Source organism: Choloepus didactylus, chromosome 12 (genome assembly GCF_015220235.1).
Source record: "Choloepus didactylus isolate mChoDid1 chromosome 12, mChoDid1.pri, whole genome shotgun sequence".
Taxonomy (NCBI): domain Eukaryota; kingdom Metazoa; phylum Chordata; class Mammalia; order Pilosa; family Megalonychidae; genus Choloepus; species Choloepus didactylus.
The window spans coordinates 16,897,735-16,969,823 of record NC_051318.1 but is presented as its reverse complement, the minus strand read 5'-3'; the positions used below and the strand labels follow the sequence as shown (position 1 = coordinate 16,969,823).

The 72,089-nt window shown below is 40.8% G+C and overlaps 1 pseudogene; it reads left to right on the top strand.

Moving 5' to 3' along the window:
- Positions 1–25,904: 25,904 nt before the first annotated feature.
- On the top strand, positions 25,905–52,050 carry LOC119506775 (annotated as a pseudogene).
- The last annotated feature ends 20,039 nt before the right edge of the window (positions 52,051–72,089 follow it).

Genomic DNA, 72,089 nt, shown 5'->3' with positions numbered 1-72,089 from the left:
TGTGTGAAAAAGTACTGACATCTTAACAATTTTAAGTCTTTCAATCCAAGAACACAGGATGTTTTTTTGTTTATTTAGATGTTCTTTAATTTTTTTCAGCAACGTGTTATGGTATTCAGTGTACAAGTCTATCACCTTCTTTATTAAATTTATTCCTAGATATTTTATTCTTTATTTCCTTTTCATGATGTTCATTGTTGGCTTAAAGAAACACAACTCATTTTTCTATGCTGATTTATACCCCTCAAATTTGCCAAATTTCTTTGTCAGCTGTGGTAACTTTCTTATGGATTCTTTGGGTTTTTCCTACATATAGGATCATGTCACCTGTGAATAGGGATAGTTTTACTTCTTCCTTTCTGTTTTAGTTTACTATAATTGTTGTGGCAAATACCTCACAATGGGTTAAGCAACAAGCATTTATTGTCTCACAATTTTGAAGGCTGGAAGTTCAATATCTAGGTCTATAGAACATGTTTTCTCACCAAAGTCTGTAGCATTCTGGCACTAGCTCATTACAATCCTTGAGTTTCCTTGGCTTGCATCTCTGCCTCCACACATGGTCTCCTCTTGTGTTTGTCTCTGACTTTTGGCTTCTCTGAATTCTGGCTTCTTCCTCTTTCTGGCTTCTACTGACTGACTGCATCCAAATTTTCTCTTTATATGGGTTTTTCATAAATGCTCTTTTTCATGTTAAGGAAGTTCCCTTCTATTCTGAGTTTTCTGAGTGTTTTTATCATAAAATGGCATTAGATTTTGTCAAATGCTCTTCCCACATCAGTTGAGATGATTGTGTGTGTGTGTGTGTGTGTGTGTGTGTGTGTGTGTTTTCCTTCATTCTATTAATGTGTGTATTACATTGACTGACTTTCTTATGTTGAACCACCCTTGCATTCCTGGAACAAATCCTGCTTTGTCATGGTGTATAATTCTTGTAATATGCTGTTGGATTTGGTTGGCTAGTATTTCGTTGAGAATTTTTCCATCTCTATTCATAAGGAATGCTGGGCTGTAGTTTTCTTTTCTTATGTTGTCTTTATTTGGTTTTGGTATCAGGGTAAAGCCAGTGTTATAGAATGATTTGGGAGATGTGCCCTCCTATTCAATTTTTTGGAAGAGTTTGAAAATGATTGGTGTTAATATTTCTTTGACTGTTTGATAAAATTCACCAATAAAGCCATCTGGTCCTGGACTTTTCTTTCTTGGGAGGATTTTGATGTCTGATCCAATCTCTTGTAATGGGTCTATTGAGATGTTCTATTTCTTCGTGAGTCAATTTAGGCAATTTGTGTATTTCTAAGAATTTCCCATTTCATATAGATTATTTTTTAGAGTACAATTGTTCATAGTAATCTCTTATAATCCTTGTTGTTTCTGTAAGGCCAGAAGTAATGTCCCCACATTTATTTCTGATTTTAGTTATTTGTGTCTTCTCTTTTTTTCTTTGTTAGCCTAGTTAAAGGTTTACTGATCTTTTCAAAGAAACAACTTTTGGTTTTGTTTGTTCTCTCTATTGTTTTTCTATTCTCTATTTACCTTCATTCTTTCCTTGCTTCTGCTGACAATTCAGTTTTATCTTCTTTTTCTAGTTCCTCAAGTCATAAAGTTGATTATCTTTTTTCTTTATAATGTTGGCATTTATAGCTATAAATGGAGTTTCCTACTCCACCATTTTGTGACATCAGTCCTCCAAATAGTTGCTTTTTAATAACAAATTCCAACTTTTACAGAGCTGAAGTTTTGTTGAAATTGAAGTTTTCAGTACTTGACTCACTCCATTTATAGCTATAAATGCCAACGTTACAAAGATAAAAGATAATCACACTGGTCTATTCGTAAGTATTTGTTTAATGAATGAATGAATAAATATAAAATAATGCTGCTGCTGCTGCTCATGATAGTTTTAAAGGAAACATTTTTAAAGGGTATAAATTCATGACTCTCATAGATATATAAAATGAATGTGCACCAAAGATTTTGTGTAACTCATTAATTAATGAAGAAATAAGTAAGATACTTTTACAACTGGTTCAAGAAAGAAGGCAGAAGATTATGTAGGTATCAAGAATGGTGACGTTTTACAGCTTTATGACAGTATTAAATATTTCCTGGATTTTTTAAAATACAAAGCAATAAAACTGGGGAGCAAGAGGATAAATATGACAGATATTTTGTCAGAGTCTCACATGTATAGTCAGATAAGGAATGCTGAAACGAATTCACAAATGAATGCAAACTGTCAAAATTGGTCCCTGTCCAAAGGGCAAAAATCAAGTGTATTCCATTGGACACAATATGAATATCTATGGGCATAGCTATCAGTTTTCTATGTGTTACCTTGTATGTGAGTTATCCTAGTCAAAGAAAAAGAAAGAAGCACACCCCTATGGGATCCAATAGTCCCTATGGGATCCGATAGTCCCTATTATCTCCAGCTTGCCATTGAAAGGCTACCCAACAATCCCTTTTGCCCATTTCAAAATGGTCCACAATTCTTCCCAACAATAGCTAACACTTCCATAGTCATTACTATATGCTAGATGTTTATATATTTACATATAATGATTTATTTAATCTTCGCCATAACTCTATGAGGTAGGTACTAGTAATATTCCCATTTTACAGATGAGGATACTGAGGGAGATGAAGAAACCTGCCCAACATCACAGAGCAAGTCAATAATGGGCCAGGACTTGGATGTGGGCTGTCTAGCTCCACCACCACCAGGCACTTATGAACTATACAAAACTGTTTGTGTTGAATTAGCATAAGATATCATGGGGGGAAAGGGGCATTTGAGGCTATATTCAATTCCCCCTTGGCCTCTGGAAGTAGAAATGGGTGCACATGTTTCTTGGTTTTCCTTTCTTTCCCCGCCAGTCTTTACCTGGCTTGGCATTTTAAATCTCACCAAGATTTGCACGTCCACAGACTCTGATGTCATAAACAAGAGGTCATGACTATATGACTTCACCACTGGGATGAGTAGAATTGAGTAACTGCAGCCAGATATCTGTCTGTTACAAGTCCAAGTAGCAAGAGGATCCAGGCCAAGTATTGGTCAAATATGTTTATTTTGGGACATACCTTCTGTTGGCTTAAGTTGCTCCAGTCTGAAAGGTCCCTTTCCATAACGTGGCATGCCAGCTCTGAGGCTGCCCGAGAGCAGTTGGCAGCAACCTCGGTCCTCCGTGAACCTCAATCCACAGGGGACAAGGCCCAGTTGTGTAGGTGGAGTGCAGCAAATACAATGAACTGCAAATTCCCAGACTGGCAAGAAGTCTGTCATATTCATTTTCTCCCCAGTTTTACTGCTTCAAATTACAAAAGAAAGTCCAGGAAATATTTAGTACTGCTGTAGGGCTGTACTCTGGAGGCTGTAAAACTTTACCGTACTTGGCTTCCTGCTGTCTCTCATCCCTAAATACCCTAACATTGGGAAGATTGCTGTGGACGAGGTCTGTGCATCGTGCCATGCATTGGCAGGTTATTTGCAAAGGCTCCCTGAAAAAAAAAAAAATCCCCTGCAAAGCTCACATTCTCTCTTTTCTTCTCACTACCTTGAACCAGCACAGCTTATTCTATGGTTAAGTTGTGCCCAAGAAAAAAGAAATCATCCCAGGTTCCCCACATTCAGCAGAGATCCCTGTTACTTTGGGTAAGACTGGATTAAATAGAGGGAGTAATCCACAGTTTTGGAGGAGTGTGAATTCTTTGGGCTGTCTTTTGTTTTTCTTTTCTTTTCTTTTTAGCTAGCTTTATCCCTTTACGTGTAAGTAAAGTTTGCACAGGAGCCAATATTTGATATAATGCTTCAGGAAGAAAAAAAAAAAAACATATATATATATATACGGGGGGAGAGAGAGAGAAGATGATGACAATATAAATATCTTAAAGCCTATATGTCATTTGTAATCACTATGACCCTGAAAAATTCCTTGTAGAGAGATTTGGTAAGGGAGGGGGAAAGAGTCTCATTTTAACTACAAGGGGCAGCGTCAGGAAGGAAGCTCCATGAAGGCAGGTTTGGGGGTCTACTTTCATTTTTTTTTTTTTAATTGATATACCCAGGAGTGTGCAGGAGCTAGAGCCAATCATCTGCACCTCTTCCCAACTCTGCATTTAGTGACATCTTGTTAGGAGGTTGGAATTGGCCATGGGGGGTGTATGTGTATACCACGGAACTGGTAAATGCTATAAATCAGGGCTTTTGCCCCCAAGGGTGCTGGTTGTTAAACATTTATCAGCACACCACTTAATATAATCCAAGTACCTAGAGTCGTGCTTAGCATACAGTTGGTGAGCAGTAAATGAATGAATGAATGAATGCTATTGACTATAGGGACTCTGAAGTAAAATTCATTCTGGTAAAATAAACAACACCCTTAGGGTATCTGTCATGGTTTGAACTGTGTTTCTCCAAAAGTCCTAATCCCCAGTACCTCAGAATGTGACCATATTTGGAAAAAAGGGTCACTGCAGACAGAAGTTAGTTAAAATGAAGTCAGGGGGCAGTAGGGTGAGCCCTTAATCTAAAACTCATGGTGTCCTGAAAGGAGAGGGGAGGAGACGCAGAGCGACAGAGAGAAGGTCACTGACGACCGAGGGCAGAGATTGCGGTGCTGGAGCTGCCCGCCAAGGAGGGCCAGGGTGGTCGGCAGCCTCCAGAAGCAGGGAAAGGCCCGGAAGGCTTCTCCCTACAGGTTTCTGAGGGGGCACGGCCTTGCCGAACCTTGATTTCAGACTTGTAGACTTCAGAACGGCCGCCCTAGGAAACTCGGACAGTATCTGAGTTTAGAAATGTATTATCTTGAATTTCCTTAACAACACAATTTAACTTATTGTTTGGTAGGTGATGTGTAAGTTGCTCTTCCTACTTTGCTACTTTCAGTCTCCATAAAATCTCACACAGAGTGGGAACAGGCCCAGTGTCTGGAGAGGAAACGAAGGTTCAGAGGAGCACGTGGTGATGGAGCTCTTAGGGCAAAGAGCCCATGTTCCAGTGCGAGTCTGGTGGCCCTGAAAGCTGCTGCTTGGCCGCGTCTTGAAGCGAAGGCTGCCCGGGTGGAAGGAGCGAAAGGCAAAGAGCGTTCCGTTTCTTTATCCTCAGGAGCTGTCAGGGGAGCTTTGGCTGACTTCTTCAGTTCTGATGCTCCTTGAAGAGCAGAGTTAATGATCTTCCAGTTTTACCTCTCCCTTCCCTTATCCCCAGTTAGGACATGTAAGAGCAGATACTGATTACAAGACCCAGACATTGGTCAATGCACTTTGGATTCAGGACAGTAAAATCCAGTCAGCTAGCTTTCCTTGGGACTGTGGCAGCTACAATGGGGAGTCCCAGTTGTACTTTGGCTGACTAGAAAGGACTCAGTGATGTGAAACCACTGCTGTGCTTGGCCTGACCTAGTCAGGGGCACCCAGCTTGAAGACGGTGGTCTTTGAATCTCAGTATCTTCCTTGTGACAAGGTCTTCAGCACACAGCAGAGTTGGTGTCTGTGGCTTGAAGGCCCCCACATGCCGCTGTTACTTGGGGGAGACCTGGGGGAGGAGAGAAATTGATCTCAGCTTTTTGAATATCTTTAGTGAAAGCACTGAGATAACAAAGGAATTTGAATTTAACTCCCGCTGCCCCTCCCCACCGTGCCTTGTCCTACATGGCTGGCATGGAAAAAGGGACAGCTGCTCTCCAGACCATTCTTTACTCTTCATGAATTCTCTCCTTCTTGGTCTCCTTACCTGTTCCCTCCTGGGAACACATTTCACCTGGATATGGATAGGGGACTAATGTGAAAGAGAGGGTGGAGGATAAGGCGGTGAATGTCCAGGTCCGCGAGGTCCACATGATATGGGAAATGAAGAAATATCATGACTATCAATAGATGGAAAAAATGCTTGTGAGGGAAATACAATAATGAGCAATGTGCCTATTCAGCTGCATTGAATGCCTCGGAGCTAAAATTAGGATTAGAGGCAGCCAAGAACCATATTGCTATAGTCTGCTTTGAATAAAACTCACAGAAGGCCAAGCAGGGAATCCTGTAGTGCTGCTTCCCCGAAATTTCAGTACCTTTCTCACAAAGGATGCCTGCTCTTTCCTACCTCTGAAAGGTGGTTATTTCGCAAACTTAGTTTTGCAGGTTGCTGGCTTTACGCTTTGTTCCCAGCCTCTATTCTTTATTCCAAGGCATGTTTCCCTTGCCAAGGAAGCTGCAGCCTCTGGAATTATTGCTGAGGGATTATTTGTGACCCTCTGTGAGGGTGCAGAAAATGAGACTGTTTCAGTTCGAAAAGCCAAATTGCAGTGGATATTTGCAACATGTCTACCAGAAAGCTAATATTCTTATTATGTAAAGGACTCTTAAAATCAATAAAATAGAAATTTAGCTGTGAAAATGAAATAGTTATTGTGCCTTGAGCACAAATTGCACGTGAGAGTGGGACTGGAGTGGAAGGCTGGGGCCTGTCTCCATGGCTCCTTGCGTGGCATGTTAAGGTGTTTTAACTTCATTCTCAGTGCAGTGGAAAAACAGGGGAGGGTGTTGGATGGGTTCCAGGAGTGGATGGCAGAAGTGGAAGAGAACCTGACATGATTCGAGCTGCATTTTAAAAATGTCTCTCTGGCTACAGTGTGGCCACCAAGCTGAAGGGGTGGGGAATAAGAGCCTGTAATGGACACATCAGGAGCAGTCCACACTCACAAAAAGGTGAGAGTCGGTGGTTCAAGTCTGGAGTTGAAGGAAAGTTAATGGAATTAATAGATTTTTAAGGGGTAACATTTAGGCTGATGGTTTGGGTATGGGGATGATGGAGTACAAGGTGCCAAGGAGGGTTCCTAGGTTTCTGCCTGGATAACTCAAACAAGAGCAAACAGTGGGACTGTTGACTAAGAGACGATGACCCTGGAAGGCAGCCAGGGCTGAATCTTGGACTCAGTTTGGCTCATATTGGTTGAGAAGTCACTACATAGTCAACTGGGTCGTGACAGAGGAGCAGGTTGAGCTGCAGATATAAATTTGGCACTTATCTGGGCATAGGGAATAACCGGAGTCCTGAGCATAATTAGAGAAAGAACTAGAGAGATCTTAGGACATATCTTTTAGGAACCTCAAAATTGAAATGCACAGGTGGGAGATGAACTCCCAAACTGCTCAGGAAAGGACCAGCCAGAGAAATGGGAGGAAAACCAGAACACAATGTATCACAGAAAGGGAAAAGAACATTTTAAGAGGAAATCAGAGGTATTGAATGGTGCTGAGAATGGACTGACAGGGTCCATGGGTTCAGCAATGTAGAGTTTCCAAGGACTGTTTCATTATAGCAGTGAGGGCAGGGGCCACGCTGCAGCAGGCGGAGGAGTGAGAGGGAGCTCAGGAAACAGAGACAAGACATGCTGAGAATGCCTTAAAGAAGCTTGGCCTTGAAGGAGAGCAAAGAGGGACAAGAAAGAGGAAGGGTCAGATTCATTTGGGATGGAAAGGGTGTGTGTTCAAGATAGAGAAGAAGCAATAGCTAGAATGAACTTTCTGGGAGGTTGTGTGTCTTAGTTTGCTAGGGCTGCTATGACAAATACTACCCGATGGATTTGCTTAAACAACAGGAAATTTACTGTCTCTTGGTTTTGGAAGTTACAAGTCCAACATTGAGATATCCACAGGCCATGCTTTCTCCTCAAAGTCTGTAGCACTCTGGTGCTGGCTTGCTTCCGTCTTTGGGGCTCCTTGGCTTGTACCTCTGCTTCTGCCACGTGGAGATCTCTTTCTCCTTGTGTCTGCTTCTCAGTTTCAGCTGACTTCTGGTATCTACAGACTTCTGGTTCTTCTGACTGACTGCATCTGTATTAATAAAGGTTCCCTAGGGAAACAGAAGATAAATTTAATTTTACATTATATGTAACATCACATTTACATTATTATGTACGTATTATGAGATTTTTATAAGAATTGTCTCACGCAACTGTGGGGATGGGCGAGATCAAATTTTGTAGGTCAGGCTGCAAGCTAGGAACTCTGGTGGAAGTTTTGATGAAGTCCCCAGGAGAAGTTGGCTGCTGAAATCATCTCTTCTCTTTGTAAGGCCTTCAGGTGATTGGATGAGACTTCTCCAATTGCTGAAGGCGATCTCCTCAGGTGACTGTAAATGTAATCAGCTACAGATGCAATCAACCTACTGATGATTTAAATCCATAAAATATCCTCATAGCAACAATCAGGCCAGTGCTTACTTGACCAAACAACTGGACAGCATAACCTGGTCATGGTGACCCGTGAACTTAACCATCACAGCATCCAAATTTTTCTTTGGTTATAAGGCCTCTGGTCACATGGATTACAGCCCACCCTGATTCCATTTGGCCTCATCTAAATAGGATCTTCAAAGATCCTATTCACAAATGAGTCCACACCTTAACTGATAATAATGACTTCAAGGTCCTATTTACAGACATGTTCACACCCATAGGACTGGGGTTTGGGACTCGAGCATGGCTTTCGTGGGGCACAACTCAATCCCAAACAGTGTGGGGGTAGACAGACTCCAAAACACTTGTGCAGTGATTATTTGAGCCTGGAAGAGAAACATCTTGTCTTGAGTGACAGGAGGCAAAGGAGTCTAGGATGGGGTTGCAGACGGAGGTAGGACGTCTGCTTGTTGCCTGCAAACAGTGGGAGTTCCCATATGATGGCCTCAGTTTTTCTCTGTAAAGTCAGAGTCAGGTCCCCTGTAGATGACAAGCATAGATGGAGGAGCTGGAAGAAAGAGAAGGGACTGAAAGGGTCCTGGTGCTGACTGGACCAGGGTGGACAGACAGACAAACATATGAGTAGAACATCTGCTTGAGTCGGTACACTGTTTCCATCTTGGCTTTAGAATCTTGCCTGCATTGATCTGACAAATATTCCTTTGAAATTGTGCCTATGACATGAAACAGTATAAGGTTGATAAAGACAAATTTTACTTTTTAGAGAACAGCAAGGCCTTACTTGCTATCTTTAAAGTTTTGTTTAAAGGTTCCAGGTGAGTGCTTGCTTTTTTTTTTTTTAATGCAATTTTATTGAGATATAATCACATAACATACAATCATTCAAAGTGTACAATCAATTGTTCACAGTATCGTCATATAGTTGTGCTTTCATCACCACAATCAAACTTGGAACATTTTCATTACACCAAAAAATAAAATAAAAATAAAAATTTGAAAGAATATTCAAAACATCCTATTCCCCTCCTCCCCCCATTGTTCATTTACTTTTTTAAAAATATAGTTTAATTGAGATACATTCACACACCCTACAGTCATCCACAGTGTACAATCAATTATTCACAGCTCCATCATACAGTTGTGGTTCATTACCAGAATCAATTTTTGAAACTTTTCCTTACGCCAAAATAAAAATAGAAGCAAGAAAGAACACCTTTATCTTTCCACCCCCTCCATCCCACCTCTTCATCTAGTTTTTGTCCCCATTTTCTCACTCATCTGTCCAAATACTGGATAAAGGGAATGCGAGCCACAAGGTTTTCATAGTCACACAGTCACACGATGCAATCTACCTAGTTATACAATTGACTTTAAGAATCAAGGTCACTGGGTTGCAGTTTGACAGCGCCAGGCATTTCCCTCTAGCCATTCCAACACACTAGAGACTAAAAGATGGTGACTATACAGCACATAAGAAGACCCTCCAGAGTGACCTCTCAACTCCACCTGAAATCCCCCAGCCACTGGAACCCTAATTTGCTTCATCTCTCTTCCCCCTTTTGGTCAAGAAGATCCTCTCAATCCCACAGTGTCAGGTCCAGGCTCATCTCCAGGAGGCATTTCCCGCATTGCCAGGGGGATTCACACCCCTGGGAGTCATGTCCCACATAGGGGGGAGGGCAGTGAGTTCACTTGCCGAGTGGGCTCAGAGAGAGAGGGGCCACATCTGAGCAACACAGAGGCTCTCTGTGGGGGACTCCTAGGCACAATTATAAGTGGTCTTGGCCTCTCCCTTGCAGCAACTAGCCTCACAGGGGAAGGCCCCAGGTAGAGGGCTCAGCCCACTAAATTGGCAGTCCTCAAGGTTTGTGGGAAAATCAGAGCGCACTTTGCACTTTATGCACAACTTTATTTCTTTCTCACCTATTGCAATATCAAATTCTTCATAGAAATTTTCCACATTCTGTCTTAGTCCAAAAAGAATTTTGTGGGAAGAGAAGGTGAGTGAAATTCATCCAACTTTTTCAAATAGATCCAGGGAAATGACATTGCTTTTCCTGTTTCTCTGAGAATTCTCATGAGCAGGTTTGCTCTGAAATGCTTTTTTTAAAGGCTGAATTTAAGATTTTTATAACAATCAGTCTTGTGGAAAAGACAGATGAAAAGAAAAAATATCCATGTATATTGAAGAAGAATGTCAATAAATAGATTTTTTTTTTCTGTAAAGAGAGAGAGTTTTACCATTATTTTTTTCTGAGGAAAATTTAAAAATGTATACTTCAGTATAAAAAGTTTTGACAAAGTAAATGGAATGCAGTTTTTCAAGGTTAGATTTGGTCCCCTCCCCACTTCCCTTCCACTTAAATGTATAGATATTATTATGGCATTCTTTATAAATACATAACCTACTTTATTCTTTCATAGTTCTTTATATTCAGAGATAAAACTACTAATGGCTTATGAGGATATCTGACGAGTCACTTCAGATTAGGTTTGGCTGTGAGTTACAAAGATCTGAAAAATAGAAGATTAAAGAAGAGGGGAATATTTTTATTTCTTCATGTAGATCAGCCCAGGGCAGGGCACTGCAACACTGGGCAGTGACTCCATGGCTGCAGGGATGCAAACTTCTTCCAGATCTCTGTAATTCCTGGGTAAAAGCATTATCCTCATGGCCCAGGATGGTGGCAAGAGTTCCAGCCATCTCATCTGCATTCTGGTCAGAACTATGAATGGAGTGAAAAATGTTATATGTTCTACCTTTAAGGAGTGCTTCTGGAAGTTCCACCCACTTCCACTTAACATCTCACAGGTAAGAATTTAGAGCTACCTTTAAGGAAGGCTGGAGAGTATATAGTTTAGTGGGGGGCAGTGCTGTCCAGAATAAATTCAGAGTTCTGTTGACAAACAGACTACTGTGGTCCTTTACATACTATGCACCTACCAGGGATGCTCCATGGGGATTCATTTAAGGGGAGTGTGAAATCCTTTGCTCTGAGCAGATGCAGGCCATACCATGCAAGAACAATAATGACAATAAAAAATTAAGAAAACACATGAGCCATGTTTTGCACTTCATAAAACATTTTCCTAGCCATTATCTCACTTAGTCCTTATAATGATGTTCCGAGATACCTCATTTCCCATTTTTATTTTATTCTTATCCTTCCTTCCAAATGATATTCTAAAATGGAATTCTAAGCCCATCAATTACCTCCTGCAATCCTACTGTTTCCTATGGTCTCAGCATAAGGCCCAGCTTTCTGTGGCATTCTTTGCAACCTGAACTCACCGCCCTTTTAGCATTCTCTCTGAGTGACACTTTCTCCCACTATGGGGTGCCAGCGATTCTGAGCTACTTTCGTTCCTTTGGATTGTTCTAGAAATCCCTCTGTCCCCCTGACTGTCTTCTGTTCATCCTTTAGAATTCAGCCCAGGTTCACAGCCACTGAGGAGCCCCTAACCCTCCCAAACCAGGCTGGGCGCCCGCTGTGTGTTCAGGTCTATATTACGGCTTTTATTTCTGTGTCAATCTCCCTTCCTAAATTGTCAAACCTTCAGGGCAGAGGCTGGGTCTCACCACAGTTGTATCCTAATCCCAGTGATTGGACCAGTAGGTGATTAGTGTGTGCTTATTAAACCCTCCAATGCAAGAAAGGAGGAGGGAGTGGCTGATTGGGTTTGGAGTGCAGTTTGAATGGTTCCTGGAGGAGAAGCGGGATTTCACCACACACAGCCAAGAGGGATGCACCTTCTTGGAAGGGGGAAGAGCCACTCCCACTGCCTGGGATTCCGGGGGTCCACCCCAGCCTTGGGTAGTTGCCTACACCTCATCCTTCCCACTGTAGCTTCACAGCTCTTGTGCAGGAGCCTCCCCTGACCACTCAAATCAGCTCAGTACTCAACGATGAGGATTTCCATGGTGCTATGTAACTCTCTTTTTAGTACCAAGAAATGATTTCTGATTTTCTTTTAATTTGTGTAATTTGACAACTATCTGTGTCCCTTCACTAGGTTATTAGCGCCACGAGGGCAGGGGCTATGTCTTCTTTGGTATTTTATCTTTATTCTTAGCTAAGTGCTTCGTGTGAAAGTTCCATAAATATTTGTTGAATAGATGAGTGCATGCATGAATTTAAGAAATAACATTTTGGACTGGTTGGAATATATGATACCCTCTGGGAAGTGCAGGGAGAGAGAGATGGGGCAGGATAATAGTGCTCAGAATTTCAAATCCTTCAGTCCCCGCTTTGGACCTAATGATTTTATAGATGGAGGATGAGGCAATATGTGAGAGTAAAAAGGAAGGCAGGAGGAAAATAGGTGGGAAGGTCTCAGAAATAGTGGAGTGTTCAGGGGTACGTTTTGTTGTGCTATGGACCCAGATTTGGGTGGGCCCCATCTACAGTTTCAACAACTCAAGACAAATGGAAGAACTGAGTTAAACCCCTCAAAAATATCTGCATCTTCATTCCTCTTTTTAGCCTCCACTCCACTGAGCTGAACCTCGCAGCAGCTTTTCTGGGTCAGATGGAGGGGGGAACGACCTGTCTCACTCAGGGTTCAGCTGGGCATTGGCCAGCTCACAGAAACTTTTCACTAGCGTTTTTTAGCCAGAAAAGATACACCCCTCAAAATGCAGTGCTTTCCATGAAAGATGCAGGGGACATTTTCATTAAACTGAGAGCTCCTTTGCAAGGCTGCATTGTCAAATTCTTTTAATGAGGTTGATCTCATGCTTGCATATTGCTTTTCTGTGATCAGCTTTCAAGCATGGCCAGTGTGAAAAGGAGGAAATATGATCCTTATTTTTCTACTTGTGATTATGTTTGTAATGACAAAGAAAAAAGTGAAGGACAGACTCTCGAATTCATGGATCTCTAATTAAAAATGCCCATGCACGCAACACGCACTCATGCTTTCATGAATGAAGTACACATTCATCCATCTGTTTGAGGAAATGCCAGCCTGTTACAACTTCTCTTTGCTGACAATTAAATGTTATCTCTAAACAGGAGTGGATTTAATAACTGGGAGACTGAGAACCATTGAGATTTGATGACCCTTTAATGGCCCCAAGTTATAGGACAAAAACTCCTGAGGAAATATCTTCTAAGGACTTTGCCTTCCCCCCATTTCTGTAAATGACTCCACTTTAAATTGCTCAGATTGTGTGGCCTCCTACAATTACTAGTGTTCTAATTTCCTGGGACTAATTTCAGAGGGTGGAAGATTTTAATCATGGAAAGGAACTGCTCGCATTGTTTGGGCTAACTTCAGAAGCAAGAGGCAGGTGTAAAGCCAGGGCCCCAGCAAGCCTTCCAGAAAGGCCGACAGCATTTGTCGGGGCCTGGGGCCTGTCTATGCCTGAAAGGAAAAACTCACAAGGGGGACCCGCTGCTCTGATCCTCTGACTGAACTTTTCTTTGTCTCTCACATGGCGGAGTCTAAGAATTCAGCAAGATCCCCGGATGAGTTTATATGCGTCTTTCTTCCCTGCTGAAATCTGTAGAGACTAACGAGGCACCTCAGATCTGAAGCCTTGGGATAGTGATGTTCTATGTTCCTGCCAACTGGAAAGTCTTGGGGGAGTGGGGAGGGGTGGGCAAGGGGTTGGGGTAAAGGACAGGGGTGAAGTGAAAGGCCAACTCTACTTTCCCTCCCTCACGTCCCCTTCTTTGTGGAGCTTTGTTGTCCAGCTCTCTCACAGCTCACTCCTCTGACCAGGAGATAGGGGGAGATATTGGCTGGGATGTCAACAAAGGGGCCTTCACCTCCTAGAACATTAAGGAAAACTCTTCCTAGACACACCTGAAAAGGTACATCAAAGCCCTGCCTGCCCAGGGCGGAACTTGTCCCGTGAGGTGACCTCCCTGTGCCCGCTATCTGACCTCTTCATTTGCCTTTTTCTCTTCTGTCAGTATGGACTAACCCCCCTACACACACACACCCAAAACAGGCACTAATCCAAGTTTATGATTTTGGATTTATGGAAAAATAGCCACCCCATTTAGCTATTGTCATTGACTGTGCCGAAGGTTTGAGGTGGTGGCTGAAACTAGGGTGCCAGTGTTTTGAGGCTCCTTTCCATTCTTCTGCTGTTTGGTCTTGTTACACAGAACCTCAAAGTTGGAAGAAGTGTCACCATCTCTTTGTCATTCAGAAATCCCCAATACTGCCTTCCTGCTCTCTGCTTTTAAACATCCAGTGAATAGTTGCACTGGACGAAAACACTCAGTAAAATAGATTTCAATACATGCATTTTAAAAAGGGCACTTTGGAAGGTCAAGAACCACCATACATGACATTTAAGAGGACTGGAAATGGAGGATATATATATATATATACATATGACAGCTAAAGACACCAGCAGTGTTTATTCATAGCATTATTAGTGATTGCTTTTCTTCTTTGTGTTTCTCCAATTTTTCTGTGATGAAGATGTATTTATATCATTTGAAGAAAAAGCACAGTAGAATGGACAGGCTCTTACTAGCATGGGGTCTTGGCTGCTCACAGGCATCTGGGAACCTCTGGTCTCGGAATCTGAGCTTTGGAAGAAATGTTAGCGGTTGTCCATCCAGGCTCCCACCTAATCCCAGCAGGTATTTTCCTGCGTAGCATGTGGGAATGGTGTTTGGCCCCTGCATGAGCCCTTTGCTTTAACAGGAGAATGCTATTTCACCAGAACACAGATTCCCTGGCAGGGCAGCTCTCTTGTTAGAAAGAAAATAAAGAGGAGGAAGGGGGTGGGGATGGGAAGAGAAGGGAAAGGGAGAGGGAGAGAGAGAAAGCATTTCTATTTGGTTGAATTCAACTTCCCTGTGATATCCCGGCATTTGGCCTAGTTTCTGGTTTAAGCAGCAGAACAAATTATGTCCTTCATATGTTTGATAACCTTTCCTCTTTGAAAGCAGGACTCTTGCCTCCCGTTTGTCCTACTGTTACGAGTGTCCTAAGTCCTTTAGTTACTCTTTAAGTGGGATTGCTTTTAGCCCCACACCATTTGAGCTACCTCCTTATAGATTTACCATAGTTAGTTGAATTTTTCTTTAGAACTGCTTTTCCCAGCAGTGAGCTTGGCCCTCTGGAAGCACAGTATGATAAAACTATAACATGTCTCCATCTGGATACCATACGTAAAGATTTTCAGCTTAAGGCAGCATTAGCAATTTTAGTGGTTACATCACACTGTTCACTTATATTAAGTTTGTGGTCACCTAAAACCTTTGCTTGAACATCTAAAATGCCCTAGGAGAGGGAGTTGGGACTGAGATGAACTTACCTTGTGTCTGCCCTTGGGATGGGTTCTGATACACAAGCATGCCAGGTAAAATGAGGGCAGCTGAACAGTGGGGAAGGCTCAGGAAGCTGAGAGAGAACCCACCAGAAAAGATGATGCTCCAACAACAGTCAGGCCTGAGGCCGTGGTTGCCCACCCTGTGGCTCTTACAAAAACCCTTCTAGATCTAGGTTCCTTCTGGTAGGTGTGCATCCCTGGAAAGGAAAGTGTTGCATTAAAAATAAAAGAGCTATCACACTAGGGTCTCAAGTGCCTGTGTCACAGGACCTGCAAAAAGGAGGGAACATAGAAAGGGAGGGACCTGGACACCTGTCCTAAGTGCAAGGCCATGAGGCAAGGCTGTTGCCTGCCGGGCTTTACACAGTGGGCTCCATCCAGAGCTGCAGAGACAGATGTGCATAGAGAGAGTTGGGGGTCCTGCAGGGGGTGGGGTGGGGGGTGAGGGGCAGCAGTAACATATCAGCTGCCTAGAGGGCAGATGAGGACTTGGAAAGAATTCTGGAGACATACAGAGGCTGCAGAGAAAGCAGCTGTCTCCAGGGAGTATGAGATGTATAGAGCAGAGTCCAGTCACTGGATGGATGGAGGGCCAAGGGAGAGACTTAGCAGCAGGCCTCCTCTGTGCAGGGTGGTAGCAGTGGCAGCAGTCCAAGGGCCTTTTATTTTTATGCAATTTTATTGAGATATGATTATGTAACATACAATCATTTAAAGTGTACACTCAGTTGTTCACAGTATCGTCATATAGTTGTTATCACCACAGTCAAACTTTGAACATTTTTATTACTCCAAAAAGTAAAATAAGAATTAAAATAAAAAAGAACATCCAAAACATCCCATTCATCTCCTCCCCCATTGCTCACTTACTTTTTTAATATAGTTTAATTTAGATGTATTCACACACCCTATAGTCATACAATCAATTATTCACAGCACCATCATACAGTTGTGTGTTCATCACCAGAATCAATTATTGAAACTTTTCCTTACTCCAAAATAAAAATAAAAGCAAAAATGAACACCCAAAACATCCCACCACCAGAATCCTCCCCTATTATTCATTGACTTTTGTTCCCATTTTCTACTCATGTGTCCATTCACTGGTTAAAGGGAGTGTGAGCCCCAAGACTTTCACAGTCACACAGCCACACTATGCAATCTTCATAGTTACACAATCATCTTCAAGAATCAAGGTCACTGGGTTGCAGTTCAACAGCCTCAGGTATTTCTCTCTAGCCATTCCAACACACCAAAAACTAAAAAGTAGTATCTATGTAGCACATAAGAATGTCCTCCAGAGCGACCTCTCGACTCCATTTGAAATCTCTCAGCCACTGAAGCCTTATTTTGTTTCTTCTCTTCTCCCCCTTTTGGTCAAGAAGATCCTTTCAATCCCACAGTGTTGGGTCCAGGCTCATCTCTAGGAGTCATTTCCCATGTTGCCAGGGGGATTTACACCCCTGAGTGTCATGTCGCACGTAGGGGGAGGGTAATGAGTTCACCTGCTAAGTGGGTTTAGAGAGAGAGGCCACATCTGTGCAACACAGAGGCTCTCTTGGAGAACTCCTAGGCACAATTATAAGTAGGCTCAGCCTCTCCCCAAGGGCCTTTGATGCCTGGCCTGGAGCAGGGGCAGTCCTCACCTGGTGCTGAGCATTTGTCTTGGGCCCTCTAGTCTGGTGTAGCAGCAGTGTGAGTGTTGGAGCAACACAATATTGGCAGTGTGTATAACTGATGTTGGAACAAAGAGAGACATCTCTGGGGCCTCTGGGAGGATGCTGGGCAGATGGGAGCACCTCAGAATGGAGAAAGAGGAGATCCTGCCAATGGCAGGTGAGAGTTGTTGGGTTGGAGGTGACCTGAGTGCTGTGCATATTGCCATTGGTCTGGGAGTCCTTCAGTTGTTTTCTTATAGGGAAACTTTAAAAAATAACCATAGAGACATTTATTTTAGTGAGGGGAAGAACTGTGGTGAGAAAAACACAGAGTAAAATAGCCAACCTTATGTGCGTGTGTGGATTGGATCCACCTTAATGGGGCTCAGTGTCTGGGACCACTGTCTGGATCAGAAGCCCTCAACTGAACCCTGAAACATTCCAGAAGTCAAAAAGGCTTTTTTGTTTTTTTGTTTTTTTTTGGAATAAGCATTTTTAAAATTTAAATTATGTTGTATAAAACGCTAACTTATCAGGGCATCCTACAGGCCATGCATTAGACAGATTATCTTTTAAAAAACTTCCTATAATCTTTTATTAATTTACATTGGGAGCATTTAGCATCTTTCATCCAAAGAACTGAAGGTGCTTTACAAACATTAGCATTTAAAAAAAATTACATTTTAAAAATCTAGATTCTTGTTAAATCTCAACTCCAGATTCACTATTTTCTGGAAGCTGATGGAAAGTAATTCTATACCTGACAATGAAGAGGTTCTGAAAGAGTCCTGATTTGCTTTCACAATACAGATATTTCCCAAAACCTGGTGCTGGGCTTACAAAGCAAAAATACACAAATTTTAATGCAATTAACATTATTTCAAACGTTATTTCAAAAGCAAAACTCAACTCGGCAGGTGAACTCGCTGTCCCCCCTACCCCCAAAATGGGATCTGACTCCCAGGGGTGTAAATCTCCCTGGCAATGCAGGATATGACTCCTGAGGATGAATCTGGACCTGATATTGTGGAATTGAGAACATCTTCTTGACCAAAAGGGGGATGCAAAATGAAACAAAATAAAGTTTCAGTGGCTGCGAGATTCCAAATGGAGTTGAGAGGTCACTCTGGTGGACATTCTTATGCACTATATAGATAGCCCTTTTTAAGTTTTAATGTGTTGGAATAGCTAGAAGTAAATACCTGAAACTAACAAATTGCAACCCAGTAGCCTGGACTCTTGAAGACAATTGTATAACAATGTAGCTTACAAGAGGTGATAGTGTGATTGTAAAAACCTTGTGGATCGCACTCCCTTTTTCCAGTGTGTGGATGAATGAGTAGAAAAATGGGGACAAAAACTAAATGAAAAATAGGGTGGGGGGGATGGCTTGGGTGTTCTTTTTTACTTTTATTTATTATTATTATTTTTACTATTTCTGGTATAAGGAAAATATTCAAAAAATAGAGTGGGGTGATGAATGCACAATTATATGATGGTACTGTGAACAGCTGATTGCACACCACGGATGATTGTATGATACGTGAATATATCTCAATAAAACTGAATTTAAAAAAATACACACACACAAGAAAAGCAAAACCCAGGGTTTAAGACATGAACACCTTCCAACATATCTAGACATCCGAATGGAGTAGCAAAAAGGCTCTTTGGAGACTTTGGCATTGGAATTGTTTGGTGGCTGGGTGTCTTAGTTCACTGGGGTTGCTGTGACAAATTACCACACACCAAGTGTTTTAAAGCAGCAGAAATTTGTTATCTCCCAGCTCAGGAGGCCAGAAGTCTGCAGGATTCTGGTGTGGGCTTGACAAAAATCCATGGTGTTCTTTGGCATGTGGCATAACTCGATCTCTGCCTCTGTCACGTGGCGGTCTGCTCTGTCTGTCTGTCTGTGCTTAAATTTCCTCTTCTGATAAGGACAGCAGTTATACTGGGTTCAGGGCCCACCTGACTCCAGTTTGGCCTTATCTTGACTAACCACATCTTCAAAGATCCTATTTCCAAAGAAGGTCACCCTCATGGGACTGGGGTTTGGTGCTTGAACGTGTCTTTTTGGGGGACACGATTCAACCCAGAGAAACAGAGATTGGCTTTTTCTTGGCTTAAACCCTAAGAATTTGAAATTCAGGACATTTTTACAAGTTTGTTTTTAGATTTACTCCAGTTATTTCTATTTTACTTAACTTTTATAATTATGCTGAGTAAGGGGAGATTTTCAGGTGAGCTCTTCTGGCTCATCCAATGCGTAAAAGTAGGCAACAAATAGATCGCTAAAATGATACCTATGTAATAATGGTTTGTTAATTTAGATGTCCCTTTGGAAGCCCTGTTTGAATCATCAACACATTCCATTCATGTTAAGAATGTACAGACAAATAAAAAACAATGATTTTACAATATATTAGGCTGAGATAGGTTTTAACCTGGGTAAAACATTTCTATCTGGACTTCTTCAAGAAAGGATTGCTAATTTATGAGCCACTGACCAACTCTTTTACTTTTTTCCTCTTATTTTATGCTTAATATCCATTTTAACTCTGTTATTTTTGCATTTATTGGATTGCAGCTCTTTTAATAAGATTTAAATGAAAAGTCCTAGAGTATACAATCTTGCTTCATATTGAGCCCACATGGTCAGCTAAAGCAGGTATCACACCAGCGGGAATCCCAAGTTGTCATGGTTGTAATAGCCTCCTAATTGCTTGTGACATGGGGCTGCCTTTTGATCTTGACCATGTTCTCCTAATTATTTAATCTCTGACAACATGAAAACATGTTTAACCACAATACCATGAATAAAAATCCAGCCTGACTTTTCTCCTGAGGCCTTGTTTAGATTGTACATTTTGTATGCTAAAAGCAGCAAAGGTAAAAAAAAAAAAAAAATGTTTATTTCCTGTATTCTGTAGAAGGGGCTCTTGGTGATGGGAGCTGGGAGGAGTGGAGAGGCAGCAGGCCCATCCCAAAGTCCTCTCTCCTCTAGACTTTTGTGGATATATTTCCTGTTAGTTCTGAATTGCTTCTGGAGTTGTTGAATTCTCAAATGTACCCTTCTTAAGTTGATAATGACTGACAGTTGTTCCTGGCTTAGGGAAGCCTGGGGAGTGAGAGCTCATTGTTAGGTAGAAAAAGAAACAAGAAATGACTCTAGTGTTTTATGCTTGTGCTCTTCTTTCCCATTTAGGAATATTCACATTTTAGTTTATTTAGTTGTCCATGTGACTGTTCCCTTCAATTGACTCTAAAATGCTTGCTGGCAGGGGCCATATTATTTCATCTATTTATCACCTGCATGCACTATAATATTTGCTGAGTGAATGAGTGAATAGGGAAATAAACAATTCCATGAATGAATGAATGGATATTGAATTGTGTTTGCATTTGAGGACTTAGCTAATGACCTGTGTCAATACTGAGGTCTGGTAAAAAAAACACACAAAATCTGCATTCTGCACCTCTCCTTAATTGCAGCATAAATGCATTAGCATCAAGATTTCCCTCCTAGATTTGAATGTTTTAGCTCAATGCTCTGTACCTAACAAGACCACTCAAAACTTTTTGCTGTGGTTGCATAGTTTTCTCCATGATACCAATATCCCAAGTTTAAATGTTCCTTAATGATTTACCCCATTATTTATTTACATATGATAGATGTATTTTTCTTAGCTCCTTCACTATTAACATTTCCCAGCAAACTTGTTTACTGGGATGACAAGTTGCTAATGTCTACTTTTTTAATACCTGTCCACTTCTGTTGCAAAGAAGATAGTCTAAGGCTGCTGTGCCGGTTTGAGTGTATTGTGTACCCCAAATGCCATTATCTTTGTGGTCTTGTGTGGGGCAGAAGTTTTGGTGCTGGTTGGATTTGCTTGGAATGTGCCCCACCCAGCTGTGGGAGATGATTCTGATGAGATGTTCCCATGGAGGCGTGGCCCCGCCCATTTGGGGTGGGCCTTGATCGGTGGAGCTATATAAATGAGCTGACTCAAAGAGGAAAGAGAGTGCAGCTGGGAGTGATGTTTTGAAGAGGAGCAAGCTTGCTAGAGAGGAACGTCCTGGGAGAAAGCCGTTTTGAGGCTGGAGCTTTGGAGCAGATGCCAGCTGCCTTCCCAGCTAACAGAGGTTTTCCGGAGGCCATTGGCCATCCTCCGGTGAAAGTACCCGATTGCTGAGGTGTTACCTTGGACATTTTGTGGCCTTAAGACTGTAATTGTGTAGTGAAATAAACCCCCGTTTTATAAAAGCCTATCCATCTCTGGTGTTTTGCATTCTCCAGCATTAGCAAACTAAAACAGCTGCTAAGATGCTATGCCTAATTCTGACCAGGCCAGGTAGCACTGGCTCACGATATGGGCCATGCTCTGAATCCTTGCCAGTGCCTTGGCAGTCTAATACATCAGGGGTCACCCAACCTTTTCTGTAAAGAGCCAGGTAATAAATATTTTAGGTTGTGTGGGCCTTGAAGGCCTCTGTCATAACTACGCAAATTTGCCCTGGTAGTGCAAAAGCAGACATAGGATGGGAGTGGCTATGCTCCAATTAAACTGAAATTTGAATTTCATATAATCTTTCATGTCATGAAATATTATTGTTCTTTTGATATTTTTACAACCATTTAGAAATGTAAAAAACCACTCCTCACTCTCGGGTGGTATATAAACAGGCAGTTGGGCAGATTTGGCCTGTTCAGCGACCCCTGTAATAGGTAGAAGATGGGCACTTTCTGTTACATGGGAACCAAATTAAAGTCTGTGATGCTTCAGCATAAACACAGCAGCAGTCCCAGAGGAAATCAGTTTGCATGCAAAGCCCAGCATCTTCTTCAAGACACCGTGAACTGCCTCTCACTTGGCTTCCAACGATGCTTTTGAGCTTTCTGTGCTTTTCATGGACACCCCTGGCTGTATCATTCTGCATTTGTCTGGGTTGTCTTCTGAGTATGAGGGACTCGTCACAGCCTGAGAGCCATCTCTAGGAGCCCCAGGGTTGTCTCTGCCCTTGTTTGCTGTGGAAGATTACATGTGACTGTCGGCTTGCTGCAGAAAGGAGAGGCTTTTGGATGGGGGAGAAGCAGCACATCACATCTGTGATCACTGAGAGGGGTCCCCAGTGTCCCTGGAGAGGAGTGAGTCCAGGCATGGTTCTCTCAGACATGACCTTGACTCTTCAATCACGACATTTCCATGAACATGCCTGGGTGTCTTTGCGAGCTTAGCTATCCTGTTCTCAGTAATCAAGGAGAGGGAAAGGCAAAAGGAGGTTCTTTTCTCTTTCTGTAACAACATTTTTCTAACTGCAAATGAGTGAATCAAGAAATCCATGCATTCCTGGTCCTTTTCCATCAGTATAACAGGAAGTCTGGATGTTCATAGCTGCTTAATATTTCTAAAAGGCCTATTCTTGGGATTTTAACTTGTAATTTTTTAAAGATCTATTTCTGAAATGAAATAGAATGATATGCATTTGAATCATGAGAGACCAACTTCATCCCATGACTTTTTAATTTCAGGAGTAATTTTCTTTTGGAATTCATTCCAGAAATGGACAAAGAAATGGAGTAAAGCTAAGGAAAGATTTATGTGCATTTTTTTCTTTTCCTTTTTGGTAAATCTTGTGTTCCAACTCCCATTTGTCACACAGACTCACATTAGCTGACATTCATCCTTGAAAAATAAGAATGATACATTCACATATAGATGGAAAGTTATTTTCTTAGAAATTCAAGGAGCAAAATCAGCTGTCAATAAGCTTCCAGAAGGAAAGTAGAGAATTGCTAGGAACGTGAGCATGATGGGACATTTCTAGTCATATTTGAGATGCTATTTGCAACACCTGTTCTAAACTAAATAAAATATTATATAAAGCATGTGGATCAATTTCATTCTGCTCAAACCTTATGTGCTTTCACAGAAACACAGAATGCACACATATTCATATCATTAAGGACATGTCTCACATTGTTCATACTCGAAAATCTGTATGATCAAAAAGTCCTCAAGTAATTTTAGTCCTTGACATAATCCACTTCTCAGTTTCAGGACCTTTTAAAAATGTTTCCATGAAGGCCGATTTAAAGCCACCCATGTATGCGAAATGGAGAATGGAATGAGAAACAGCACATGGAATCAGAATGCAGAAGCGTCTCTCATTTCAAAACAAAACCGATATTTGGGTTTTCCTGACTACACAACTGTAGTTTTGCACAAGTGTCTTGGTTGCAGGCACATGGTTCTTTTACTGGAAGGTTAAGGGCTAGAGGTGAGGGTCTGTACTCATTTTATGGCTCAATTTTCAAAAATTTGTAAGCCATAAGGAAGAGATCTTTCGAACTCCTTTAAACGATTTCCACACAATGTTATTTGTTCTCATCACTTTAGTAAAATGTCCTTCAGAGTAAAAATTTGTACTTAGAAGGGCTTCACACGGAACCAAGGAAATGGGTCAAATACTGCTCAACCCAAGCATCCATAATCTAAAGAAGGCAAAGGAGACAAAGCACATAAAAGTACAGGCAAAGGATGACTCAATCTGGTGTGATATAACTGGGCCTGTTTCCATTTTAGTATATTTCTTGGACATATTCCTCCCTTGGACACCCTTTTCAATGCAGAATATTTAGGAAATGAAGTCCAAGTAACATTTCAAGGAAGAAGTGAGTTGTGACTAGAGTTATAAAATAACTACGTGGATCGACAAAACAAACTTTTCTGGGAATCGCTACAAGGAAGGAGTTTCTGTGGTTTGAAGGTAAAGTCAGAGTCAGAAAACACATTTGTGGGGAGCTATAGGCAGACGAAAGTACACAATGGGTGAGAGAAAAGAAAGGAGGTCCAGACTCCATTGCTTTCGGGATCCAGGCAGGTAAACCAAACATGGGAAGTGGTTAGATTTAAGACCAAGGGGGCAGTCTTTCGGGAACTAGAGGGCATTTGCCCTGACGAAAGGAATTCTGGTCCAGTTTTTATAAGATGATTGTATGGGCCTTGAAACGAGGTGATATGGACTGTGAGTCTGCAGCCCGGGAACTGAGTGCTCATTAGGAGAAGAGGTGTGTACCTGTGATAGAACAACACAAAAGCACGGACAGAATGTTTGAACTCTGTGAGGCAAAGGATTATAAATAGAGTCGAGTTCTGGAGTGACTGCTGAATCTTGGCAAAGATATCTCAAGATCACAATCGGAGAGTTGGAGTCATCCAACCAACAAGGTGAGGAGGAGAAAATGAACAGTCTAAATGCTTCGGAAATGTGGGAGAGTATTCATTGATTCATTCATTTATTCGTTCTTTTTTAATAGAAGGTGCTTTCGAGAAATCTGTTGCCTGCTTTTATAATATATAATCCCTGAAAATTAAGTAGTTGTCTCCCTGGGATGAGGTCAAAACAGAATAAAAATAAAAAATTATCTCAGGGCTGTAATTTGCCATCCTTGTGCCAGGGTCATGCCTTGCTTTCCTTAGCACATTTGAGAAGAAAATTCTTTTGCTTGCTGCAGAGACTTTGTGTCTACTAAACTGGGGTTCTCTGGGGACAAAGCGTTGACACGGCTGCCTCAGAAGAGAGGAAAGACTTCCTATTCCATGCTTAGAAAGAGAAGGACAAATTCAAGTCAGTGTCTGAATCCATGACTATTTTCAGATGCCAGGTGGTTGGGGGTGATTTCTATTAACGCTACAGAAGATAATGTAAGCAATGTGCTGGCACTTTTCATTCTACGAAGCAGGGAAGACACAGGGGAAAATATATTTCCTTTTAAATGAAAGAAATAAAAACTTGCATACAGGTCCTCTAACAAACATCAAGCCAGAATTATGCTCAGCATACGACAATGTTACATATGTGATGTGTGTATAGTATGATGAAAACCAGTTAGGAAACAAGATACACAGGGAATCTTGGTGGGCCACAGAGCCTCCAATGAAAATACCATTAAAGAGAAGTGTCATTAAAGCTGAAGGATCATCAGGCTTGGAAAATGACATCATCTAGCTGACTTCCTCTCACCTTTCTTTCTCATCTATATCCTTCTTTCCTTTTCTCATTTGTCTCCCATTTTTCCTTCACTTCCGTTTGATTCCTAGGATAATATGGAGACTGCACAGACAAGCTCAGGAAGGTCTCCCCCCCCCACCCCCCGGGTCTTCTAATTTTCCTCCACCCAGGTCTGGAAACCACTTTGAGGGGTGACAGGGTAATTCAATTTCCAATCCCATTTCATTCTGGGTCTCTCAGTGGAGACTGCCAACAAGGCACCAATTAGCAGAAACAAGAGGCTGAAGGAAAATAGAAGTTTGCTACTGTATTGCATGTGTGTGTTTTGACATTTAGTTTGAACTTCAACCTAGCCTGTGCTCCTTTGCAAGCTTTTAAAAAGAAATAAACTTCGTCTCATTACCATCAGATACAATGATGGGAGAAATGGGCTGGAAAAAAATCCTGAATCTTTCCTGAGCCCTATTTTACGCTTTACAAAGAGAAGGGCAAATTCTTGACTGCTGTGCCGTTCGGCTATTATGTTTAACAATCTAATTAGAAAGTCTGGGAAGCCTACTCCCATTGTAAAAGCTAAGACAGTACACACAAGCAAAACCAATTAGACAGCTGTGGTTTACAGATCTGAACTGCCCTCCAGCCAGGTTCTAATGAACGACCTGCCACCCTGCCCCATCGCTGCAGCCCCCAGGAGATGGGTTTTGTCCATAAATGGGGCCAGATGACAGTGGCGACATGTTCGGGGCTCCCCACCCTGGGACAGGAATCTGCAGTTACCTGCTGGCCAACAAGCTGCAGTATGACGCCTCCCCAGGGCTCCTCTCTTGCTGTGGTTTGCTACCTCCCTTGGCCTTCAGCTCCTGCCCAACTCTAAACGATGTCCTCCTTCTGGCTGATAATGCCTGCCCCTATCGAGCAGGTCACAGCTATGCTAACAGGCGGCAATAAATCAGAACTGTCGCTTTCACTTTTATGAAGGTTACTTTCTGCACACCAGGGACTTATTTAACTTGAAACAGACCAAAAACTATACATTAAGCTGCATGCTTGCCATGCCTTTGTTTTTGACCACGTATGGCTTAAATTAAGGCTCACTGTGTTGAGCAGATTGCTGGCCTCAACTTAGTCATCTGTTTAATGTTTGCATGTCCCACAAGGGACTTGTGGTTATTCACAAGTCTATTAATTAAAAAGAGAATTTAGTAAGGGAACTACTAAGTGGGTTGATGAACCATGCAGCCACTTTAAAAAAAAAGGGTATATTAAAATGTACACATACACAATCTCTTGCAAGTCCCTTTCTGGAATCATCTGATATCAGTAGTTATTGTTTGAAGTAAGCATCATAAAGGTTGTGAAAAAAGTGTTCTTATCATCACCATATTCAAAGGAGAAGTTTTATGTCTGGAATTAGAGCAAGAATTAGACCAATGTTGTCTGAGTTGACAGAATTGAGATTGGGTGAAGGGCTCCATTTCTAAAGTTCTATTTTCATCAGGTAATGGCTCATTGGAAAACATCCATCTTGTGTTGAAATTGGGCCTTATCAGAACAGAAAATACAAAGGATTTTTAAATTCTGGAAGAATGAAAAGAACCCATTGTGTGTATTACCAAAACAGATAACCAAGATAGGTACCAATAGAGACTTTCTTAATTTTCCTCAGTCTTTTCAGGGATCAAAGTACTGCACACATCATCCTTTTATTCCCAAAGCCACATCTCAAAGGAAAAAAGAACCACGGGACCATTTGCATGGGGCCATTTTGTTTTACCTGTGAGGAAGTGAGGGATTAAAAAGTTTCACTACCTTAGGTGAACTACCATAATGGCAGAAGTGAGAATTATTTCATGATAATCATTCAACTGCTGGTGAATTTTCAATCTTCTAAAGCCTTTTAACCAGGAAGAATTAGAATTTGAAGCTACCTGAAAAGGAAGTGTTATAAAATTCAGATTTGGTAAACGTTGTGAAAATGGCAGCATGTTCTTGCTAAGATGTTCCATGTCAGATGGCTCTTGGAAAGGCAAGGCAGAGTGGGCACATGTTAGCTGACATGTGCATGAGCTGGGTACCCCAGCAAGTGACAGTGACAGTGCAGGGAGACCCCAGTGCCAGTTCTGTGGTTTGTGACTGTTCCGGATGCCCAGGGCCAAGTTGTGGACAGAAGTCTTACAGAAAAGTGGGCATGCGAGAGAAAGCCATTGGAGAAAACAGAGGGCCTGTATCATTAACGAATCAGTGATGCCTCAACAATAAATCAATTGGAAAAATATGTAGTCAGGCTCAATTAAAATTTGCTGAACACTTAACACAACTAAAGAAGGAACAAAGACTCATCTGCGTTTTCCAGGAGCTTATCATCCATTTGGGGAACTAAAACACTGATAAGAATAGAACCAGTCACTTAGAATTTAGAATGATTTTCATTGGAAATACTATGTTGACTACTGTTTTCTTATGGCTACAGGCAGTGTCGTTTTTGAGATTTTAAAATCAGTTTTAAATAAAGCTACAAACCGTATATTTATCAAATTGGGTGGTGGCATGAAGTTTAAGGAAGAGCTTCATGCTGGATAAATGAATAAAGATTGAAAGCTAGCAAGACAAGTTAGAATGATTCTAATACAGGGAAATTTAATAGGAACAAATAAAAAGGCCTAAACTGAGATCCTAAAATGCAAATGCTTCATGACAGAATGGAGCAAATATTGCACAGCAGTTGACTTGGAAAAAGACTGTAGGAAAAATGGGCCAAGACTAAAGGAGAAGGAACCAATATTTACTGAGCAGCCACTATGCGGCCAGGTGCTCTCTGTGGGTTTTTTTTCAGTGTTCCTCACTAGAGTTCCGGTGCCTTTGTGGAGCACAACACACAGTGTGAGCATTTTAGATACATCATCTCAATCAATTTTCATGACCACTTGTAGGCTAGACACTACTCCACTTTACAAATGAAATCACTGAGGCTCAGAAAAGTGAAGTCAGTTGGCCAAGGTCCTACAAGTAGCAGATAAGATGTGGAAATGGGATTTGCCCTAAAGTCTCTACCTTTAGTATATCTTTGAACCATGCCTATTGCAGTTTGCTAGAGCTGCTGTGACAAATACCACACAATGGGTTGACTTAAACAACAAGGATTTGTTGTCTCCCAGGCAGTGCTTTCTCCCTGAATTCCATAGTGTTCTGGTGCTAGCTTGCTGCAAGCCTTAGGGTTCCTTGGTTTGTACCGCTGCCTCTATCACATAGATCCATCTCTCCTTGTGTCTGCTTGTATGGTTTCTGCTGACCTCTGGCTTCTTCCTGTGGCTTTCTCTAACTGTGCCCCAATTTCCTCTCTTTATAAGGCCTCTACTCATACAGATTATGACCCACACTGATTCCATTATTAACTGATAGTATCTTCAAAAGGCCCACAGGAGCATGAATGAAGATTAAGAACACATTTTTTGGGGGGTGCATGAGTCAATCTACCACAGTGCCATTCTGTCTTTTAGGATGTGATGGATGTGGCTGTGTTAAAAGACATGTCGTATCCAGAACAAGGAAGAGGAGGTCCCTTCTGTTGGGGGAAGCTACGTCTCAGCAGTGAGGTCACGGGTGATGCAACCAGAGAGCCTGGGTCTCCACAGCAGCTCTGCCACTTCTGAGCTCTGTGGCCTTGACCAAATTACTAAATCTCTCTGTGTCTCAGTTTCCTCATCTCAAAAATGAGGATGTAGTAGTAGCCATCTTATAGTTTGTTGAGCAGATTAAAAGAGTTATTTTATGTAAAGCTTTTAGACCAGCTCCTGGCAGATACTAAACATCATATGCATGTAAGCAAGGGTTGTTCTGCTCACATCAGATCTCAGCTGGAGTATTGACTCGCATATTTCAAGAGGAGAAAGGCCAATCTCTTGTCCCATAAAAGCTGACCTGAAAGTCATAGGACTGGAAACAACTTCCCTACAGGGCTGTAGGAGGATCTGATGGCATTTAGTCTAAGGGGTGAGAGCTGTTGAAAAATATTTGAACTAGTTTTGTTCTAAGTTTTCCCCTAACAAGTGTCCATAGAACAAAACAGAGTTGTTCATTTGATATTCTCTCCCTAAATCATGACAGCCTTCGATCCCAGGAGCCCACAGGACTGTCTGGCACTGAGGAGACGCTTCAAGGCCATTTCTTCAGGGTCTTCCTTGAGCCTAGTGCTGGGCTAGACCATTCACAACCCTCTTGTGGCTGACCCCCAAGATATCAAGATGGTACTACTGCTCCTCATGCAATGGATCAGACACAGAAGAAGTTATATGACTTGCCTCAAAAAATGTTAATTAATTGATTCAAAAATGTTTAATGAGCATCTACTATGTTCCAGGCACTGCTGTAGGCACTGGAACAGAATAGGCACATCCTACTGCCCTGGTGGAGCCAACGCTCTTGCCTGAATACAACCCAGAACTGCCTGACCCCTGACATCCATCCCCCACCGCGGGAACTGAATGAGTTGCATGAGCCACAAAGGAGAGACTGATCTTCATACTCTCCGACATGTGTAGTATTCAGCAAACCTATTGACTACCAGACCACAGACTACCTAACTTTCAGAGCACATCTTTTAGGGGACATTAGCCTATTTATCAGATAAACAGGTTCAGAAACACTGGGTGACTAAAGATATTTGGCTAATAAGAGCTATACCTGGCCATTCAAGTCCAGGATGGTTTGCATTATAAAATAGTGGCCTCTTGAAGAGAAATTGCATGAAGGGAGTAGACACACCTTCCCTTATAATTTCTCTATGAAATATAAGGTGATTTCTGACATGGGAACTTTTTAAGCTTAGGCTGCCATAGTTGATGCTTCTCAATACATAAACATAGAAGAGTATAAGCTGGTTCAGTAGTTCTTGACCCTGGCTGACCATTAGAATCACCAGAGACCAATTATATCAGCATGTCTCTGGACGTGGGCCCTGTCCCCAACCTGTCGCCAACCTGCCTGCCCTACCTTGGTTTTAAAGGTCATCATCATATTGAGAACCACAGTGTCATGTGTGCAGGAGGGTGGGGACAGGAAGAGAGGTGTGGTCCCATATGGCCTCTAAATTTACTCCGTCCCTGGTATATTGTATATGCGTCCATGAAGTTCAGTGGCTTCTCCACTCCACCGCTCACTAGAGAAGGGTAATGAGGCAGTGGAGCTCTCTGGACTCTGGCTTTTTTGCAGTCCCAGCATGCCAAAAGGCATTCAGGGTGAACAGGGTCCCCTGTGCTCTCAGTGTAATGTTCTTGGTGCAGAAACACCGGCCAGAGGGAAATATTGAGAGACTGGCCTCAGGGATGGAACCTGCAGCCAGATATTTGTTTTGCTCATGCTGCTTCAGGTCCTATATACTAAACTGAGGTTTCATTCTTAGCTCCAGGAAAGACTATCTTGGGAGGCTGTTCACCTTCCAGGGCCTTCTCATGTGTCTCAGTTTGCCAGGGCTGCTCTGACCAACACCACACAATGGGTTGACTTAAACAACAGAAATTAATTCTCACTGTTTTGGAGGCTGGAAGTCCAATGTCAATGCATGGCTTGTTTTCTCCCAGGGAGTATTTCAGCAATCCTCTGTCATGTGGTGCTTGCTTTCTCTCTCTCTCTCTCTCTGTCTCTCTCTGCCTACTCCTCTGGTTTCCCCTGACTTCTGGCTTCTACTGACTGACTGCTCCTGAATTTCCTCAGCTTATAAGGTCTTCTGCCATAAAGATTTAGGCCCAACCTGATTCCATTTGGCCACATGTAAATAGAATCATTGACGATCCAATTCACGAATAAGTCCACCCATTAATAACAGCATCTTCAAAGGTCCTATTTACAAGCGGGTCCACACCCACAGGACCTGGGGCCAGGACTTAGATGTCTTTTGTGGGGGGCACGATTTGATCCCCAATACCACTTGAGGTTCTGGAGTTGGGTGAACACTCTTCCTCCCCAGACAACTGGGATGGGAGGGCTTGCCATGGAAGGGTCCTCCAGGGGTTTAGGACAGAATTCCATCACAGGGCCTCATGGGTGGGTGCACACACTACAAAGAAACCCTCTAGGAAGGGGGCCAGCTGGACACTGCAAAACGCTGATGCAGAGACCATGCGGAGCTCTGAGGTTGTGCAGACTGGGGGGTGCTGGAGGTGGCTGCAGGGCCATTTTGCAACATATCAGAGCCTGCGACTGATGCTGCATCCAGGAGCCTCTTGGTGAGTGTCCCAGGCAGAATGGGCAATGCAGGGTCTACTAACCCATCTTGAGATACATGAATTCATGTTTTCGACGGTGCCCCTTTTACAGAGTGTGTGCTTCCTTGGGGTGATTTTCTTTAACTGTCAGGGACCTCTAAGAAATTTTTTTTCAGGAGCCAGAAGTTTCTCTTTTTTTTTAAAGCTTTCATTTCCTTCTTTCCTCCTGGTAATAGCCTCCTGATACCACACTAAGCAAGCCTTCCCCTCCCACCCCCAGTGTCACTCATGCCTTCTAAATACTTTTAGGTGGAAAGCCAAGAGCTGTTTCTCCCTTGTTCACTCCCCCATCTGCCCCCAGATGAAGGTTAAGCCAAGTTGGACACTGTGACAGTTAGGTTCACGTGTCAACTTGGCCAGGCGATGTTACCCAGCTGCCTGGTCAAGCAAGCACTGGCCTAACCATTGCTACCAGGATGTTTTTGGCTGGTTAATAAACCAACGGGCTGGTTTATTAAATCATCAGTCAATTGGCTGCAGCTGTGACTGATGACTCAACCAAGGGCATGTCTTCCACAATGAGAGAATGCAGTTGGCTGGATTTAATCCAATCAATCAGTTGAAGACTTTTAAGCAATATTGATAGAGGACCTTCACTTCTTCTTCTTTGGCTGCCCAGTGAAGAATTCCCTGAGGAGTTTGTCAAAGTTGCCAGTTCGTTTCCTGAGGAGTTCATCGAACATCTTCATTGGAGTTGCCAGTTTGCTGACTGCCCTATGGAATTTGGACTTGTGCATACCCCCAGTTGCGTGATCACTTTTATAAATCTTATATTCATAGATATCTCTCCTTGATTCTGTTTCCCTAGAGAACCCTAACTAATACAGATACCTTTATTTCACTTTCTTAAATAGTCATTGCCTTTCAATTAATCTTGAGACTCATCTCTACTCCAACTGCCTTATGGTGATAATAGTGTAGCACTTTAAAATAAACCAATTTGCACATGTATACATAGCTATAAAATCCACCAGTTATAATAAGATATATATATATATATATATATATATATATATACCCTCATTATATATATACACACACACACACATTTCCACATTTATATGCAGTAACTTTGGGAAACTGCTCCCTCTTGTCTCCACCCTAATCCTGTCCACTCACGAAAGGACAGAGGGGCCCATGTCTTACAGGCCATCTAGTTGCATGTTCTTAATTTATGCCTAAGGACAGCTGCACAGAGACAGAGTTCAGATGTTGGCTCCTGCTATACAAATTGTCTGCATGAAGAGGATCACAAAAATCACTTTATTTTACATAGGAAAAGAAAACAAAAACACCTTTACTCTGGAAAGTCTTTGTAGAACAAAAATGAACTTCCAGTGCTCTATTTGCAGCTTTCCGCTTTAGATGTTATTCTAGGAATGAGTTCAGAATAGCCAAGTAGGTGTAACCAACCTAAATGCGGATTATATGATAAATGTATGATTTCCACAGTTTAATTTGGAAATGAGTTGCAAGTATATCTAACAGAATTGGAAAACAATTCCATTGTGAAAACTACCTGTGGGCCATGAGACACATGTGGTTACATGTGAGATAAATCCAGAGGAAGCCACATCCTTTCAAATGTGGGCCAGGTGAGTTAGCAGCCTTGCTCAGCATCCATTCCGTGAAGCCTTTGGATATGTTTCTTGCTAACACTGGCTTGTCTGGAAAATTGCTCCCATTAACATGAAATGTAATTGCATGGGAGCACTGAAGGAAGAAGCAGCCTCTAAAATAACATCCAAATGAAAAGGCCGAGAGGACGGGTCCTTATCTTAGATATGCACACACATGCACATTATCTTGTGCAGTTGGTAACTGGGTGTTTGGGCCCTGGGATTAAAGCCTAAAAATAATTCATTCTTAATAATGAGAAAGAGTGCCAGGGATTTTTCTTGCCTCCTGAAATGCTTTTATTTCCTGGACTAAGAAATAATGAGCAGGAGAAAATCTGGCAAGCAGGATGAGAGGTTTGTACAGGTGCCTGCTTTAAATGGGTCTGGCATGCAAACCAGCAACTGTACAGCAAGGGTATCTTTAAATAGCTACTAGTTCCACCATCCTCTCTATTATCCAGCTAAAGCAGGGACAGGATTAGACTATAGTGAGAAATGGATGTGGATAAAATAACAATTGATTGGAGATGTGCTTTAAATACACTTTCTGCTTAGGAGCTGGAATTAGCAGAAATGATGGTGGTAACCCCTTAAAAGCCATCTTCTAAATAGACAGCCATAGACACCAAGGGCATTTCCCCCTGTAGATGGATTGGGCTCCCCTTTATATACCAGTCCCCCAGAATGACATTCCAAGGATTTATCTCCACGGCTTGACCTGGCTGAGGGAAACAGTCAATTATAGTGGCCCTTTCTGCCCTGAAGAGACCCTGACTTTGAAGGAAACAAGCAGGGGTGGTATGAAGGACCATGTTTCCCTGGGATTGAGGTAAACCCTAGAATCAGAGACAGTGCCAGCACATAGTAGGTGCTCAATAAATACTGACTAAGGCAGTGAAAGACTCAGTAAGGGACTCTCAGGGGCATCGGACTCCTTTTGACCTGGGCTTCCACCAGAAACCTGAAAAAATGTCCCAGTGGAGACTTCAGTTGCCTTGTTTCAATTAACCCTCCTTTCACCTTTTACCTATGACTTCTTCTCACCTATATATGGGGTTTGTGGAGGATATGAGAGGAGGAAAACTTCAAAAAACCTTATTGCTAGGACTGAGAAAAGCCTTTCCAGATCTCATGGAGCTACCTACCTCATTCCACTCCCTCTTCAGTTCGAATCTTTATATCCTAGAGCATTTTGGGAATTCCAAGGGAACGTTTGTGTTAGGACCACTAGCACTACCCCAAGGGGTAGCACAGGAGAGGATGGAGAGGTGCTAGAAGTCTTCCCATCCAGGGCGACAGGTAGGGCGGGGTCTCCAGGATGCACCAACTGGTTCCCAAATTCTAAGCCCTCCACCTGTGAGGTGGAGCCCCGATTCCACATCCCTAAAAAGCCCCAGGTGACTGGCAGGGCCTTTGAGCTGGAGCAAATGGAATTGAGTGGAGGACAAAGTCAGGTTCCTGCTTTCATTCTGATATTAGATCACAACCCCACAACGGTTGCAAGGATTCACCAAGCAAGTCAGTAGTAAATGCTGAGCACTTTGGCACTGACACACATTGTAGCTGCTTGGTATACAACCCTTTGAGGGTCCTGGCTTTTCTGGGAAACTTCAGATTAATGGACAGTATCCCTTCTAACTGTCTCCCTGGGCCCAACATTACACCATTACATACATGTGCACACACTTATACACACACACACTGGCAACTATGAGAAGGCTCATGTACATAACACACATCTGTGCAGACAGCAAGCATGGGTCATAGGAAAGGGCTGGTTTCTAGGAGAATGTTGTCAACTTTTAAAAAGCCTAGCATCTTACAAGGCCTTTAGCACTTGCCAGTACAATGCACCAACATCCTGTTTATCAAAAAAATTACATGTGCCATCTTTGCTTAATTACTTAAAGTGTTCCTAAGAGGGGTCTTTTGTGAAAAAGACCAACAAACAAGCAAATAAGCAATCCATCAAAGACAACAACCAAACCGCAGAAGATTCGATTCACTGCCAAAGTATCAGCAATCAGCAGGTGTTGGTTGCATGAAATTGAAGCACAGGTTTTTGGTGAACTAATTTTGGAGGAAGGCTGTCCAGGCTGGGGAGGCTCTGTGTCTGTCCTGCCATTTGAAGATGGATGGCAGGAGTGGAAATGAGAAGCCCAAGAAAGAATGTAGAACTCAAAGTGACCTGCTGGACAGCACTTGCTCCTGCCAGCTCTAGTTCCTAGTTTCCTTAGGATCACCTTGACCAAGTGTGGCTTTCGTTGCCAGGTCTCCGACTGCCTACAGGTCTCCCGTCTTCTCTCCCCTGGCCCTGAAGTCACTCCAGCAGCATCTAAAGTGCAGTTCAAGACTCACCTAAGTTTTAGTGTATTGGAATAGCTAGAAGTAAATACCTGAAACTATCAAATTGCAAAGATTGTATAACTATGTAGCTTACATGGGGTGACAATGTGATCATGAAAACCTTGTGGATTGCACTCCCTTTATCCAGTGTATGTATGGATGAGTAGAAAAATGGGGCCAAAAAGTAAATGAAAAATAGGATGGGATGGGGGGCATGATTTAAGTGTTCTTTTTTACTTTTATTTTTTATTTTTTATTCCTATTTTTATTCTTTCAGGTGTAAGGAAAATGTTCAAAAATAGATTGGGGCGATGAATGCACAACTAAATGATGGTATTGTGAACAGTTGATTTTACACCATGGATGATTGTGTGGTATGTGAATATATCTCAATAAACCTGAAAAAAGAAAAAAAAAAAAAAAAAGACTTGCCTAAGCTCTCCAGTGCAGAAAAGCCAGTGAGTAATGTGGATTGAGCACGCACCCCCTGCAGGGCTGGGGATGTGAGAAAAGGTAGTCCAGGTAGTTGATGACGTCAACTACGGTGTCATTTGGGAAGAGATAGAGGGTTACCAGTTATTAATGAATGTATTAGCATTCTAAAGCACCAAACTGCCCTGAGAAAGAAATTACAGGTAAGCAGTCAGAGGTTATTTAAACCTCCAATATTGCATCTCCGAAGCACAGCCTCACACACAGACCTACTTTGCTCTAAAATGTCATTATTATGAACCATTACTTAAAAACCTCCATGGTTTTGACAAAATTGGAATAAGTGATATAAAAATAAAAGGTCAGAAAAACACTGTATGACAGACCTTAGCTGGCCTGGTATAGATTTCTTCAAAGGCCTCCTTTGCTCACCACGAAAGCCAAGACCATGTGTCAAAATTGTTTAAGATAGGGATCAGTTTTAATGAACGCGACCTCGGCTTTCCAAGGTGTTTAGGTCTGGGAACATTTAAAGTACATCTGTTATTATTTTGGTTGTGCTGAATTTCTTATTTTATATGGATTCATTTCAAGAAGGGCTGTTTGAGCGAATATGGAGGTAAGCTCTTGTCATTGTGTTCTGGCTGAATGTTTCAGAATTATTTATTTCTCTACTTCTCACCCTCTGATAGTTCTTTTTTAAACATTTTTTATTAGAGAAGTTGTAGGTTTATAGAAAAACCATGCATAAAAATACAGAGTTCCCATATACCACCCTATTTTTAACACCCTGCATTTGTGTGGTACGTTTATTACAATTGATAAAAGAATATTTTTATAATTGTACTATTCACTATAGTCCATGGTTTAGATTAGGGTTCGCTGTATTGCACAGTCCTATATTTGTTTGTTTGTTTTTAAAATTTTTATTCTAGTAACATATATACAACCTGAAATTTCCCTTTAACCACATTCATACAAATAATTCAGTGCTGTTAATTACATTTACAATGTTCTGTTGCCGTCACCACGATCCATTACTACAACTTTCACCTCAAACAGAAACTCTGTACAATTTAAGCTGAGTTCCCCACTCCCTACCCAATGCCGGCCCCTGGTATCCTATATTCTGACTCTGCAAATTTGCTTATTCTAGTTGTTTCATATCAGTGAGATCATACAGTATTTGTTCTTTTGACTCTGGTCCTCAAGGTTCATTCATGTTGTCACATTATCAGAACTTCATTCCTTTTTTACAGCTGTATGATATCCCATTGTATGGATAGACTACATTTAAATGTATCCATTCATCGGTTGATGGACTTGCTGCCCTCTACTTTCTTGTTTGTATGTACTTGCCTTCTGGCAGTAATAACACATTGAAATTTTGCTTTAGCATCTACATCCCTGCCCTGTGTGATAAAGCCTAATGCCAAATTGTCTTTCAGTGGCTTAATTATTTATAGATTTATTGTCAAGACTTCAATTAAAAAAAAATCTGTTGCCTATGTGTAATTTTGTGCTAATTCCTGTCTAGAAAGAATTCACAGAGGCCTGCCCTGCCACTTGGAAGCTTATAGTTTGAAAGTGATAAGAAGGAAATGGAAACAAACTATCATTAAACAAACTAGAGAATAAATCAAGGCTTTAACAAGTAAGTTGTACTTGTCTCCTTCTGCTTCTCTCCCCCAAGTTTCCTTTCATCTATTTCTACCATTCATCTACCTGCCCGCCCATCCATCCATTTACCCATCCATCCATCTGTCCACCCTTTTGTCCCTCCATCTGTATAAAGAAGTCTATAGAACCCAGGGGAGTGAATCTCCCTGGCAACATGGAATATGACTCCCGGGGAGGAATGTAGACCCGGCATCGTGGGACGGAGAACATCTTCTTGACCAAAAGGGGGATGTGAAAGGAAATGAAATAAGCTTCAGTGGCAGAGAGATTCCAAAACGAGCCGAGAGATCACTCTGGTGGGCACTCTTACACACACTTTAGACAACCCTTTTTAGGTTCTAAAGAATTGGGGTAGCTGGTGGTGGATACCTGGAACTATCAAACTACAACCCAGAGCCCATGAATCTCAAAGACAGTTGTATAAAAATGTAGCTTATGAGGGGTGACAATGGGATTGGGAAAGCCATAAGGACCAAACTCCACTTTGTCTAGTTTATGGATGGATGTGTAGAAAAGTAGGGGAAGGAAACAAACAGACAAAGGTACCCAGTGTTCTTTTTTACTTCAATTGCTCTTTTTCACTCTAATTATTATTCTTGTTATTTTTTGTGTGTGTGCTAATGAAGGTGTCAGGGATTGATTTAGGTGATGAATGTACAACTATGTAATGGTACTGTAAACAATCGAAAGTACGATTTGTTTTGTATGACTGCGTGGTATGTGAATATATCTCAATAAAATGATGATTAAAAAAAAAAAAAAGAAGTCTATAGAATAAAGTTGGGTTTTATGATATGTATAAGCCTTCTTATAGCCTTAGGTATTATTGGTCTGATTTTGCCATATCTTGATTGAAATAATCTAAATATCTGTCTGTAGCAGTAACTGGAGGGGTTCTTTTACTAGATACTGTATGACTAACCCAGATTAGCTAAAGGATTAGCCAAAGAAAAAATAGCTTAACCAAAACTATGAAAAGGAAGTTTTATACAGTTTACTATACTGTTAACTTGGGTATAATTATGGGGGTTCAGTATTAATTTTGATTTCTTTAGCCTCACCAAACAAATTGTGAAACCTTTAGCTGGATTTGGTTAAGGAATTCGACTTTCTTCTGTTTTGCTCAAGGCTCTGCTTCTTGGGTGGTCTCATTTCTGCTGAAATTGTTTTTCTACCACTGGGATACTGCTTTCTTGCTTCAAAGCCCTTCTTACTATTTGTGGACTATCTTTAAATTTCTCTAAATTCACTTTAATTCCAAATCTCCATTAATAGTGTACCTTTGGGAACGGCTTCCCCTCTATCATGTGCTGCTGAAAGCTTAGTGCTAGCTGTTCATTACCTGGGCAATAGGGCCATAGCTGCTCCTTGTCACTGTTCTCTCCTTTCAGGCCTCGGTGCTTGGGGCAAGCAGCTCTGACCACACTGCATGTTGCTTTCCATGTTCATGTCATTTTGAGAAGCAGGAGAAGGATTATACCTCTTCCTTTTATACCTGCTCTTTGATCGGAAGTGAAGCTTCCAGAATGGGGTCTGAGCTGAGAAGGGATCCTCTGTTGGAGGTGAACAAGGATACTCATCGATATGCCCCCCCATCGATGCTATCCAATATTCTTAGCATTATTGAGAGCTTGGACATTTATTGTTTCTGACTTTGTTCCCAGGGTCGTGTGGCTCTGACTTTACTCAGTTTGAGAGCTATTTATTCTGCTTAGGAGCAATCTCGCAAAGTTTCCCCAGTTGTGTTAATCGACTGGCCTCTTGTGTCCTACCCATTCCTGGCCTAGGTTCTTGCTTCCAGAGAGTATGCTTTATCCAGCTTCATTTGTTCCCTGTGCTCAGACCATCTCTGCCCCGTTGTCATTGATGGCTACCACCATTTGGCTCCTATTTAACCCCTTTTCTGTTATCTTTCTTTTTACTTAGAGATTGTTCTCTGTGCACCCAAATCTTCTGGGAATTAAAAAGGTCCTGGATGAATCTCTCATTAGCCTGTATAGAGGGGTATACATTTAATTTAGATGCTTGTAATGTGAACTGGACCGTAGTTCCTCTAGGTGTTTGACATCTGATATTTTCATTTTGGATTGAGATATTTCTCTAAAATTCTCTCTTACTGAACTCTGTAGGAAAATCCAAACCATACAAGCATGCCAGAATGCACCAAATGGCCTCATGTCTTTTAGTTTTAAAATTGATATACGAAAAGGCGAAATAGATTAAAAACAACTCTGATCTTGAAATTTTCACGAACTGTGTGACTCGGGACAAATTACTTACTCTGGCCAAAACTCTGTTTCCCATATGGCAAATGGGGATGACACCACTTTCTACTTTTTAATGGGATGCTTCTGGGCTAAGAAACACTTTCATACTATTTAAAACTGTGGCCCATTATTAATGTTATTATCTGTTTAAGCATGCAATTAAAGTTTTCTCTGGGATTGGTTACAACCTGCAAGCTAAATTTTGAAAGTAGTATATTTTACTAAATATGTGTTATCCAGGCTAGTGCTTCATTTGAAAACATATACTTGCCTTCTTTTATTTTGAATGAGTTCAAACTATTTTATTCGTAACTGAATAAGTTAATTAGAAAATGTTACCCTGTTCTTTAAATTTACTCCTTCTAAAATTATCTGATAAAGCACAACCTTATTCAGGTTCAAGCATACAGAAAGAGCAACAGTGAACAAATGAACCTCCTTAATACAATCTGTCACTTCTTGTCACAGACTTTTGGTGCTTGAACATAATTGTTATTCAGGTATCAATATGGAAAAATTTAGTCTTTAAAATAACTGTATGACAGGCCCCAAATATTTGGGCCTCCAAAATATTTCCTGCTTTAAAAAATCTGTCCCTCTTCACTCCCTGTAAACTTTGAAAAGATAACTTTCAGTAACAGAAGATTAAAAAAAAACTCCTTACAAACTCAAATTCCATATAAACACAATACCCTAGCACGTGAACAATGCATTCAGTTTCCAATGTCCTTTAACTAGACAGTCACAACAGTCCTGAGAGGAAGGTAGTTTATTTATTTGTTTGTTTCAGATTTTTTGTTTTGTTTTTGCACTTTGTTCTTTTTTACCTTAATAGAGGAATTGTGGGTTTACAGAACAATCATGCATAAAATACAGGCTTCCCATATAAAACCCTATTATTAACACCTTGCATTAGTGTGGGACATTTGTTACAATTGGTGAAAGCACATTTTTATAACCGTACTATTAACTATTATAGTCCATGGTTTAACTTGGGGTATCACTGTGCGGTGTAGTTCCATGGATTTAAAAAAAAACATTTTTATTCTCTAACCATATATACAACCTAACATTTCTCTTTTTAACCACATTCAGATATATATTTCAGTGCTGTTAATTACATTCACAATTTTGAGGTGAATATATCGAGATATGTGTAAACTTATTCAAGGTCTCATAGCTAAGTGAAGGGAAGCCAGAACTAGAGCTCAAATATCTTTCTTCAGTTCTAACATTCCTTTGATTATAGCCCAAAAGAGAAACAGCTCATGAAACGTCTCTATGGCCTGTTACCTCGAATTCTTCAGGTTCATCCCAATTTCTAGGCGTATGCTAAAATTTTCTGAATTATACAGAGGCCAGCCTATTATAGCTTAATCTTTTTAAGGTCTGTATCAGATTCTGGAATAATTCTGTCTAACCGCTTGTATTAAGGCTTTAGTTTTGGCCACTCTTTATAGAAGCTTAAGGCACTGAATTACGTATTTTAGAGTTACAGGAAAAGGTTTGTTCCGGAGGATCTGTTCATTTTAACAACTAAGGATTAGAGTGTGATAATTTATGCTTTGGTGCTTAGAATGTTTATTTTCTGTTCTGGTTTACTCCCTTTTACAGCCTGAGTGTTTGGGAGAGCTCTGTGGATGTTTTGGAAGTTTTGGTTTGGCACTTACTGTAAAGTTGGGCCAACTGTAGCAAGCCCATCATTTACAGAAGATTTAATGCAGTTATTTTTGGTTATAAAAGCTAAAGACTTTTGAATAATCATTTATTGTTTTTAGATAATTTCAGGGTCCTTACTAGGCATTGCTATGGTTCCTGTGAACACATACTTTTATTAAAGTTGAAACAAGTGAAATAAAAATGAAAGGTCAAACTTTTTGAACAAACTTTTGAACAAGGCTACCAATCAGTGTATACAATTTCCATGAGGATATTTCTACATTTTCAACTCTTATGTTTCCTTATAGCTGTGTAACAGTCAGAAATAACTATTATCTTTTCCTTTCTGTGTGTATGGTCATTGTGGAAAGAGGATGTGCTGACGCTAGAATATAATTATTCTTCTGCTGGTTTGCCTAAAATGTGACCAGGCAGCCTTCTTTAGGTTTCCAGAACATATTCCACATGCTGTGGTGTTTTATTTCTGAATGGGCCCAGCATTTATTTTTGTTGAATTATGCAATTCATTTTCATTACACATTGAAATACGTTTCTCATTTTCCAACTTACTGTCTTCATTCACAACATATTTTTTTTGTTCCCCCTCCCAATCTCATCCCCATTTTCTTCTTCCTACTCTCTCATTTGAACATTTCCATGGGAAATAAATGAGATTTTACCTGTACAAACACCAGTCAGCCATATCCTTTTAACCACTCAATCAGAAGCCAACAAACCTAAGGTTGAGAATTGCTTTAAAAGAGTCAAATTCAGGCTGGTGGGGGGAAGGGGGGGGCTGCTTTCCAATTACTGTTTCTCATCAGCCTGACCACCCTAAGCCATTAAGCCACTGTAATAGTTTTGCTAATTTGATTTCCTGCACATAAACAACCTTCGCTGTGCTTTGAAGTTCTCAAGAAAGGTATGAGAGGTTTCAAATTGCAATTCAAGCATAAGGCTAATTCATCTTTTTTTTTTTTTTTTTTTAATAAATCAGTAAAACAGAAGTTAATTAAAGTGTAAACAATGGGCAGTATTGTGGCTGCGAGTCTCAGAAAAAAAGAACCTTTGAAATTCTTGGTGTAATGGATATTACCTGGTTGTGCTCCGAGCAGGTTGGGGTTTAGCAAGGGATCGCATTACTGAGCTCTTTCTCTTCTTCTTCTAAAACTTAAAAAGAAAGAAAGAAAGAAAAAAAAAAGGCAAAAACAACAATGGATGCTTTTATTTTTCACTCACCGGGCTGGGTGACAGCTTGGAAAACCCAAGCCTCTTGACACTCTGGGGGCCTCCTTTCCCAGGGAGGCCCTGACATCACCAGGCCTTGTTAGGGCAGCCTCCATGGGGGGCCTGGGTGGGTGGAGGGCGCCTGAGGGCTGGCCCACAGGAGAGAGACCCCTTGTCCCCAGCAGCCATACAGAGGGGATGTCACTGCAGGTGATTAACACCAGGCCAGGGTGTGCTAAGGGGTTCTCTGCCGGCCCCAGAGGCAGGCAGGACCCTGCTCCCTCCCCCAGCCCACTCCGGAGATCTCCCCATACACCAGAGGCTTGGCTGTGGGGGGCAGGGAGGGAAGATGAGTCCCCAGGTGCTCAAACACCGGAGTGTTTTCTGGGCAGACCCTGTTAATTCTAATCTTGCAAGAAGACAACAGAGAGCTGAGCAGGAGGTGAAGTGAAAATCCCAGCACGCCTGAGAAGGAGGGTTGATGTCAACTTCCTTCTCTGTCTGGAAGAGAAGATTGCCTCCTACCTAGAGCTGTGAACTTTGGCTCATATTTTCCTTCTGATCAGGTGGTGGTAGAAGATAAATATTTTGGTTCAGAAACAAATATCCAAAGAAGAATAAAGTGATATTGCACCATCACCCATCACACTACATTTAATAGGTGAACACACTCATCAATGATGCCTACTGAGCATTCCCCAGCAGCATTCATCTGTGTGCATGTGAATATGAGTGTGTGCATACATGCGTGTAAACACACATGTGCACATGCAAACGTGTGTGCACGTGTGCATATGCATTTATAAACATGTGTGCCTGGTATGGGTGTGTGCGTGCACATGTGAAAGAATGTGTGTGCATGTGAGTGTATGTGCTTCTGTGTCTACACTTCTATTGGGGGGAGACTGAAAGTGGGTAGGAGAGAAGAGACTGCAGGGCTAGAGCCTCAACAAGCAGAGGGGTAGGGGTTCCCCCACATGGTGTGCTAAGAGGTTCCAAGAAGTCTCCTTGCAAAACCATCCTTTTCAGATTGTCCAAAAATCTTTAATTTCACTTTTCACTGCCAGCATTTCTATCATTAATAAGCTAATTTTATAGACAACAGATTCTCTTTTAAATTGCAGGCCCTCCTCTTGAATGGCTGTAACCTCTTCATATTTAGACTCAATTAGCCTGGCAAGAAGCTTTCTTTATAACATAGGAGGGCATAGTGCAGAAATTAAGGGAGGATCCTTCTCATGCAAAAGGGTGAGAGTCCAGGATAAGGGACACTGGGTGACCCATGCAGATGTCTGAACACCTGAGGTAGAAGAGGAGGAGGGGCTAAAAACCGTAATAAATGTCAAAACAGTGCAAGTCGGGCATTCGGAGGAAGTACACCAGATACTTCCTAGCTTTGTCAAGGCCTGACTCTAGATTTTGCAAAGGAGCTCGGGAAGAATTCCCAGTGGGATGGTAGCATGTTGAGTAAATGCCAGCCATGCAAGCTGGGAGAGGTGCTTTCTCTGGAGCCTTCAGCAGCTCTGAACACCTGCCAAGTGTAATGGAGCTGATAGGATTTTCTCCAGATTTGCTGAAGCAAATAGGCCTCCCTCCAGCAACGTGTTCTCAGGACCAGAACTCAAGGCCCTTCCCCAGAAAGGATCTACCACAGACCAACATTCCCCAGGCCTGGGTGACTGCTAGGGAGCTCTCCAAACAGAAATCACCAAGGATCCCAAATCCTGGACTCTTGAATTCCAAAGAGTAAGATTCATGGACTTTTACATTTAAAAGTGGCTTTGAAAATATCCTAAACTTCCAAAATTTAGTTGTGGATCTAAAAGCAAATCTACCAGCAAGTCCTTTTTTGAAAGATTTACCCTAAGCTATGAAATTTACTGCAGCTGAATGAACATAGAGCCACATTTACCAAAAGCCGATTATGTCCTGAGAAAGTTACCTGCGGTTTTTCACTTAATTTAATCAGCCCAATAACTCTGTCAGGTAAGTATCATGGTAGATGAGGAAAACCAATTTCAGAGCTAGAAAGTATTGAAGCCAGGATTTAAATACAGGCTGGCCAGTCCTGGAGGCTGATATATCACCCCCGTCACCCCCCCACCCCCACTGGGAATAAAGGCCTGAAACCTTACACATACATTTCAAATTTAAATGTTGGCCAAATTTAGAAAAACATTGACCTTTCCACACAACATACGTAAAAAATATATACTCTCTTCACTTCCTTTTCCTCAATCTACAAACAGAGAACCAAGATGCTATGAAATTATGGAAAGGTAATGGAGAAGCGCATCTCTCTGCTTATTCGTTATTTTCTGGTTGGACAAATGGTGTGTCTACAGTTCAGGACCCTAAGCAAAACTGGCAATATCATACTTAAAGCTATCAACTACAAATTAAATCTATGGACCTCTCATTTCTCCTCATGATGAATCTGTCTATTGTTTGGAGTAAGGAGTAGTAGGTAGGATGCAAAAGAATGCTTTTGATTTCTTTTAATAAAAGCTAGATGCCCACAAATTACCAATCTTTAAAAAATAGGAAAAATAACCTTCAACAAGTAGAGTCTGTCAGTACGTTTGCTCACTGGATTATTGAACTGAGCTGTGTAGCAGCTGTACATTGACCTAGTGCATTAAACCTTGCGGTGCTAAACCCACAGAATACACTTGGTAACTGGCCCCTTCTGGTTCCTGTCCTCATGAAGCTTACATCCCAGTAGGAGAGGGAGACAACAAATGGGTACCTAAATGAATAAACAATTGTAAGGCATTATGGGCCAGGAAAACTTAGAAAAACAGTGGCAGGAATGGGGTGGGGAGTTGATTCTGCAGTAAGCCTGCTTGACTTCAAATCTCAGCTCTGCTGTTATTTGCTATGTGATCTGGGGAAAGTTTTTAACGTCTTCCTGTCTAAGTTTTCTCATCTATAAAAGAGGGTAATGATAGTAACTGTTTTGGTTTGCTAAAGCTGCCGAAATGCAATATGCCAGAAATGGACTGGCTTTTACAATGAAGGTTTATTAAAATAGTTCACAAATTTACAGTTCTAAGGCCATGAAAAGTCCCAATTAAGGCATCAACAGGACGATACCTTCTCTGAAGAAAGGCCAATGGCATTTGGAATTCTTGTGTCACATACAAAGGCACATGGCGGAAGTCTGCAGGTTCTCTCTTGGGCTTAGCTTCTGGTTTCCATTGCTTTCTCCAAAATGTCTCTGGGCTTCTGTCTTAACTTCTCTCTTAGCTTCTCCTGGGGGAAAACTCTGGATTACATATCTTAGCTTCTCTGCTTGTCTCTCCTGGGGTATTTCTGTCTAAGTATCTCTGAGCTCTCTTCACAATGTCTCTGCCTTTTAAGGTCTCATAGAGGATGCCAGTTAAGAGGATTAAGAGCCGCCTTGAATGGGTGGGGTCATATCTCCATGGAAACAATCTAATCAAAAGGTCCCACCCACAATAGGTCTGCCCCCACAAAATTGGATTAAAAGAACATGGCCTTTTATGGGGTACATAACAGATCCAAACCAGCACAGTAACTAATTCAGAGAGTTGTAATATGAATTGCATGAGTTAATACATAATGTGCTTAGAACAATGCTCAGCATGCAATGAGTACCGTATAAATGTCAGTTAAGGTGACCTGGTGGTGAGAAGATGGCCGCGTGGCAGGTGGAAGAGACAGAATTTCAGACAGTCAGAAGAGTATGCACAAAGGGCCTGGGGTGGACAAAAACATGATTTGAGAAGGTTTTCCATATGAAACTTTTTTTCCAATTAGATGAGGCTTACCTATATCTTATTATATTGAAGAATAGTTAAGATTTATGAAAACAAATTTTCCTATCTAAATAAATGTCTAAAATAAATTTTAAGTTGTTTCTTCAAAGGTAAATACACCTTTATTAATATCATCTATTCTACTATGATACCAGTAAGATTTGAAGGACTGCTATTCCCAAAGGTAAATGGCCCTGGAAGCTTGGCTTTATGAGCAAATCACCTTACTTTTATCTTTTTCTATCTCTATTCACATGGCCAAACTCTAAACTGTTTCTTTTTTTCCCAACTCTTACTGTGCCAGACTGTAGAAACCTAGAGCCCTGTTTTTAATCTGCTAAGAGACGAGAAAACATGCACCTCCAGTTTTATTTACATGTAAGATACATTAAGTAGAATTTGAGTGAGGGTCTAGGGGACTGTGGCATTTTTTTAAGGTGTATCCCCTTAGTGAGTAAATTCTGCATTTATTGCTCTTGCTAAGAAACACCATTCTCTTCTTTATGGGTTTTCTTTTAAGTTCTAAGATATCTAGAATAATGGCTTTCATGTAATTGAAACATTATTGTGTAAATTTAATGTTTTATGGAGCTGAAAGGACTCCAATAGGACTGGTCATATCCCTTAACTGAAAAAGCAGAATCTTGAATTGGGAAGATAGTGTTTCCCTCTCAATGAGAATCACAGAATTTTTGAGCTGAAAGTAACTGAGAAGTACTTAATTTCATCCCCTTCACCCCATATGAGAAATCCAAGGTTAAGCCAGGGACAGGTGACTTGTTCAAGTTCGTGTATCATCAAAGTGCCTGTATAGCCATGACCTTCCATTTCTGGGCTGTTCTTGATCTGCAATCGCCCATAATATTTGGATCTAAAAATTCCTTGCTTTGTCTCCAGCAGAATAAGAACTAGAACTCATTAGGAGGGGGTTCTTTGAGCTCCCCGTGCTGCTCCACAGCCTTTGGACTTCCTCCTCCAACCCTCCCAGTCTCTGAAGCACAAGATAAAACAAAAGAAGGGAAAACAGTCATGGATTTGGAGTTTAAATAAACAGGGAGGTTAACCAAAAGGCCAGTTTCCATAGATGAGACGCAAAAGGGATTCTTACAGCTGGAGGCAATTAAATGAATCTAAAAAAGGGATCCGCACACTCAAATGACTAGACAAGTTCCAGAGACTGAAGGAGGTTTTCGTTGAATTGTACAATCCCTCACACTGGTCCAAGAACAATAGGAATGAGCCTTTTTATTTGTTTATTTGTTTTTATGGTTGCCCCTCTAGTGCCTACAACAATGACAGATTTGGGAGAAAATATTAACTCTTTTGCTAGCATCAAATGATGCCCAAACCCAGCAGTATGGATTTGGAAGGGGCCTTAAGAAAAGTAGAATGCTGGTAAATGCTTAAGTGCATTTACCCAAAACAATTAAAGTAAGACACCCTAATCTGTGGTGTTTGCCAATTTTCATAGTGTAAACACTTCACTGTGGCTGATTTTAACTCACCAACATGAAGTCACTGGTTGACTGATGATGAAGTTGGGCAAAAGTGACCATGATCAGCTTTTGTGCACAGGGACAGGTTGGCTTAGCTCACCCCTGCTGACCCACTAGGAGTGACAGGAAAATGCTCACATGTCATGTTAAGAGAGAATAAATGGGATATAAACCCGTTTGTGTGTGTGTGTGTGTGTGTATAAAATGGCTTGAGCCCTATCAATCAATCAATCTATCTATCCACCCATCCACCCACCTCCCCACCTACCTACCTAATTATCCTCAGTTGTAAAATTAAGTGGGAAGCCAGATAATCAAAAAGGCTCTTTCCAATTCTAACTTTTTATTATTCTATTCATGATATTTTATTTTATCAAGTTCCAAAAAGGCACTTAATTCACTTTTTAACCTGGGGATTTTTGTTTATTTTTACTAGACCTCACTCACACCCTTTATTCATCTTCATAGCACTTGTCACCTCTCAATATCTTAGGCATTTCTTCCTTATAATGTGTTTTCCTCAGACTCTGAGTGCCCTGAGAGCAGGGTCTGTATTTGTTTTGATCACCAGCACCTACAAGAAGGCTTGGCACCTAGTAGATGCCCAGTCTATGTGTGTTAAATTACGTAATCCAAACTCTTTTTTATACATGCAAGGAAATTGAGGCCTTAAGAAATGAAGTGATTTTCCTGAAGTCATACATCAAATTTGTGGCAGAACTGAAAATAGAGAACCTAAATCTTGCAGTCCAGTTCTCTTCTTGAACTCGTTCTTTGGCTCATCTCACAGAGTCTAAGGTCTAAACAGGCACACATATGTTCCCAAACTGCAATTAGAGTTCATAGAGAGTGAATGAAATAAAGAGAGTCCTGATCTGCTTCCTCTGCTCCACCTGTCATTCTTACCCCCTCACAATCCTTTTTCCCTTTTCTAATTCTGGTCAGAAAGGTTGAAAAAGTGGCATCACTGTGCCTTGCCTTATGCAATCAGATTGATTTATGGTCTGTGTCTATCTCGGTAGAGATGGAACTGGGGGGAAATTTTATTGTTTTCTACTCTAGGGACCCTTCTCTGTAGATCTCAAGAGAAAAAAGCTCTATGATTAGAAGACTTGGTTTGGTTTGGTTCAGTTTGGTTCTAGCCCCTAGTTGACTTCAGCAAGTACTGACATCAGGCACATTTTAGGTGCTAAAGATATAAAGACAAGGACTCTGATCTTTGTAATTGCACAGTCCCCTGGCGGAGGGGTCAAATAAAAGGATAATTTTGATATCATGTGAAGAAGTGTAATGGTAAAGGGAAGTCCCAAGGCTGTGGGGGACCAGGGACCAGAAACACATCATTAAGACAGACTTTTCGAAAGATTAATTTTAGCAAACTCTAATCTATCTGTTCCGTAGTTTTTCATCTCAAATAGGTATAGTTGTGAAAATGAAGGTGTCTTCACATATGTACAAGGTTTCACAAAAGCCTAAGTGTTGGGTCCCATTGGAATGCCTCATTATCATTCTTCTTCTTCCAGATATACATTGACACAGTCGTCAGATGATGGATCACACAGCCCTGAATGTGGGTGCCTCTTGATAACTTATGATTACTACCTTCTTGCTCTGTCAAGAAATAGCAGCCCTAAATTAACTCAGCAGTGATGCCATACTTGTGTATTTAATGGAAAGTGGCACTGACTTGTTAAAACATCTCAGCTGGATTAAAAAAAATTTACTAGATGGAAATTCAATGCAATGAATTGTCAAAACTCTTCAATCAAAATTAAATTATTTTAGATTTCCTGTCAGAGTCTTCCTTACCTGAGGTTGTGAAGCTCCTTGGACTGGGTCTCACCCAGGAGCAGTGCCCTCACCGGCACCGTGGCCCAAAATGCAGAAAAGGTCATAACGGCCTGAGCGAGATTTCACCAAGTTAAGCTGAAGAGGGAGAAATGAAGGAAAGAAGACCCTTCCTCGCCTCAGAATTACAGAGCTGCCCAAAGCTGTGAAGTGGAGACGACAGATCATTGCAGAGACCTCTAAAAATGTGGCTCCAATTCAGAAAGCTATTTTAGGTGAATTCCAAATTCATGACCTGAATGATGCAATTAACAAACCCCTAAGAGAAAAAGGCCACTGGGAGGTCCAGATCAAGGAGATGGGTGGTTTTGATTATGGGAAATCTGGTCTCACAATGGTGGATCACAAAGGGAAAGAGGTACAAATACTTTGGAGCAGCAAAAGATTCGCCTGGTGTCAGAGAGCTATTTGAAAAATAACATCTTCCTCCTCCAAGGAAGACACAAGCTGAGCTTGAGAAGGCACTTGGTTTTGAGTCTTAGGGCTACCTCGATGAAGATGATGGTGTTATGGTGTCTAATAGGAGTATGAAAATAAACTCAGAGCCGAATTAGTGGAAAAGTGGAAAGTTGAGAGAGAGGCCCAGGGGGCACGAGGAGAAAAGGAAAAGGAGGAGGAGGAGGCAGAAGACATCAACCTCTATGCTGTCAATGAGCAGGAGTCTGAGGACCATGGCAGCAAGAGACTGCGGAGGTCCTTGTGGGAAGGAGGAGGATGGAACTCCTCCAGAAGGATGTGGGTGAAACCCCACAGGCCCAGAGGGAAGAAGCCAGAAGGTTCCCAGGGTATCAGGCCCCGGCCAGGGCTCTCTGTGGGGTCTGGAGGATCTTGTGGGAGTCTTTCCATCCCTCCTGGCCCTGGGTCTTAACCCATGGTGACCACTGCCTGCTTGGCCATTCTGGGACGTCTCTCTGCTCCTTTTTCACCATTCATTCTCTTCTGACCCTTTTCTTACCTCATGCACTGATCCCTCGCTTCCCTGGTGGGCTGTCTAGTGCTTATATTTTGTTCGAATATTTTGCTACTGCAGGCATCCATTTATTATTTTGGAGTTTGTAAAACAGGTTGCTAACTGGCTTCCTGAAAGTGTTCTATTTAGCTTAGTACTGTGATTGGGGGGTGGAGGTGGCAGGAAGGAGAAGATCAATTAGTGGCCAACATTAAAAAAATGTCATTTTACATAAAAACCTATGTAACTTCTCTTGAAAAATGAGAAGCTGTATTTTCTGTCCCGGAGCCCAAATTCCCACTTGTCAACCATCAGTTAGAGCAGTCCCTTTTGGACCAGGCCATCCTTCCAGTTCTCTGGGGGCCCCGCTCAGCCTGCTTTACCCATTCCTGCCTGGGTGGTAGGAGCTTGAGGTGTTGCTACTTGTTCTGCAGAGAGCTCCTTTTATTAAAAGATTTTTATATAAAAGGAGAAAAAATTAAACTACTTTAGGCATGGGGTTTTATAAAGAGCTACTAGTTTCACAAATTATTGGAATCAATCAGGGCTGACTTAAAAGAAACCTAGATGGGGTAAGCGTAGATGTTAATTAGACGTTAGAGTCAAGCATTAAACAACTTGAGAAATTGTCACTGAGCACCTTCCTCTCCCTACTGCCTTTAGTCCTTTGAACTGCCACGCAAATCCACACATACATCAAGCCACCCAAAATAAAAGCGGTTTTCTGCTCCAGGAGTCATAAGTCATCCCAGGTAATGGTATGGTAAGAGAATGGTTTTTGTCTCAGCCCAGTGATAATGGATTGAAGTTCCACCCTGTGTGGTGTCTGCCTCTATGTTTTACCTGTTGACAATTGAAAGGGAACACATCAACATTTACTTATCTTACTTAATGAATGTTATCGTGTGGAAAAGGTAAATCAATAACGGCTGAGATCAAACATACCAATCTCCTTTTGAACACACAATGCCCTGTTTATATAAATCTTAGCAACTTGACGGCCCCCATTTCTGAGCACAGGAACTGCGGCCTGCGTGAGAGGCCTTCCATCTTCGGGTGCTGGTGTCAGGGATTCAGGAACATTTAAGTACGGGAAGGTTGACAGGCAGAGTAAAGCTACAATTCCAGTTGTTCTCTCATTAGTGTCTTAATTGAGAACTTGAACAGACTTGGTTTATTTGAAGTTTTTAGCTCCTGCGTTCCCTCCCCTGCTCCACAGCTCTCCAACCTCATTTGAAAGAAAGGTTGGAAGTGGCCTGCTGGTGACCCCGGGGCGAAAGACGCAGAGGGAGAGGAACAGATTGGGATCTGCTTAATTAGGCTGCTGGGTCTTATTCTTACACCTTGGGCTTGAACATTTTTCCCCCTGAGGGTATGTTTCTGTGTGAAGTTGCAAAGGGTTTTTAAGAGGCGGTTTGAGAACAACTTTCAAATGGTTCTCCATACTTGGTCCCCTCTAAGTGCTCATTCATTTTCCACTTCCTTCTTCCTGGCCTATTTTCTCTCTCCCTTGTCAGCCGTTCATCAGATAGAAATGATTGCCTTTAGCAGGAGAACAAAGGAAGGCCCCGAGAGGCCTATCTGAGATAAGGTGGCTCAGGTGAGGCCCAAGCCTGGGCGTTTGGCCCAGTGCTTGATCTGGGTTTATTAATTCAGTCCGAAGCTGCTTGTTTTTGTTCAGCTACCCCTCCCCGCACTGCCTCCCCTCAACAGCCACACACACACTCACACACGCAAACTCACACACACACAGAATTTCTCCATCTTGTGATTCAGTTGTTCTTTAAGGTGTTTTTGAGCAGCAGATTATTCTATGTTCCCTTTTAAAGCCTTGGCATAGTTCCTCAATTATAAAACCCTAAAAATATTTCTAGACCCCCTTTCTCTGTTTGTTTGTTTTCTTCCTTGAAGGCACATTCTGGCTGCACCAAGAGTTGGCTTTGTTGCAAGATCGTCAACTCATTTGAATGAGTTTTTAAAAATCAGCATTAGCAAATTATTTAGCCTTAACCTCCTAGAGTTTTAAGGACCACTGAGCTTGAATTATTTTAACTGAGGTGGCTGGATTGCTTTTATTTTTGGATACAAGAAACTTGATACATTTTGGGAAACTAAATGGTAATTTTAAGGGCTCAAGAAAATGTGTGTGTGTGTACACACGCACGGGCACTTCTTTAGCCCCCAATTAATTGCCTCTTTCCTGTGGGCGAGATTTTGCAATATTTCAAGATAAACCAAAAAGATCTAGTGACTTAGAACTGGGGAATCTACCAGTGGATCTCCAAAATTGCCTGGTGTTCTTCATCCCAGCTATACCCTGTGTTTGCAGTTGGCTGTCTTCCCAGAAGTAAATGCCCGGTATATGTCCGGCCATCCCCACTCTACTGAAAGCCTTTAGGGTGCCTCAGTGTCCCTATAACCCCTCCTTTCTCATTGACCCCCACCCCCCATTTAAAGGGTTTCAAGGCTTAAGAGCAGATTCACAAAGCTTAGTCTCCCTAAATTAAAATGTAGATATGGAGGCAGATCTCCAGACATTCCAATTCAATCCATAAAGAGTGAGGCTCCAGAGCCTCCCCATATAAACGAACTCTAAAGTTCTGGTGCACTCAGAGAGCTGCACTGCTATGTGAAGCTGTGCCGGTTTGAGTGTATTGTGTCCCCCAAGTGCCATTATCTTTGTGGTCTTGTGTGGGGCAGACGTTTTTGGTGCTGGTTAGATTTGCTTGGAATGTGCCCCACTCAGTTGTGGGTAATGATCATTTTGATGAGATGTTCCCATGGAGGCATGGCCCCACCCATTTGGGGTGGGCCTTGATCAGTGGAGCTATATAAATGAGCTGACTCAGAGAGAGGAGACTAACTGAGTGCAGCTGGGAGTGATGTTTTGAAGAGGAGCAAGCTTGCTAGAGAGGAGCGTCCTGGGAGAAAGCCGTTTTGAGGCCGGAGCTTTGGAGCAGATGCCAGCTGCCTTCCCAGCTAGCAGAGGTTTTCCGGACGCCATTGGCCATCCTCAGGTGAAGGTGCCCGGTTGCTGATGTGTTGCCTTGGATGCTTTGTGGCCTTAAGACTGTAACTGTGTAGCGAAATAAACCCCCATTTTATAAAAGCCTATCTATCTCTGGTGTTTTGCATTCTGCAGCATTAGTAAACTAGGACAAAAGCTAACAGAGAAAATGGTTTCTCCTTATAAAACTTCGGATGCTCTCAAAATGAAAATTGGCTTATTCGTTTTTGTGGTCTGTTTTTTAGAATCCTACTGTGATGGTTAATTTCATGTGTCGACTTGGTTACGTTAGGGTGTACAGTTGTTTGGTCAAGCACTGGCCTGCTTGTTAAAGTGGGATTTGCCTCTATAGTCAGTTGATTGCATCTAGTATCAACAAAGGAGATTGTCCTCAACTATGTGGGAAGTCTCCATATCCAATACGTTGGAGGTCCTAAAAGCCAGAATTGAGGATTTCGTAGGTCAGAAGAGGAATTCAGACTCAATTTCAGCACTGGCTCTTGCTGGAATTTTCATTCAGCCGCTTCCCCTGGGGAATTCAGGCTAAGGACTTGAGCATCCCCTTTCTCGGTTTCCAGCTTGCAGCCTGCTCTATGGAGTTTGGACTTGCCCACTCTCATCATGAACCAGTCCTTTACAATAAATCTCTTTTTATATATACATATATAGGTTCTGTTGTCTGGATAATCCTAAGTAATATCAGTTTTTGGTAACAGAATTTGAGTGCTGCTGTGTTGTACACCTAAAAATGTGGAAGTGACTTTGTGGGTATTGGTTGGAAGAATTTTGAGGTGCTTTGTAGAAAAATCCTAAGTGCCTTGAAAAGACTGTTGTTACACTTTATGGACATTAAAGTCGATTTTGATGAGGGTTCAGAAAGAAGTTACAAAAGCTGTAGAGAAAGGCTCTTCATCTTAGAGAATACATATACCATCATGAACAGAATGTTGTTGGAAATATGGACATTACAGGTGCCTCCAGTGAGGCCTTGGAAGGAAGTGATGAATATGTTATTGGAAACTGGAGGAAGGGTGATCTTTATTATGAAATGGCAGAGAACTTGGCAAAATTGTGTTCTGATGTCACATGGGAGGGAGAACTTGTAAGCAATGAACTTGGATGCTCAGCTGAGGCGATTTCCAAGCAATGTGGGGAAGATGCAGCCTGTTTTTTTCCTTGCTGCTTATCATAAAATGAAAGAGGAAAGAGATACATTGAGGACTGAACTGTCAAGCAAAAAGAGACCAGCACTTGATGATTTGGAAAAATCTCAGCCTATCCAGAGAGCATGTTCAGAGCCTAAGCCAGAAGCATCTCTATCAGATCCCTCCCTGACTACCTGGGAGGTGAGTACCTAGAGAGAGGGTGGCTGAAGAGCTGGTTGCCGAAAAGTTTAGGCATATGACTCACAGATCCAATCAACCATCTCGAGGAAGTCAGGAATAGAGGCAAAATTATCCAGAAAGGATACATAGAAGATCCTTCTGTCTAATGACTCAGATCTTGAATTGCCTGGAAGATTGACGAGTTTTTTTGAGAATTTTGTATAAGCAGAAACACTGCCAGCATAGACTGAAAGGTACAGGGATGGGGGTGGGGTGAAACGAAGGAAGAATGATCCCAAATCATTCTGCATGAAATGATCCCAAATCATTTGCATGAAATGCAAAGGTCTGGATGCAAGCCCTTGGGCCAAAAGAGAGGGGCCACCACCCTAGTGTTTGGAAAGGGCAGGCTCATTCCAGCGCATGGGAAAGAGGTGGCTGCTGCCCCTGTGCTCACAGAGGGTGGGGCTGCCACTCCAGCAGGCCCAGAAAGCAAAGCATCAAGTCAAGGATGACTCTCAGACATTGGAGTATCATGGAAATTGCCCTGCTGGGTTTTGGACTTGCTTGGGATCCATACCTTGTTTTCCTTCCAAATTCTTCCTTCTGGAATGGGAATAGCTATCCTATGCCCGTCCACCATTGTATTTTAGAAATGTATAGCTTGTTTTGTAGGCCTCATGGGTCCACAGATAGACAGAAATTTTTTTCCCCTGGACAGACCACAGCCAAAATTAATTCAGATGAGCTTTTGGACTTCTAGTTGTTACTGAAATGGTTTAAGGCTTTGGGATATTAGGGTGGGGTGAATGTATTTTGCATGTAGGAAGAACATGTCATTTGGGGGTCCAAATGGTGACTGAACAAATGGAGTCAGGTACCCCATAAAGGCGTATTCAAAGTTTTCTTAACCCCTGGTCCTGTGAGTGTGAACTCACTTGGAAATGGGGTTTTCAAAGATCCTGTTAAAATAAGCCCATACTGAAACAGCGTGGGCCTTAATTCAGTACAACAAGAATCCTTAAAAGCAAAGGAAATTTGGACATGGAAGTAGAAACCACAGGAGGAGACAGAAAGAGACAGACTGCCACGTGATGGAGGCAGAGATGGATTCCAGCAAGCCATCACCAGAATCCTGCAGACTCTGGAGAAGGCGTAACCTGTTGATACCTTGATTTTAGACTTTTATCCTCCAGAACTATGAGACAATAAATTTCTCTTGTTTAAGCCAACTAGTGTGTGGTGTTTGCCTAGCAACCCCGGCAAACTAAGACACTTACCGTTTGAAGAATAGACTAAGGAAACAATGAGTACATAGATGCATATATATACACATGTATGATATCCTTATGACTAGCCATTGATTCAAATAATACTGATGCCATTGAAAAGTCAGCCTCAGATACTCAGAAGGCTCTCTCAGGAACTGCAGAAGTACAGCTCAGCTCTGTAAGCTCAGACACTGCGGGTACTTTTCTGTTTCACTGTCTGATAGTAACATTTCGGCAAGGTCTATTTGATGAGGGAAGACAACATTTGATGTGGGGGCATTTTTGCTTCATCATTGGCTTGTTTAGTAGCCCTCTATCCATTGCAGGATAAAGTCCCTGCAGTTATACAGGGATCTCTATGATCTGTCCCCTGCCTGTCTTAGATTCAAACACCTGTTCCTTAAAACTGCCATGCTCTCTGTGCCGGTTTGAATATATTGTGTCCCCCAGAAAAAGCCATATTCTTTGATGCAGTCTTGTGAGGCAGACGTTTTGGTGCTGATTAGATTTGCATGGAAATGTGCCCCACCCAACTGTAGGTGATAACTCTGATTAGATATTTCCATGGAGGCATGGCCCCACCCATTCAGGGTGGGCCTTGATCAGTGGAGCCATATAAATGAGCTGACGGACAGAGGGAACTCAGTGCAGCTGTGAGTGACATTTTGAAGAGGAGCCACAGCCAAGAGGGACATTCTGAAGAATGCCCAGGAGCTGAGAGAGGAGCTGCAGATGACAGACAGCTTGGAGATGGCTGTTGATAGCAGACTCTTGCTCCAGAGACGCTAAGAGAGGACAAATACCCCAAGTGCAACTAAGAATGACATTTTTGAGGAACTGCTGCCTAGAGAGGAATGTCCTGGGAGAAAGCCATTTTGAAACCAGAACTTTGGAGCAGACGCCAGCCACGTGCCTTCCCAGCTAACAGAGGTTTTCCGGACACCACTGGCCATCTTTCTGTGAAGGTACCCGATTGCTGATGTGTTACCTTGGACACTTTATGGCCTTAAGACTATAACTGTGTAACCAAACAAACCCCCTTTTGTAAAAGCCAATCCATCTCTGGTGTTTTGCATTCTGGCAGCATTAGCAAACTAGAACACTCTCTAAGACATCCCAGACCTTACTCATGGTGGGTCCTTTCTCCTGGAGCCTCATGCTCTCCCTTGTGTATCCGATAGTTCTTATTCATGCCATAAGGCTCAGTAGGTATTCAATGAGAGTTTATTGAAAGAATGAATTTATTGAAGGGAGTCAGGATGTACGAGGGTTCAGAGCCCTGTCTCCGGTTAATGAATTCAACTCCCAAGGATCCCACCTGGAGGTTTTATCTAAAATTCCATATAATCAAAACTGAACTCAAAAACATTATCAGTTAACAGGGGTGTCAATTAGGTAGAAGGCAGAAATGAAACTGAGATATTCCTCAGTTGAGCCCTTGAGTCAGAATGAGTGGAGCTTCCACTGATGAGGGCCATATTAACTTGAATGACAATGTTCTAGAGTCCATGTACTCTATGGTATGTAACATACCATGGAATGACTCAAGATGGCTCAAGATAGTTTCCTGTTCTCATCCAGGTGGGTGGGCAAAGGACTCGAAGTCTTTTCTTAGTTTATTCCTCAATTCTGGAGATTCATAATGTCATTTTATCCTTTGATGGAAGAAGGAAGACTGCTTGACTGCTAAGGGATGTGTGTGTGTGTGTGTGTGTGTTTAACATTTATAGCTACATAAATTTTTTAAGGGAACAGATACTTCTAATTTTAAAATGCTTTTTGGTTCAGATCAACCATGTCAGTAAGGATGTATTATTTTTTAGATAATCTACTTTGGGGACATATAGGTAGGGAGATATCCTTGCCCTCTATGAAGCCCTGATATCAGGGGAGAATCTGAAGCTTGGTCAACTTTTCCTTAGCTTTCAAGGTAAGGAAAGTGAATCAGAGAGATTTCCACATAAAAAGAATATTTCTGAATCCTTTTTTTATGGGATAATAATCTCTTAAGTGTATGTGACAGCAGAATTCTAGTAACTTTATTGAGAACGTTCTGTTATGCTGGCGTTATTAGTAATGGAGAGGGCAACATGTTAATCTTTAAGATTACTTGTTTCTTCATTAAGTTTATACTAAGGATTTTAAATCAGCAAATATCCCTGAACCAAACATTCTATACCTTTCTGTCTGTACCTTATACTCTCATAGTTTCGGTTTCAAGTTAGCAAGACTGCTATGTAGACTTCACAGGTTGCATGCTGCACAAATCCGTGTGATACCATGCATAGAGACATCAATGTAAACAGTGCCTTTTTACATTGGTTGTTGTAATGTAACAACCAAAGTACATTACCCTGTACATTGTGATTGTACACAGTGTGTGACTGCTTGCTGCAACATTGCCCAACTGTCAATGGCGGCTTTGTCTTTGGGTATCCATCACTTGTATGTGGTAGAAACCATAGCTTTCAGACCATCTCTCCTTTAACAAAGGGGTTGTGCAACATGCCATATAAGATACCATGCCTAGCTCATGACAGCACCACAGTTAGCTCTTATCTCCTTGCTCCAAGTTAATGTCCAAGAGATAGCAGTGAACTGATTACCCATAACCTCTGCCTCGAGTCTTATGTTCAATATAACCTATGTACCTGTTATTTTCCATTATTCCCTCCAGATTTATTCTCAGGCCTCTCTGTTCTGCCCAGAGGCTGACCTCTCAGAGTGTCCCTGATGCTCCTTTGTCCCTGGCTTCTGGTTGAATTTGGTCAGTGGACTTTGCTGGAAGATGACCGGATAGTGGGACCAGAGCATCAGGCTCTTTGTCTCTCCTGCTCCTTCCCTACCAGGCTTGGCTTTGGCAGTTGATGCTGATCTCAAGCTGTTATCCCATTCTTCTGGGATGGCCCCATTCACAGGTCTACCACTCTTGCTACATCCTAGTAACTCCTCTTCTTCCTCTTCCTCTATAGACCTACATGGTGATATCTTCCCCTTGATACTGTCCCTGAGCCCTTCACTCTGCCTTGCTCTTCCTTTAATCCTTCCTACTCAGCTATATGTGATCTTTGATTAGACTGTTTTCAATTACCCCTTTGAGAGTATCACATGTTTTGTCCCAGAATCAGGTCTGGTATAATCTGCTATCTTATCTTGTCTCCTTTCACCCACTTATATCCTTCATGTTGATATCGCCAAAATCAAACCTCATATCCTCATTTCCCTTTGGACATCCTGACTATTGTCTATTGCCCTTCAAAGCTAACTCTATAGCCAAATCAGTTCTCCTTATTCCATAGTTACTTCGTTTTTAAAACCTTCTCTTCCCCACAGGCCTACTGCTGCCTTATTACCAAGTTTTCAAAAGATGATGATCAGTGTTTGAAGACTTCATTCAAGCCTTTTTCTAGAGTATAAACTTCATGAAGGTAGAGACTGTGTGTACTCATCTTTATATTTTCCATAGCACTTAAAAAGAACACTTCCTACCTTAAATTTGGGAACAAATTAGCAAATATGATATATCTGATATTACAAGTTATAATGGGGGCACATCTCTTCTTTCATGTGTATATTTTAAAAATATTTATTTAAGTAGAATTGTGTTATATATAATTATCTTCTTCAGTTTTCATTTAGCAACATGTCTGTGATAGCTGTCCATGACAGTATGGGATTTTCAGTCTCTTTATTAATTTATTAGTCTCTTTAATCTGAAATATGTAAATTCTTTATATATATATATATATATTTATATATATATATATAAATCTATCTTCACTATTAAAGAATTGTAGCACAAAGAAAATACTGAGAATAATAAGAAAATTTCACCCAGATTTTACAGGCAAATATTTTGTCATTATTTGTTCAAATCTTTTTTTTTCAATTGAGGAAAAGATAGATGAGTTCTCTTTGTACCTTCCCTCTACTTCCCTTTTTCCATCTGTCTCTCTCCCTTTCTTTCTCCTTCTCTTACTCTGTCCTCAGAAATAATCATTATTCTTAAGTTGGTGGAATCCTTCTCACCCATGACTTAATACTTTTACTACCCATAATGTGTCCATAAGCAGTATTACAATGCTGTTTTTTTTGTGTTTAAAATGATCACAAACTCTATTGTAAACCCTCTTTTAAACTTTTCATTTGGAAATAATTGCAAACTTACAGAGAATTTCCATGAATAGAACAATTAATTATCATATGCATTTAACCCAAATTCACAAACTTTTAACTGTTTGTCACCTTAATTTCTCATTCCCTTCCACACATGCATGCATATACGCACACATGTAATACTTTTCTGAACCATTTGAAAGTAGGTTATATATATCATTCCTCTATGCCCATCAATACATCCATGTTTCTTTTCCTTTTAAAGGAATTAAGTTTAGGAAATTTAACATTGATAAAATGTTTTCTCTAATCTGAAATTCATATACCAGTTTCATCACTTGTCCCAATCACATCTTTTATAAAAAGTATTTTTCCAAAGTTCGAAGTGAGGAAGCAAAACTTACCTTACTGATGAATTTGGGAGAGGAATTGAGCTTGTTGAGCACAGACTCTTCCTTTATTCCTTTTCTTTGGCATCTGGCTTCCCACAAGAAAGACCATTCTGCCCTTCCATTGCATGCACTTACATGGAAGCAGTGATGGTGATAGAGCGGATAGATACAATTCTGGTGTTCAGTATGAAGAAGCCTATTGTTGCCACCATGTTACTCACAGTCTCAAATATCAGCGCTTTCATTATTAAAGGCTATATTTGATCTCTATCTGCCTACCCTTTTGTCTTATTTGTTAATTAGTTCAGTACTCAAGTGGGAAGATGCATGTAATTTATTAAGCTTCCTCAAACCCCACTTAATAATCATTATTATTGTAACTCTTATTATTCTTACTAATTATAGTAATGTATTTTGATATATCAAAATAGTTGTCTTTGTTTTATTATTAATATTTGCTTATTTTTTTGTTTCTTGAATCCTAATATTGTACTTTCTTCTGGGACCAATTTCCTATCTTATTGAAATATACCCTTTAATCATTTTAAATATTCTTAATCTATAGTCTCTTGAAGATTATTCTATTATCTAAAATTCTTGGGATGTTAGTTCTTCTATTTGTTAGTTTGTATTTTTGTCTCTTAGAGTGTTTTTTTTAATATATGTAGCTTTTAGTTGGAGACTATCAAAAGTGGGATTTTTTAAAAGAGTCTTGTGTGCATGCTAAATTTTGAGTTTCTATACAAAGCAGTTTTGAATTTATTTTTATCTGAGTCCTAGAGATTTGTTAACTTTTATGGAATTTTTCTCATATTGTCATTCCCATTACATAGAGGTAGCATAAATATTGTTTCCCCCAACACAGATGGCTCACGTCTGGGATTTCAGCTTCTCTCTTTTTTCCCACCCAGACTCCAGTAGGACAGAAGTTTCCCTAAATTTTCCCTGTGGGATGGGAGGAGTTTTTCTAGTCACCTTTTAATGGACAGTTTGGTGCCATTGCCTTGATTTGTTCTAAGTTGTCAGAAGTTTTATCCACCGTGTTTTGTACCATTGGTGCAAATGTCAACACTGTGAAAAGGCACATAACATCCTACTATTAATATACAAATAGCTTTGACTTCTCAGACCCCATGATAGGACCACAGTTTGAGAATGACTGCTCTAGCAGATTGCAGAGTAATGTTCAAAGACGTCTAACAGGGATGGACAGTGCTTTGCTCCCCAGTTGATTCTTATACCAGCAGGAAGCTCTCCAGAAACTACTAAAAATTGGTCAGGTTATTTTCAGCCAGGCTGGAAGAGCTCTGATGTCATTGTGACTTTACATATGAAGTGGAAAAATATAATTCATGATTGTCCTTGCATACACTGACAAAAGAATAATGACTCCTTCTCTCCCCAAATCTCTGGAATTGTGTAACAGTGTCATAAAAACTCACAACTGATTTGAACTTAACTGGATTTGATCGAATATGGCATTTATTTAGTGTGAACTTCTAAATTATATCAGACTTTCAATATATCTAAAATATATTAAAAAGGGGCCCAGAGGAAGTAAATTTAGATGTGTGGCTTAATGCATTGTATGACCCTGTTTTCATTCAACAAATAGCTACTATGCACTTCTTATATAAGCATCATAAATGTAAAATGAATAAGATGATTCCTGCTGTCAAGTAGCTTGCATTCAGTAGATAGATATATTAACGTGCACAAATATATAAAGTAAGACAGGAGTTACAGGGAAAGTAGATACAAGACAGAGTGTAGATTCAGGGGAGAGAGTGTTTAATTCTACCTGGAAGAAGATGGGGTCCAGAAAGTTCTCTTAAAGGAGATAATTCTTTGAAATGAGCCTTAAAAGGTAAGTAGATGGTAACCAGGCAGTCAAGTGTGGGAAAGGCGTTGGAAGCTTGTGAAAATGCAAGAATATAATAACTAGGTAGTTCAATATCGCTGGGACATTGACAGTGTAGAGGAGGTACAAAGGAGTGCAGAAAAGATTAATACAGAAAGTTGGCAGAGGTTAGACTATATGGGAATTTAAATGTTATATAAGGAATATGGAGTTTATACTGAAAATGATGAGAAACCATGGAAAGTTTCAGGTAGAGGTAAAATGATGAGATTGCATTTTAGAAGTCACTCAACCATAGGGTATCATGGGCTGGTGAGGAGCAACAGGGGTCTGGGTTGGAGATCCATCACGGTAGTCTAAGAGGGGGTACCACGGTTGGAAGTTATGGGGAATAAAGAAAAGGACGGAGAGCTGTTCTAAAGATTGAGAGAGATGGCTATATGGACAGTTCATAATAAGTGACAAAATGGATCAGTAAGATAATTAGAATAATGAAATCAGTTGCACACAACTAATTTTGTGACATCATGTATATTGTTTTTGACAGGGTTAAAAGTAACCTATTTGATACTTGAGGCTAGAGTACATGGGTTTGAGTCTGTCTAACCATTTACATTATTTGGGTAATTCCCTGTGCCTTAGAGTGAAGGGCACACTTTATTCTTTGTGGCTTATGTCATAAGTGCTGACTTAATCTCTATTCCTGATCTTTATAATGCTCTCTATTGTATATGCCAAGAAATGTAACCAAAGGCCTTTATGGTCTGAGAATTTTAGTCCTTTTATTATGTCATATTAGAACCTATAATCACAAAATATCTTTTAAATCACAAACTTCTGAATTAAGAATTTGCTGTGATGTTGAAATCTAAGTTCCACTCACATAAAGCAAACATTCTCGTAAATGACACTTGAATTCCATTTCTCATACTTTTTTGAACCTTGGAATTATAGGCTCAGGCTCGATAAATAATGTACATACATAAGCATATAATACAATTAACAGGGGCTTCAATTTCTTGAAAACACTTAGAGACGCCTGGAGCAATGAAATGGTTTCCATGAACTATTCTAGTCATTGCCTTGGCCTTGTTCTTTTAACACCCTGGCACTGATGCCAAGGACTTAGAGACTTGAACGTCTCTGATCACAAAGTCTGTAGGTTTACTTCTCATTTCTTTCACTCCGACATGATATAATACATGGGAAGGTTTTCTAATCTTGCTATCATTCCACATGTAGAAGCAGCAAGGTACTTTTGAAGACTTTTTCTTTCTCATGGTAGATATTGACTCTTCCCTGCTGCTCTAAGTGTATTGTCCTAGGTTGATAGGGCTGCCAACAAGGGACCACAAACTGGGTGGCTAAAAACAATAGAAATTTGTCGTCCCACAGTTGTGGAGACCAGAGCCTGAAATCAGGGTGTCAGCAGGGAGCTGACTTGTTGGGGAGCCCTTGCCTCTCTCTTGGCTTCTGCTGGTGACTTGCTGGCAATCCCCGGCATGCTATGTCTCAGCCACCACACGGCATTTTTCCCTGTGTCTAACTGCATCCAGATTTCCTCTTATAAAGACACTAGTCATGTTGAATTAAGATCCCAACGTATTCCATTAATACCTAATTTTAATTTACCTAATCCCATCTGTAACAAAATGATTTCCAAATTAGGTCACACTCTGAAGTACTGGGAATTAGGACAATATCTCTTTTCAGGAGGACACATTCAATCCATAGCAAGTACGAATAGGTAAATAGAATCCCGTGCACAAAGCTTCCTCCTTACCTTCAAGTATTCGTCAAAACTTTTCTTCGTCTTTGGGAAAAATCAAATGTGGAGTGACTTCTCGATTTTCCCAAACACTGTTGCTTTTATTAGATTTTATATCCACTCGAAATCAAAAATGTACATTGTTAAAGAGGAAGCAACCATCCATCCATTCATCATACACTTATTGTGTGCCAACTCTGGGGCAGCTGGTAAGCACAGCTTTGGGGAGAAAAGGGTAAATAAAGTGTCATTCCTGGCTTCAAAGATGTTACTGTCTAATGGGAGAGAAAGACATCTCTCTACTTAATTGGTATGTGATAAGTACTACAAAAGAGACAGAAATAAAGGAGAGGTATAGACAAAGGTTAGGACAAGCATTAAAATAAATGATGTGTACAAACTGTCAAGTTAAAATATAAATTGTGTGTATGTCATGACAGTCTCATTTATGTTAGATGAGAGCTACAGAAACTTACTATTTGGTAATAAATGTAGGCCTGGGCACATTTCAGAAAGCATTTGGGATGTTATGTATTATAATGTTAATGGTAATAGTAATAAGGATAAATTATTTATAGTGGGCACTTCTTACATGCCAGGCATTTGGAACATGTTTTATGGATACATCGCATTTGATCGTTGAAATAAAATTGCATGCTAGGAAAACAGTACTGCATTGCGCTTGTGAAAAAGATGTGGAATTAGACTTCCTAGTTTTAAATCTTGGGTCTTTCTGAACTCCCCACATGACTATATGTAAGTTATTTACCTACTTCAAGTCTCAGTTTTTTTCATTGGAAAAAGTTAGTGAATTACTCAGAGGGTGTTTTTAAATATAAAATGAATTAATTATCATAGTGAATAAACACTATTATCATTATTATTGTTTTACCAGATGAAAAAACTCTGGTTTAGAGAGAGTCTTAGTTTTCCAGAGCTGCTATGACAAATACCACACAATGGCTTGTCTTAAACAACAAGCATTTATTGGCTCATAGTTTTGAAGGCTAGAGGTCTGTGATGTTTTGAAGCTATATGAACCCCAGAAAAACATACTCTTAAATTTAACCCATTCCTGTGGGTGTGAACCCATTGTAATTAGGAACTTTTTTTAAAAATTTCATTTTATTGAGATTGTTCACATACCATACAGTCATCTAAAGATACAAAGTGTACAAGCAGTTGTCCATGGTACCATCATACACCTGTGTATCCATCACCACAATTAATTTTTTTTTCAATTTTTAAAACATTTTCATTACTCCAGAAAAGAAATTAAGACAAAAAAAGAAAACTCAAATCCTCCCATATCCCTAACCACCCCCACTCCATTACTGACTCATAGTATTGGTATAGTACATTTGTTACTGTTGATGAAAGAATGTTAAAATACTACTGACTGTAGTACAGAGTTTGCAATAGGTATTTTTTCCCTGTATACTCCTCTATTATTAACTTCTAGTTATAGTGTCATACATTTATTCTAGTTCATGAAAGAGATTTCTAATATTTGTACAGTTAATCACAGACTTTGTCCACCATAAGATTCACTGTTATATATTTTCCCATATTTTAACCTCCAACTTTTCTTGTGGTGACGTCATGACTCTAAGCTTCCCCTTTCCACCACATTCACACATTCAGCACTGTTAGTTATTCTCACAATAAAGTGCTACCATCAGCTCTTAAGTTCAACCTAGTTAAACATTCTGCTCATAATAAGCAACTCCTCCCCATTCTTTAGCCTTGTTCTATATCCTAGTAAGTTATATTTCATGTCTATGAGTTTACATATTATAATTAGTTTATATCTCTGAGACTATACAATATTTGTCCTTATGTGTCTGACTTATTTCACTCAATATAGAGACCTCAAGGTTTCTTCATCAACCCAATTTTTTAAAGATGGTTTTGTTCACTCACTATACTTTCCATCCTAAGTAAACAATCAATGGTTCCCTGTACAATCATGTATTTATGCATTCACCACCATCACCACTATCTATATAAGGAATCTCCATTTCTTCCACAAAGAAGGAGAAAGAGTCAAAGAAGGTAGTGAGACAACAGAAAAAGAAAAAAAGGAAAAAAACAACAGCTAAAAAACAGCAAAAGGAAAAATAGAATTAAACTAAAGTAGAATAAAAGAGTAAGACATCATCACCAGTGCCAAGAGTCCCATATCCCTTCCTTATATCCCCTTCTATTTATAGGCATTTAGCTTTGGTATATTGCCTTTGTTACATTAAGGGAAGCATAATACAATGTTTCTGTTAACTATAGCTTCTAGTTTGCAATGATTTTATTTTTTTCCCCAATACCACCCCATTTTTAACACCTTGCATGGTTAGCATTCATTTGTTCTCCCTCATGTAAAAAATTATTTGTACCTTTTATCACAATTGTTGAGCACTCTAGGTTTCACTGAGTTATACAGTCCCAGTCTTTGTCTTTCCTCTTTCCTTCTGGTGTCCCACATGCTCCTAACCTTCCTCTTTCATCCACACTCACAGTCATCTATGTTCAGTGTACTTACATTGTTGTGCTACCATCGGCCAAAATTGTGTTCCAGAACCTCACTCCTGTCTTTTCCTAGTCTGTAGTGCTCCCTTTAGTATTTCCTGTAGAGCAGGTATCTTGTTCACAAACTCTTTCATTGTTTGTTTGTCAGAGAATATTTTAAACTCTCCCTCATATATAAAGGACAGTTTTGCTGGATATAAGATTCTCAGTTGGTGGTTTTTCTCTTTCTGTATCTTAAATATATCACCCCACTTCCTTCTTGCCTCCATGGTTTCTACTGAGAAATCCACACATAGTCTTATCAAGCTTCCCTTGTATGTGATGGATTGCTTCTGTCTTGCTGCTTTCAGGATTCTCTCTTTGTCTTTGATGTTTGATAATCTGATTATTAAGTGTCTTGGCTTAGGTTTATTCAGATCTATTCTTTTAGGGTATGCTGCACTTCTTGGAGCTGTAATTTTATGTCTTTCATAAGAGATGGAAAATTTTCATTGATTATTTCCTCTATTATTGCTTCTGCCCCTTTTCCCTTCTCTTCTCCTTCTGGGACACCCATGACACATACATTCTTGTGCTTCATGTTGTCATTCAATTCTCTGAGACATTGATCATGTTTTTCCGTTCTTTTCCTTATCTATTTTTTGTGTGTGTAGGATTTCATGTATCTTGTTCCCCAGTTCCTGAGTATTTTCTTCTGCCTCTTGAGACCTGCTGTTGGATGTCTCCATTGTGTTTTTCATCTCTTGTGTTATGCCTTTCATTTCCATAGATTCTGCCAGTTGTTTTTTCAAACTTTCTAATTTATGTTAGCCCAATGTTTTCTTATATCCTTCATCTCTTTTGCCATATTTTCCCTGAACAAAATGATTTGGTTTTTTTTTTTGATTTAGCATTTTTCTTTGAAAATCTTTAATTGATTGTTTCATTAAAGTTAAACAATATCTTAACTGTATCTTAATTTAGGTGTAAGTTTTTTCCTTTGACTGGGCCATATCTTTGTTTGTCCTAGTTTAATTTGTAGTTTTCTGTTGTCTGTTCCTTGTTTACCCTAATCAGATTTTCTCAGACCAGAATGGATTCAGCTCTCAGAATGGGGTTAAATTCAGTTTCAAGTTTCCTTGAGGGTGTATCTTAGAAGATTGACAGACTTTCCTGTGAAGCCTCTAGCTGCTTTGCTTTTCCTAACCTGCCCAGCAGGTTGTGTCTGTCAGCTTGTCACTCCTGACTGGTATAAGGAGGTGTGGCCCCTTTAGTTCTCAGCTTAAGTTGTTTCTGGTTTGATTGTCCCCCCTGCTCCCCACCCCCAGGCTCTGGTGTCTGAATTCTGAAGGGAAGGACAGCATTAGAGCTGGGCCCCACCTCCTTCCTCTTAGGGAAGATACACCCCATAGGGAGTTATCTTCTGTATTTGAATTTCTCCCTTTTCTCCCTGACTCTGTTCTCTCCTCCCCTGTCTGGGTCAGAGCACTGCAAAATGAAAATGGCTGAGACTCTCTCCACTGAGCCACTCAGGTTGAGAGAGAGAAAAAGGGAAAGAAAGCCCCCTTTCAGAGCCAGTTCATGGGCCCCTAGTTTCACCCATTGGTCAGAGAGAGTACCTGGTCTTCTGGGCTCCCTTTCCCGGGAACAAGAGTTCTCTGGCAATTTAAGGTCATTTGTCACTAAAAGCCTCTATCTGCTTGTTAGGGGTTTGTCTATGTAGATTGTATTCAGCAGTTCACATTTGTTAATTAAAACCACAGTTGGAGCTGGGCTGAGCTATATTTGCTTGCCCTGGGAATGCTTCTTTCTCCTGCAGTGTGGTCTTGCAACTCAGCCTATTGTGGGGGGAGGGTGCTTCCAGTGCGGTTCCAGAGTTTTTCTTGCAGATTTTGTGCTGTGATCTCAGGCATTCCACCCAATCCAGGTTGGTGTACAATGTGTGGACAGCCACTGTTGCCCCCCAGCAGTTATTCCATATTATTTACTGATTGTTCCTGGTTGTTTATTGTTGCTCCAGGGGACTAACTAAATTCCACTCCTCTCTATGCTGCCATCTTGCCCCTTCAGTAGGACTTTTTGATGAAGCTACTTCATTTAAGAAAGTGTGGGGCACCCAATAAAGGTGGGTCTTAAGCTTATGAATGCAGTCCTTTCTAAGTAGAGTGAAATTCAGACACAGAAAGAGAAAAGACACAGGAAGCAAGAGGCTGGACATCAAAGGAACCTGGAAGAGAGGGCAGAGACTAGAAGACACTGCCATGTGTCTTGCCATGTGACAGAGGAGCCAAGGATTGATGACACCCAGCCCCCAGAACACCCGTCTTCAGAGAGAAAGCATCACCTTTTTAACAATTTGATTTGGACTTTCTTTTAGCCTCAAAAACAAGCTAACAAATTCCTATTGTTTAAACTGACTCATTTAATGGTATTTGCTTGGGCAGCTTAGGAAACTAAAACAAAGTTCAAAATCAAAATCTTGACAGATCAGACTTTCTCCTCAATGTTTGTAACATTCTGGTGATAACAGTCCTCTGAAACATGATGACATCCTTGGTCTCCTTCTGTGGCTATCTCTAATTTCTGGCTTCTTTGTCTTCTGGCTTTTCCTGTTTTTTGATTTCTCCTGAAAAACTGAGTCCAAATTTCCTATCTTTATTAGGTCTCCAGTAATATGGATTAAGACCCAACCTGATTCAAACTGGGACAACTTAGCTAATAATAAAATTTTCAAAGTGTCCTATTTATAATGAGTTCACATCCACAGGAATGCAGATTAAAATTAAGAACATGCCTTTTGTGGTGTATGTGATCCAATCCCCAATGGAGCTTATATAAATTTCCATATACTACAGGCAAGGGTAGTGGCAAAGCTGAGATTCAACTCAAATCTGCACACTGCAAAGCCTGTGTTCTTTTTACATTCCACTGTACGTGTCTTTAACAATAGGCTTTTTGATCACTTCCTTAAAGACTTCCAACCTCAATCACCATGATCTTTAGAAATAAAAGTTGATTTTACTTCATCATTTAAGATTACAACTTAATTTACACACACGTCTCATATGCCAAAGGTTAGCTTTGATTAAATGACAGAATTTTATGTGGTTTTAAAAGTGGCATGTCTAAATCATCCCATCAGTGGATATCAGATTAGATTTAGAAAATGTCATGCTACAATTAAGATGTGTAAACATTGATCCACTTAGACATACGGAGTTCCCTTTCCTACCAGCTGCATGAGTGATGCTATCTTTAGTTTTATTAGTTTTGAAACAATTTGGAGAATGGGATATTACTGCTGAATAGTGAAACTAATATTTAAGTAGTGCTGACACAGCAAAAACAAAACAAAAGCTGTTTGTATATTATTCTCTTTGCTGTCATCATTAATGAATGATAAAAGGAGCATATTAATAAGGGAGAACTTGGCAGACAAGGTAGAATGGCATGGTTGGTGGCCACAAGGCTGTGCTTCATGCTGCAAAATTTACAAAATTGCAGTCCTGCCACACATACTTCAATTTGCTTGGAATTCTGTTCTCTCACTCTCGTAGCAACTCCATAGTATCAACCAAAAGAATTAAAACAAATAATTGATCATAAATTTTAATGAAAGGCATTAGATCTGTCTTTCATGTGCTACCACAACCCCCTTCCATGATGGGAGAAGTAGATTGAATTACCAGACTTTCTTTTTCTATTTTGTTGTAGTAGATTAATCCATGAAGATTCTGAGGGAGGGTGTGGGTAATTCAAAGATCCATTAAAAGAATAGTTCCATGTTACCTTTTTTTCAAATGGTGGTTGTTTTAGTTTCCTGGCTGCTAAAACAAATACCACACAAGGGGTTGGCTTAAACAACTGACATTTATTGGCTCATGGTTTTAAGGCTAGGAGAAGTCCAAAATCAAGGTGTCATCAGGCAATGCTTTCTCCCAGAAGATTTTGGTGTTCTGGCGCTGGCTGTCAGCAATCCTTTGTCCTTTGCTTTTCTGTCATGTGGCAAGACAAATGGCAGCCTCTTCTGGCTTCTCCTTTCTCTTCCAGTTTCTGTTGACATCCAGCTTCTTGCCTCTCCTCATGGATTTCTCTCTGTGTGTCTGAATTTCACCTGCTTATAAAGGACTCCAATAATGGAATTAAGACCAACACTGATTTAGTTGGGCCACATCTTAACCGGGGTAACCTCATCCAAAAGTTGTGTTTACAATGGTTTTACACCCACAAAAATGGATTAAAACTAAGAACATGTTTTTCTGGGGCACGTACCTCCAAGCCTCCACAGTGGACAGGAACTTCTCCAGACTATTTGCAAAGAGAAGGATCCTCACTCACAGAAAGATGTTATTAAGAAATGCACTCTGTGGCCCCTTGTTGTATCTCTTTCCCCTTAATATTGTTGAAGCAGAAGGAAGATCATGATTGGAGAGTGCTTTTCATGGTTACTGAATCCACATCAACTCTAGCAGCTATATCACCTAACATTTAATCTCTAAGAGTTTACTGTTTTCAGTTTCATTGATTTCTGCTCTTATCTTTATTTTCTTCCTTCTGCTTGTTTTTGGGTTATTTTCTTAGGTTCTTAAAGTGGGAGATCAGAATATTTGTTTGAAACTTTTCCTCTTTACTAATATTAACATTTAGGGTCACAAATATTTCTCTTAACACTGCTTTAGCTCTGTCCCACAAATTTGACATGTAATTTCATTTTCATTGAGTTAAGTGTGTTGTTTTTTTTTTAATTTCCCTTGAGACTTTGTGAACCATGGACTGTTTAGAGTTTGTTGTTTAATTTCCAAAATACCTAGAGGTTTTACTGTTATCTTTCTCTTATAGATTTCTAGCTTGATTCCTTTGTGATAATAGGACATACACTGCATTTTAAAATACTAAATTTTAAAAGAAAATATTGAAGTCTGATTAATTGTCTAGCATTTGGTTTATCTGGACATAATCTGTGAGCACTTGCAAAGAATGTATATGGATGGGATGTGCTAAAAATATCAAATAGATCACATTGATGGTGTTATTGAGTTGTTTTATAATTGCTGATTTTCTATCTGGTTCTATTAATTGTAGAGAAAGCAGTGTTGAAATATCCAAATTTAGT